The following is a 72,089-nucleotide window of genomic DNA, read 5'->3' on the forward strand; positions in this document are numbered from 1 at the left end:
TTAGTTCAAAGCCTTTTTGATTACATTTGTAAAACACTCAGCAAATACCCAGCCCTTGGTAAATAGATTTAAATTCTGGCCAGGGATTTGTCATCCCTACACATAGTACAGGATCCTGAACTCTACTGTCTGACATCACTTTCTTAGCTAGCTCTTCACTTTCCAAATTAATTATCTTCTATATTTATTGATATTAATTGACATTCAATTTCTTGTCTAGTAAATTCAACCAGCATCTACCAAGTGTCAGGAACTGTGCTAAGTGCTTGGGATACAAAGAAAAGCAGAAGACAAATGCTTTCAAGGAATTCACAGCTCTAATGGAAGAGACAACATACCAACAACTTGGTAGAAGCAAGTTATTTACAGGATAAATTAGAAGCAGTATCAGAGAAAAGGCAAGATGTTATAACCATTGGTCATACTTTTTAGATTCCTTCTGGCAATATGAAATGTGCTCATATAAATCATCAGAAGTGAATAATTGCCATGGTTTAGATAAATCTTGGGAAGTTCTTTGTCTTCTTGGATAAATGCCTTGGGAAGTCTATAATCCTCTCTGTTGTTATCATGTAGACGAATAGGTGCCCCAGTGGGCCCAAGCAGGGCAGTCACTAAGCACCACAATGCTCCCTGTGCTGTATGATCTCTCACCAGATACCTTCTGTGGTTCTACTGTGTCAGTCCTTGGAAAACAAGTAGCTTCTTCTTCCTTAGAACATGCAATTTCCTTTACTTCAGGAAGAACCTCAAACCCAATTTTTGTTTCTCACTTTACAGCTGTCCTTTTCCTTCCCTTCCTCCTTTGTGTAATGGTCTCCCTTCCCACACCTCATATTCCTTTATTCCTCTTTTCAGCCTAGCTGTCATTTCCCTTTGTAATCATTGCTTCCCCTTTATGATGTGGAATGTAGATATGTTCTTTGAGTCCTTTGCCTTCCCCTTCAGGGACAGAGGGAGGTCAGCCTGTATTTGAAACACAGATAATTAGCCACTCAAGGCGTCACTGTGTATTTATTTTCCCCTTATTTTCATAACTATTGATATTTTCAGTCTTGGTTTTTGTTTTTGTAAGTTCTTGGGGGTGTTTGTTCCTTATGCCTTACCGCTAGGATAAAATGTTATTAGCCCATTATCACATTTTAATATCTTGGCATCCTTATTTAACTTCCTTTCAACTCCACAATTACACTCCATTTCCCCTGCAGTCTTGAATCAACCTTCCGTTTTCCAATTTACCCTACCTATTAATTCACACTATTAGCTTGTTTTGCCCTCTAATTATACCACTTACTTTTTTTTTTCTTACCTGGCCTTGTCTTTCCAACTTCTTTCTTTTCCTTTCTAATTCTTCCTTAGCAGGTTCTACTCCACAGTCATTATTCTCCTAATCCTTTTATATTCTCTTTAATTGCCCTTAATTCGGCCCCTAAATAAAAGAGGTTGTTTTTCTTCCTTCATTTTCCGTAGACTTGCTCATGAATTGGATGAAGTGAGGCAGGGTTGCACAAAGTGATCAACCTCACTCTCTTTTCTTGAGTCATCCAGGTCTAGTGGCAAGAAAAAGTCAGGATGTCAAGCAATGACTGACCCAATTCACTAGACTGAATGCCTTTAAATCACACATAATTTCCTATACCCTTTTCAGTTTTGTTTTCTATCCTCTTCTTCCTCTGACTATCTTCCATGGAAGCTAGAATTAGGAAAAAATAGGAGAAAAGAAAAAAAGTATGTTTTAAAAAATACATCTTACCATCTTGAAAACAACATCTTGCCCAAAAGAAAGGGCAAGCCAAAAGGATTGTTGAAGCACTGGATTGGGATACACTGGATGACCTTGGCATTTGAGGGTAAGTTGAGGAGATATCCCAGAGCAGTACTTCATGAAGGTATATAGCTGTATAGCTTCTAATTGCATACATATCTTAACTCAAACTTAAAAGTGGCCTATTAAGGTTCCTTACGGAATTTACTGCAATGAAGGGATGAAGCCTCTTGGACCCTCATGGCAAATTAGATGATGCACAAACCAGTGGAAATCTACCTTATCTGATCTACTCAAATATCTAAGGCTGTATGCCAATACATTGACTGTGGTTGATGGAGGATTAGAGAATTCTGCCCTTTAGAAAAGGCAGTACTGAGCTGCTTGCAGCCAGGTTGCATAGCTTTGGCACAATGGGCATTTAGAGGGCTATATAGAATGATGAATTTGATAAGGAAAGGCAGTCCACCCTATTGGGAGTTAGATTTGTGGCTGATGTTGTAGGGCCTTTCTGGGATTTTCAGTTACCTACAATAGATAACTAAGACCCAGATGAGCCTTCAGGATCTTTGGCAGATATAGCTTTACTGTGTAAATACACAATATAGAGACTTCTCTGCCAAGGGTGCTATGGTGTATCTCTCCCATGCTCAATAAAATTAACAAAGAAAACTCACATATTTGTATTTCCTTTTCCCTTAGGCATCTTACCTTGTTGTGATGGATTAGTATTAAGGCCTAGAGACTGTTCTTCCTTAATTTTTTCTCAGTTTTTCCCAAATTCCTCTTCCCCATATGTAACCTCTGACCTAATTCACTAGTGTGAATGCCTTTAAATTGCACATAATTTCCTGTACAATTTTCAGTTCTGTTTTCCTTCCTCCTCTTCCTCTGACCTTCTACAATGGGAAGCTAGAAGTTGTAAAAAATAGAAAAAAATTAAAAAGTTTGTTTTAAAAAATATATCTTACCATCTTGAAAACAACCTCCTGCCAAAGGAAAGGGCAAGTCAAAAGGATTGTTGATTTCATTTCACTTCTGGGTCATCTTGAAACTGGGTCCTCTCTACTCAGGACATCATCCTCACCTCCTCTCCACCTGAAACTTGGAATCCACCCCCATGAAATCACCTTGGGTTCTGATAGGTCAGCTTTCCCCCTGATCATATATAAATCCAAGTTTTTGCTTTACTTCCCAGCAATCTCCAAACCATGTGGTGAGTGTGTGACCCCCTCTGCTTTAAGCATTGTGTCCCTCCATTTGAATGTCAGCTCCTTGAGGACAAGGAATTGCTTATGTTTATATCCCTAGCTTAGCAGAGGGCCTGGCACAGAATATGTGCTTAATAATTGCATGCTCTTTCTCTATCTCTGTTTCACTTAGACTAATTCCAGAGAGAAGGAGGAGAATGAACAAGTTGAGTAAAGAAATGAATGTTTCTAAAGCATGTAAGTCTTTCAGGTGTACTCCTGAGAATTGGGATGGGATGTCCTTGGAGTCCAGTCTGGTGGTCTGTTCTTATAGATGACAAAAATAAGAATACCTTTGCTATTTCAGTATCTAAATTATCTTAAATGGGGTCCAGAAGAAGACCTCCTTAATACAAATGCCTCTCTAGAGCAAATTACAGAATTATAGTAAAGGTCCAGCACACACACACATGCACACACACACACACACGCACACACACACACACACATTAAAACTTTAAAGATAAATCTCAAATATTATTTAGGCTACAGTAATCCAATTTGATCTGCCATATTTTTATTGGCGCTGCCCATGTTTACAAAGGTCATGCCTCTCTCATTGTTCATATAGCAATAGACCAAGACTAATACAAGTCTCTGCTTACTTACCAACCCCTCTGAGGGTTTCCACACAAACCCAGGCTTTGGGTGAAAAGAGAGGGAAGGAGGTAGAGAACAGGACCTTCTTTGATTTTTAAAAATGTTTAATTGATGCCTTTTGCCTTATGTACATAAACATCACCACCACCACCCAGTATGTAACCCTTCTGGGTAACAAAGAAACATTTCAACAAGACCAACTGGTAAGAGTGACCATATGCAACAATGTAATCAACCTGCTGCACCCATACTTCTCCACCTTTCTGAGGAGAGGAGAGAGTTAAGAGCTTTTGACTTTGTTGAACACCTTCTTCCTGAATACTTTCTCCTCCCTCAATTTTTACAAGACTGATCCTCTCCTGATTCTCCTCTTTGTCTGATCCCTTCATTCCTTCGCAGTCTCCATTACTGGATCATCATTCATGTTCCAGATCCTAAGTGTATGCACTCCAGGCCATGGTCTAGCCCTAGGACATTTTCTCTTTTCTCTCAATATTCACTTTTAGAGATCTCATCAGCTCCCACTAGCTTCTATAACCTCCACATAGATGACTCCTGGACCTACATATCTAAACCTAGACTCTCTCCTGAGCTGTGGTCCTATATCCTAAACTGTCTACTGGAAATCCCCAAACTCTCCTTCTGCCCAGATATATGAAATTCAACATGTCCAGAATATATCTATCTTTCTTGCTTACTAAGCCCACTGTTTCTTATAATTTTCTTATTTTTGTTGAGAGTACCATAATTCTTTGAGACCTGCAAGTTCACAATCTTGGAATTAGTCTTAATTCTTCACTACCACAGTGCCTTCCCCCATATCTAATTTGTGTCCAAGTTTTATTGACCACTGCCACAGCATCTCTTCCATTTTTTCCCTTCTACTCACAACATTCCCCCATATTATAACTCATATTTGGGGTGTATGGGGTGTTCAGAGAGTACTAGCACCTCTGGTGTGAGAGTTTGCCAAGCCCTTTCAGGGCTGCTCATCCATTTTTGGTGTCTACCTAGCACTCAGTTCTCACTTGCAGTTCCAAGAAGCTATAGCATGCACAGTGGCTACACCCTGAGAAAACTGTCTGGGCAGACAGGCTAAATTGGTTGAAAGTGAACACTGGGCTTCAAATCTGTGGATGAGTTAGAGGATGTCTACCTCAAAGCATATGAAGACTTTCCTCAATGGAATGGGCAGATGAGAACAATTTGTTCCAACAGCTGTGAAGGCCACTGAAGCAGGCACTGTGGAATACTTAGAGCTTGGTCAGGCATAGAAGATGTCAAGGTTATCCATCTTGACTTTTGTCTTGCCATTGGACTTAACGACTCAGGAAGAGTGAAGCTGATCACTTTGAGCATCTGCCTGACTTAAATCCAACTCACCCACACGTCAAGACAACACTCCTGATGTCATTGGTCTTCTTCAAAAACAAAGAATGAACAATAGCGTACATGCTCAGTGCAGAAGCTTCCTAATTGTTCTCCCCACCCCTAGGCTTAACAGCAACAGGTACTATTGATAATCACTCTAACTCCCAGCCTGATGTCTTTCTTTTTCTTGGCCTGATTAAAGAGGCCATGCCCTGGCTACTTCTTAAACAGGCCTTTTCAATGAATGGGAGTTACCTCATCCTAAGTGAGTAAGTGCAAAGACCTTGGCCTAACAGGCCCAAGGTTTCCCAGTGTATCCTGGGTCAACTCCAGTCATCCTGAGGAATATCTGGTCACTGGATTCAGATGGCTCTGGAGGAGCAGTGAGGCTGCTGACCTGCACAGCCCTCCCTCACTCAAAACAAAGTCAAGTGCAAGTCATGTCATTATTTCTCTGATGGCATGGTCTTCTTTGGCAACGAAGGACAAACACAATCTTGTAGAAGATGGGATTTGACCTGAGTCCTGGAGAATGCCAGGAGGTGGAGGCATGGAGGGGGTGTATTCCAAGCATGGGGGAGGGGATAGCCAGTGTAAAGGAAAATAGCTGGGATACAGAGAGGCATGTGTGAGGAATAACAAATAGATGTTATTATAGCTGAATCAAAGAGTCAAAGGAAGGGAGTTAAGCAGAAGAAGACTGAAAAGGACCCAGGTGGTAGAGAGATTTAAATACCAAAGGATTTTCTATATGATCCTGGAGGTAATAGGAAGCACCTGGAGTTCATTGATTTGGTGTGTGTTGGGGTAGGGGGTGACATGGTCAGAAATGAACTTTAGGAAAATCACTTTGGTAACTGAATGGCTTAGAATGTGGAGAGACTTGAAACAGGGAGACCAGTTAGGAAGTTATTTCAATAGTCCAGCTGTGAAGTGATCAGGGCCTGAAACAGGGTGGTGGCTCCATGATTGGAAAGAAGAAGGGCATGCCTAGGAGATGCTGTGCAAGTGCAAATAAGACTTAACAATAGATTGCATATGTGGAAGGAGTATTAATGAGGAATCAAAAAATGACCCTGAGGAGAGAGACTGGGTGACTAGGAAGAAAATAATAAGAAACTTGGGGAACAGGCACAGTTTTGGGGAAAATATCATGAGTTCCACTTTGGATATATTGAGTTTGAGATGTTTACAGAATATTACATTTGAGATCTTCAAAAAGTAGTAGATGATATAAGACTGGAGGTCTAGAGAGAGATTAGGGCTGGATATATATATATAGGGGAATAATTTACACGTAGATAATTGAAGTTATAGGAGTTAATGAGATCCCCAGGTTATAGAGGAAAAAAGAGAAGAGGTCCCAGCATGTAGCCTTGAGGGATAGCCATGGTTAAGGGTATAAAGATCTAGCAAAGGAAACTGAGAAGGATCAATCAGATTGGTAGGAGGACAAGTGAGGGCAATGCTGTGAAAATTTAGAGACGAGAGAATATCCAGAAAGAGGGGATGAATCAATAGTATCAAATGCTGCAGAGAGGTCAAAAAGGATGAGGACTGAGAAAAGGAAAGAAATATAACACTGGTAACTTTGGCAGTTAGGTGGTGCAATGGATAGAGTGCTAGACCTGGGGTGCTGAATTCAAATCTAGAAAGACATTTACTATGTTTGTGATCCTAAATAAGTCACTTAATTCTGTTTTTCTCAGTTTTCTTCTATAAAAATGAGTTGGAGAAGGAAATGGCAAACCATTCTAATATCCTTGCCAAGAAAACCCCAAATAGGATCATGAAAAGTTGGACACAAATAAAAAATAATTGAATAGCAACAACAGAGAGTATATCTTCAGTTAAATGATAAGGACAGAAACCAGACTGCAGAGGGTTTAAAATAAAGCGAAAGATAAAGCGAAAGCATATCCTAGAAGTAAAAGAAAGAAAAATGGATATGCCCAGCAAGGATGGTTGGAACAATGGAGATTTTATTGTTATTGTTGGGGGGTTTTTAGTAGTATTTTTCCCAATTGCATGTCAAGACATGTTTTAGCATTCATTTCTAAGAGATTTTGAGTTCCAAGTTCTTCCCCCTCCATATCTCCCTATCCTCCCACTTCCTAAAGTGGTAGGCAATTTGATATAGATTATACATGTGCTATAATATAAAATGCATTTCAATCTAAGTCACAGTGGTGAAAGAAGAAACAGATCAAATGCAAAAAAAAACATGAAAAAGAATAAATAAAAAAAGTATGCTTTGATCTGCATTCATAGTCTATCAGTTCTTTATCTGCATGTGGATAGCATTTTCCTTTGTGAGTCCTTTGTACTTGCGTTAGATCATTGTGTTGCGGAGAAGAACTGAGTAATTTCAAAGATGTTCATCACACAATGTTGGGGATGCTGTGTACAATGTTCTCCTGTTTCTGCTCACTTTACTTTGTATCAGCTCGTACATGTTTTTCCAGGTTTTTTCTGAAATCTGCTTTTTCATCATTTCTTATTGCACAATAGTATTCCATTACATTCATATGCCACAATTTGTTAAGCCAGTCCCCAATTGATGGGCCTCTTCTCAATTTCTAATATTTTGTCACCATAAAAAAACTACCAGAAATATTTTTGCACAAATAGGTGCTTTCCCTTTTTTTTATGATCTCTTTGGGATACAGACCTGGTAGTGCAATTGCCAGATTAAAGGGTAGGGAGAAAAAATTTGGAACTCAAAACGTTACAAAGATGAATGTTGAAAACTGTCTTTAGAGAGGCAGAGCCAAGATTGTGGAGTAAAAGCAGGGACTTGCTTAAGCTGTTCTCCAAAACCCCCCATATACCTGTAAAAAATGACTCTAAACAAATTCTGGAATGGCAGAACTCACAGAATGACATTGTGAAGCAAATTCCAGCCCCAGCAAACCTGGAAGGTCGATGGGAAGCATCTATCATATCAGGCTGGGAGCAGCAGTCCAGCAAGGGCCATGCTGGCACAGACAGAGTCTGAGCAGGCCTGGGGGGACTGAATAACTGGCAGTGGAGGTGGTTTCCATACTTCTTAACCCCAAAAGCTGAGGATACCTTGAAAGGACCGTGGAAAAACCTTGTCGGATCTGTGTGAGAGAGTAGTGTAGTCTGACCCCAGCCCCAGGATGGCAGAGTGGGCAGAGGAATCCTTTACAACTGCAGCAGGAGCAGCAACAGCAGCTGTTTCTGGAGCACTAGGTCCACAGATTGTGCAGAGATCGAGTGGCTGATTAGTATACCCACTTCCTCCCCTCTCCTAGAAGCAGAGAATTATTTAGCAAAGAGCTCAAAAGTCAAATAAATGGCTGGAGAAATGAGCAAAAACCAGAAAAAGAATCAGACTCTAGAATCTTACTTTGGTGACAAGGAAAATCAAAATATACAAACAGAAGAAGACAACAGAATCAAAGCTCCTACCTCTAAAGCCTCTAAGAAAAATATGAAATGGTATCAAGCCATGGAAGAACTCAAAAAGGATTTTGAAAATCAAGTAGGAGAAATAGAGGAAAAATTGGGAAGAAAAATGAGAGTGATGCAAGAAAATCATGAAAACCAAGTTAACTGTTTGAAAAGTGACTGAAAAAATGCTGAAGAAAATAACACCTTAAAAAATAGACTAACCCAAATGGCAAAAGAGATCCAAAAAACCAATGAGGAGAGGAATGCCTTAAAAATCATAATGGATGAAATAGAAAAAGAAGTCCAAAAGCTCACTGAAGAAAATCCTTAAAGATTAGAATGGAGCAGGTAGAAGCGAATGACTTTATGAAAAATCAAGAAACAATAAAACCAAACCAAAAGAATAAAAAAATAGAAGATAATGTGAAATGTCTCAATGGAAAAACCACTGAACTGGAAAACAGATCCAGAAGAGACAATTTAAAAATCATGGGACTGCCTGAAAGCCATGATCAAAAAAAGAGCCTAGACATCATCTTTCAAGAAATTATCAAGGAAAATTGCCCTAATGTTCCAGAACCAGAGGGTGAAATAGAAACAGAAGGAAACCACCAATCACCTTCTGAAAGAGATCCCAAAAGGAAAACTCCTAGGAATATTGTAGCCAAATTTCAGAGTTCCCAGGTCAAAAGAAAATATTGCAAGCAGCCAGAAAGAAACAATTTGAGTATTGTGGAAACACAATCAGGATAACACAAGATCTAGCAACTTCTACATTAAAGGATTGGAGGACTTGGAATATGATATTCCAGAGGTCAAAGGAGCTAGGATTAAAACCAAGAATCACCTACCCAGCAAAACTGAGCATAATACTTCTTGGGGGGGAGGGGGGGAAGTGGTCATTTAACAAAATAGAGGACTTTCAAGGATTCTTGATGAAAAGACCAGACTTGAATAGAAAATTTTATTTTCAAATACAAGAATCAAGAGAAGCATTTAAAGGTAAACAGGAAAGCGAAAACATAAGAGACTTACTAAAATTGAACTGGTTACCTTCCTACATAGAAAGATATTATTTGTAACCCTTGAGAGTTTTCTCAGTATTAAGGTAGTTGGAAGGATTATGTCCATAGATATACAAATATATACACATACATACATACATACATACATACATACATACATATAATATGCATATGTGTGTGTGATAAAATTAAGGGGTGAGAGAGGAATATATTTGGAAGACAAAAGGAGAGATAGAAAAGGGTAAATTATCTCTCACATAAAAGAGGCAAGAAAAAGCTTTTACAGTAGAGAGGAAGAGGAGAGAAATGAGAGGGAAAGAGTGAACCTTACTCATCAGATTTGGCTTATGGAGGGAATAACATGAATACTCAATTGAGTACGAAAATCTAACTTACTCTACAGGGAAGTAGGGGAAAAGAATAAGTGGGGGGAAGAGGGGAAGGTGACAGAAGGGAGGGCAAATAAGAGGAAGGGGTAATTAGAAGTAAACACTTTTGAGGAGGGTCAGGATCAAAAGAGAATAAATGAGGAGCAGGATCGGATGGAGGGAAATATAGTTAATCTTTCACAGCATGACTTTTATGGAAGTGTTTTGCATGACTGCACATATATAACCTATATCAAATTGCTTACCTTCTCAATGGGGGTGGGTGGGGAGGGAGAAAGGGATAGAAGTTGGAACTCAAAGTCTTAAAAAACTGAATGTTAAAAATTGTTTTTACATGCACCTGGGAAATAAGACATGCAGGCAATGGGATATATCTTGTCCTACAAGAAAATAGAAGGGTAGGGGATAAGAGAAGAGATGGGGTTTATAGAAGAGAAGACAGATTGGGGGGAGAGGTGATCAGAATACATGCTGTCTTGGAGTGTGGGGAGAGAAGAGATGGGGAGAAAATTTGTAACTTGAAATCTTGTGGAAGTGAATGTTAAAAACTAAAACTAAAAACAGAAAACTATCTCTACATGTAATCAGAAAAAATAAAATATTATTAAGTAAAAAAATTTAGATGTTATACCACTTGGTGCATGTATGTTTAGTATTAATATTACTTCATTGTCTGTGGTACCTTTAGCAAGATGTAGTTTCCTTCCTTATCTCTTTTAATTAGGTCTATTTTTGCTTTTGCTTTGTCTGAGATTAGGATTGCTATCCCTGCCTTTTTTTTTTTTACTTCAGCTGAAGTGTAATAGATTTTGATCTAGCCCCTTACCTTTACTCCATGGGATGCTCTGTGCTTCAAGTGTGTTTCCTGTAGACAATATATTGTAAAATTCTGGTTTTTGATGCACTCTGCTATCCACTTCTGTTTTATGGAATTCATTCCATTCACATTCACAGTTATGATTACTAAGTGGGCATTTCTCTCCATCCTATTTTTTTCCTTCTGTTTGTCCTCTCTCCTCTCACCCTTTCCCTCTTTGACAGTGTTTTATTTCTGTCTGTCACCTTCCCTGATCTGTCATCCTTTCTGTCAGTCCCCCCTCCACACACCTTTACTTAATCCTCTCCTCTCTTACTTTTTTGTAGGGTAAGATAGATTTCTATATTCAACTTATTGTATACATTATTACCTCTTTGAGCCAATACTGATGAGAGTAAGATTCAAGCACTACCCCTCACCCACTCTCCTGCCTCCATTGTAATAAGTTTTTTGCAACTCTTCATGTGAGATAATTTACCGCTATTCTACCTCTCCCTTCCTTCTGAAACTTGTATAATTTTCTTTCCCATCCTTTAATTATTTTTGTCATTCCCTCAAATTCACCTTGTACTCATACCCTCTGTCTATGTATATTCCTTCTACCTGCACTATTAGTGATACAGTTTTTAAGAATTACAGGTATCATCTTCCCATGTAGGGATTTAAACAGTTCAGCTCCATTGAATCCCTTATATTTTCTTTTCCCTTTTTCCTTTTTTCCTTTTTAGGTTTCTCTTTGGTCTTGATATTGGAGATCAAATTTTTTATTCAACACTGGTCTTCTCTTTATGAAAGCTTGAAGTCCTTCTATTTCATTGAATGACCATTTTTTTCCCTTGAAGTATTATGTTAGTGTCATCAGGTAGGTCATTCTTGGTTATAGTTCTAGCTCTTTGCCCTCTGGAATATTATATTCCATGACCTCTGATCCTTTAATGTTGCAGATGCTAAGTCCTGTGTAATTCTGATTGTATCTTCCCAATATATGAATTGTTTCTTTCTAGCCACTTGCTGTATTGTTTCCTTGATGTGATATTTCTGAAATTTGGCTATGATATTCTTTGGAGTTTTTATTTTGGGATCTTTTTCCTGAGGTGATCAGTGGATTCTTTCATCACCTTTTTTGTGCTCCAGTTCCATGGCATCAGGGTAGTTTTCCTTGATAATTTCTTGAAAGATGCTATCTAGGTCCTCCTTTTGATTATGGCTTCCAGGTAGCCCAGTGATTTTGACATTGTCTCTCTTTGATCTGTTTTCCAGGTCAGTTGTTTTTCCAATGAGGTATTTTACATTTTCTTCTATTTTTCATTCTTTTGAATTTGATTGATTGATTTTTGATGACACTTAGAGTCATTAGCTTCCACTTACCCAATTCCAACTTTTAAGGAGTTGTTTTCCTCAGTTAGCTTTTGTACTTCTTTTTCCATTTGGCCAGTTGTGCTTTTTAAGCAGTTGTTTTCTTCAGTGGATTTTTGTATCTCCCTTTCCATTTCACCAATTCTACTTTTTAAGCAGTTGTTTTCTTTTTCCAAGCTGTTGACTCTTCTTTCATAATTCTCTTGCATCACTCTTATGTCTTTTCTCAATTTTTATTCTACCTCTCTTATATGATTTTTAAACTCCTTTTTGAGCTCTTCCATGAGGTGTTTCTAGGCTTATGACCACTTCCTGTTTTTCTCTGAAGCTTTGCCCACAGGTGTTTTGACATTGTTTTCCTCTTCTGAGTTTGTGTCCTGATTTGTCCTGTCACCATAATAGCTTTCAATGGTCAGATTATTTTTTGGCATTTTTTTTTACTCATTTTTGTTTTCATTTTTTGCCTTTTTCCTTTCTTTTAAATTTGAGCTCTGCTCCTTCGGTGGAAGGGACACTGTTTCAGGCTCCTTGTGCCAGGAGTTGCAGGTCCTGAATGTTTACCTGGTGCTGCACTGTTGTTGTCTTGAGGCCCACTGAGGATTCGTGTCTGGTGCTGTGCTATGGGGGTGGGATGAGGAGTCTCTCAGTTCTCTCTAAGCCTGTTATTCTCCCTACCTACTAAGTTTCAAAGCATATTTACAAATATGCTTTATTTAAAAATTTAAAAATTCTACCATTTTTTTCTTTATATACACAATTTCAATCCTTCTCTACCTAATTTTGTCCAGACCTTGGATATCCTTGATAAAGGGAATTTTTTGTGAGGAAACTCTCATGGCCAAGGAGGATCTGCAGCTGCTTAGTAATTTATGTCTTAAAAATGGCCTCAGGTCCTGAGAGATTGGGGTGTGTCTAGAATCACTGGGCCCAACCCAGTATTTGTGAGAAGCATGATTTGAATCTAGTTCTTACTCAGAAACCTGGCTTTTAATCCATTATCTGCCTCTATCCAGTCTGCCCTTTACATAGTCACATTGGACTCTTAACTGTAAGGTCTTGGAAAATTCCCCTTTTCATTTAGCCCTGATTGGATGTGTGTTTAAGATTAGTGTACTATGGCAGAATATACAAGAATCCTTTCTCAGTTTTTCTCCCTTTTCCCCCTTCACTTCTCTCCCCTCAGCCTTCCCCCTAAGCTGAATGATTACACTTTGCCCATTTCTGTAACTCAGTCTGAAAAATCCTTTATTCAGGGGTGGATTAAGGGAGAATGTTCCTGGCTCAAAAAAACCCCCAACTTTTCAAGGAATATTATGTGACTCAATCAATAATTAGATGCCTTTTTCATGGTGGGATTAGGTGTTGATGATTCCCCCTTCAGTCCTACCCTTTGACCCTAGCATGGGTGCTATGAAGTGAAACTGGAATAGGGAGGGGATAGGATATCTCTCCAACGCTCTTTCTCCCTTTAGCCCACCTTTCTACCATTTGATGTGTCTTGGGGTATTGTGCTGTGTGTCTTGCTCTGTTTCCTTTTGTCCTTCTCAGTTTCAGGTGCCAGTGGCAATCCCCACCTTACCTCAGGTTGTAGCCTTAGGGACCCTGGAGACAAGACTGCAGGCAGGATATTGCAGTCGGCCAGGCTGATAGGGAAAGCTCTGAGAAACCAGAGTGCTCTTGAGCTTGAGACCTGAGCATGTTTTGAACTTAGAACTGGAACTGATATTCCAGTTGATATAAGGAGTAACCTTAAAAGTCCAAATGCTTAAAAGTTTAATTGTTTTGCAAAGCACTTGAGAAGGTTTCCATAAAAATTACATATGAAATCAACTGCTCTCCTCTTTTCAACACTTCTGACTTCCCTCTCAAGCTGCTGATCTATACCCGTCAGCCTTAGTGGACCCACTTTTACTAGGGCCATGGAACTTGCAATAAGAAACAAGCTAAGTTGTTTGTCTATGTGTTTTATACCTTGGAAGTCAAAGTTTCTTTGTAAAAGTGAATCCTACTCCAAGATTTTAAATGGATCTGGGGGTCCAGGGGAGCCCTCCCCCTCTGCTTGAGGGGATAATACTATGTCTGTAGCACTGGTGGAAATTTGAAAATTTGTCATTTATGGATTGTTTGTTCTCATTGATTGAAAACTGATACTATTTGCAGTATTCAATTCTGAATAGAAGCATTGCTGCAACTGATGAGTTCTGTGTTACTGAGTCAGTTACTGAGCATATTTTCTGGGGACTTCAACTTTGATTTAATGTGTTAAATGTGTATTTGAGCCTTTGGAGCCTTTACATTCAAGCAACACAATATGGAAGTATCTTTGTTCCCAGAGTCCCCTATCATGTGCCTTTACTCAGGTGGCTGAGCTAGGTATTGTGCCATGATGACCTTGGAGCCAGAATTTTATGCCAAGTATTTGAGCCAACTAGATTGGCAGGGAAACCCTGAGAAGTCAACGTGCCCAGGACTGAAACTGGAGGGAGAGAGTGTCTTGGAGTTGGACCTGGGACTGTGCTCTATGGGAAGGAGTCAAGCTAAATTGTTTGTGTATTTGTTTTAAACCTCACGTTTTCTATACAAGCCGCATTTGTGTAATCCTGTAAATTTGATCAGTTAATGATTGCTTAACCAACACTTTTTGTTATTGAATTCTATGCTGAAGTGTTGATGCATATTGATAATATTCTATATTATTGAGTGCTGTTCAAGTACGGATAGAACTTTTCATGTGAGAAATCTGGTATCACTAGATTGCTACTGTTTACAAGAAATGTTCATGTTGTTCTTTGGCATTCAAATTAACCTATGCTGCTTGCCTATAGAAACTGGGCTAAGTTGTTTGTTGTGTTTGCTTTATACTTTTGGAGTCAATATCTCTTTTGTCAAAGTTAAGAAAAATAGTCAATTGATCAATGAGTTTTTGTTAAGTAGCTAATATTTACCTAGAGCAAGCATAGATCATACTCATGTGTTTTAGGCCACCCTGTTCTTCCACTCTACCCCTAGGCACTCTCTTCCCAAAACAAACTGGGAGGAGCTCAGAAAACTTTCCAATTAATGTTAGTTGTATGAGGTAATATCTGAAGTGAGGGTTCTCACCATTACTCTCTCCATGATGGTATATGTGTTGGATAGTGAGAATACTAGGACTCAGCGTCACTTTACTCTTAAGCAAAGGCTGGGCAACGCAAGGTTGGCAACTCTATGCTTGTCTTGACATCCAGCTCCCATGTAATTGCTCTCCTCAATATACAGTCATGGACTAATATGAAAATATGTTTAATATGAATGTATATGTAGAGCCTATATGAGATTGCATGCCATTTTGAGGGGGTGGAGGGTCAGGTGAGGGAGAAAATTTAAAACTCAAAAGCTTATAGAATTGAATGTTTTAAAATCAAAATAAATAAATAAATTTAAATCGATCTGTCTATCTATCTATCTAGTCATGGAAGCCTCTTACTTCAAATCCATTCTTTCTGAGCTCCCATGATAACACAGCTCCCCATGCTCCATCATAACCAAATCCTCTCTTAACCCAGAAGCTAATTCTCAAGCTCTTTCCTTCCCACCTCCATGCTAGTTTCCTCATTTCCGTGACCAAACTCTAATTGCTTGGGAGTTTTCTTCTTACACCAAGCTTAAGGTTGCCTCTTTGCCTATTCACATTACTCCTAGTTTTCCCCTCAGGTGCCCAACAGGACAAGTCTAATCACATTTCCACATGATGATCTTTCTATCAGATGAAGCTATCACGCCATCATTCACCACTTGCACCCTCTCTTCTCCAAACTAAGAATCTCCAGCTCTTCAGTCAATCCTGTATGTAATTGAACCCTTCTTCATTATGACTGTATTTCTCTGAACTCTATTCACCTTATCGATTTTTTTTGTAAAATGTGATAACCCATAGCTAAACATGTGTGATCTATCATAGTGCTATTGGACTTCTTTATTACTGGAGTTATGCCTTTATTAATATGGCCCAAGATTCTCTCTGTAGATTTTTCAGTCTACTGAATCATCTCAGTCTCTTGTCAGACAAACTACTATCTAAGCCTGTCTTTCCCATCTAATACTTTGTTGAATTGTCAAACCTGAAAGCTAAATTTGAATTCCACCTCTGACACTAGTTGTATGACCTTGGGTAAGTTGTTTCATTTGATTAAGCCTCAGTTTTCTCATCTGTAGAATTGAAATAATAACACATATATTATTTACCTCATAGCGTCATTGTGAGGATCAAATGAAATATAAAGGTTTTTTCGATGTCAGCTATTATTATTATTGCAAAGATTATTGAATGCCAGGTAAAAAAATCATAAAATCTTAGGACTTTAAAGGATAGAGCATAATAATAATAATGACAGTAGCTAGCATCTATACAATGTTTTAGGGTTTGAAAATCACTTAACCAACTTTTGTCTCATTTTATTCTCACAAGCAATTTCCATTATTATCCCTTTTTTTACATATGAGGTAACTCAGGCAGACAGAGGCTTAATGACTTGCCCAGGGTCACAGCCAGTAAGACCCTTATCTTCCCAATTCCAGGTCCAGTGTTCTATTCACTACAGCCTGGTTCAAGCTCCTTTTTTACAGAAGGGTAAACAGGCCCAGGAGGGTGAAGTGATTTGCCCAAGGTCACATAGCTAGTTAATGACAGAGATGTGAATTGACCTAGGCCTCCTGACTCCTAGTTCATTGTCTTTTCCATTACAATTGATCCCTTGTAGGTTCATATGCAAGCTCTCTTTCAAAGAAGTTTGTCTGGCAGAGATCATGGATCCTTGAAGAAAAGTCTGGCAACAGAACACAGAACAGTTCAGAAGAGAGAGATTGGAATCAGAGGGTCAAGTAGGAAGCTGTTATGGTAATCCATGAAAGAAGTAATTAGCACCTGGTTTCAATTGGTAACTAATGGAATGGAAAAGATGAATCCAGGAGAAATTTCCCAAGAGGATCAATCAAAAATGATTCCAAAGTCTTCATCTTAGGTGGACGTGAGAAATGTTAGGAACACTGCCAGAGACATTAGCTGAGAGGGGGTAGCTTGTTTGGAGGGGAAATATAGTTTTGAATATATTGAATTTTAGGTGATGGCAGACTATATAAGTAGAAAAATTTAGTAAGCAATAGGAAATATAGGATTGGATATTGGGTGATAGGAGAAAAATAGATTTTGGAATCACCAGCATAGAAGTATATAATAAATTAAAACCAAGGGAAAGGATAAGTTCCTCCTGTGTAGAGAGTGCAAAGAGAAAAGAATGGACAACAAGACTTCCTTGGAATGAGAATATTTCCATAGAAGTTAAATATGAAACCACCTCTTCATGCCTTTTCAACACTTCTGACTTTCCTCTCAAGCTGCTGACCTATACCTGTCAACCTTAGTGGACCCACTCTTACTAGTGCCATGGAAGAAGCAAAGTCAAATACATCCTGCCTTCTGTTCAGTGCTCATAAACCTGTTGTGCTACTCTGGTAGACCAACCCACTTGTGATGTTACTTTGGGACACATGGTCTTCATGTTTGAAATCTGCTCCCTACTCACTCCCCTCTCTACCTTGTTGTAATGATGTTGTGCCTTCCTTCCAATTTGTCCTAATCCTGTCAGCTTAATCTGACTCCTCGGCCTGGCTCTTAGCCTCTAAGTTCTATGCCTAAGAACCAGTGCTGACCTAGTAACTCTGTGGATTGAAATTTCCTGATCACGTTATTATTGGTTAAGACAGAGAGCAGGGTCAGACTGGAGAAACATGGGTAATAGTGGAAGTTTATTTGTGACTCAGAAAATGACAAACTCCTTCTTGGCCAGATTCCATGTGCTGACTTTTTAACATGCACATAAAGATATGATTGCAAATGCATTCCTGACTTTGACTAGAGAGAATGCTGAATTCAATAATGTATTTTGGGAAATAGGTAAGATTTTTCAAAGTAGTTCTTAAGTTTAGAGTACTATACTCACAGATAGTCTATGCTCTGTGCTCAATCTGTGGTAGAGCATTCTGAGCTCATATTGGTTTGATCAGCCACAATTGGACATATTGAAACTTGAGTTTATCATGGTGATGTCATTTGGGTCCTCTTTGAGAATGAAGGACAACAATCAACCAATCAACTGTACTCACAAGTTGTACTTTATCCTTCATTCTTAAAGAAGACCATGACAACAGGGAGATGATGACATCATTTGCAAATGATTTTCATTTGAGTGAGGGAGGTGGTGCAAAGTCACCAGCCTCACTTTCTCCTCCAAGCCATCTGGGTCCAAAGGCCAGAAAACAATCAGGATGACTGGAGATGGCCCAGAATGCAGTGGCCTTTTTAAGCTAAGATCTCTTCAAGTTCTCATTTTGAGTGAGGCAACACCCATTCACTGAAGAGGCTTCTTTAAGAAGTGAATCAAGGGATGGCCCCTTTAATAAAAAAAATCAAACTGGGAGGGGAACACCCTCAGAGTTGCTGGACAAAAGAGAAATAGTTACTATTTACACTCACTCTGAGCCAGAAGGACCCAAAAAATAACTATTAAGTGGTTCTTGGGCGGGGACCTATTGTTGCCCAATAAGACCTGAGATCCAGAGTGAAGTGGGTTTAAGGCTTGGTGTTTGAAAAAGAGGTCTAGCCAGTAAACCCCAAGTTAACTAGGTAGCTTTTGGCCATCACAATTTCCTTTCCTTTGGGCAGAACACCCTCAGGTGAGGGGAGAGGAGAGGAAAGGAGAGGAGGGGAGGGAAGGGGAGGGGAGGGAAAGGGAAGGGAGGGGAGGGGAGGGGAGAGGACAAATTGAATTGCCCAACTGGAACTGGCCAGCTGGTTCCCATTCAGGCATCTCAGATTACTCACAGATTGTGGTTTGTCCTTCGTTCTTGAAGAGAACCATGACATATTAGAGTACTGTGCTGCAGTGGTTTCAAACAAATAGAAATAGAAGTTACTAATCTGTGTACTATTCTGTACAACCCTACAGGCTACATATCGACTTAGTTTTAAAATGTAACATCATTTATGTTTTACTGTATTTTTATTTATTTTATTAAGTATTTCCCAATTACATTTTAGTCTGGTTTGCACCACACTCAGGAGTGTTGCGGGCAATGACATTTCTTCTCTACTGGCTTCTATTGGAAAATATAAAAGAAACAAAAGACGTAATAGTGTATTGGAAAGAATACTGGATTTGGAATGAGAAGAAATGAGTTAATTCTGGCTCTGCTACTCACTAACTGTGTGACCTTGACCTTGAGTGCGTTGCTTTCCCTCCATTAAATTAAGTAATCTTTGCTTGCTTACTTTTATAACAAATATGCATAGTCAAGTAAAACAAATCCACGCATTGTCCACATCCAAAAATGTACATCTCACTCTGCATATTGTTCTGTCACTGCCTTCCCAGGAGGTGGGTAATGCTCTTCATTATTGCTCCTTTGGAATCATGGTTGGTCATTCTGTTGGTAAGAGATCTTATGTCTTACAAAGCTGTTAGTTTTTTATAATGTTGTTATTATATAACATAATTTTTTTTGTTTTGACTCTACTCACTTCCCCTTGTCTCTCTGATCATACATGTTTTTCTGAAATCATTCATTTTCTCATTGCTTATGGCATAATAATAGTCTACTTCACTTATTTGCTACAGTTTGTTCAGCTATTGTTCAACATATTGTCGCTCTTGTTTTCTTTGCCACCACAAAATTACAGCTATAAGTATTTTTATGCATGTTGGTCATTTCCTTCTCTCTTTGATCTCTTTGGAATATAGGCCTGGACTAGGCAACCTTTAAAATTCCTTTGAGATCTAAATCTCTTATCGTCTAATCTCTGAGTCTATGAATCAAGATCATTAATTGTTACCTTGTAATACAGCAGTTCTTTCAGGGACAATTAAGGATAAATTGGGTGGTTTTTTCCAGTAGTGTTTGGCTTTCTTTCTTGTCTGCGGTTATTGATAGGATGTAACCTTTCTTGAATTTAAGTTGTGATTCTGAATTTCAGTTGAGACTCCAGGTCACCTAAGAAAATCAGATAACCAAACTTATTAAGTCAGCAACCTTAGTTTTTACCCATAAGTCTAAGTCAGTAGATTCTTGTTCTAGGACCTGATGGGGGCTTCCCTTAGACCCACTCCCTCTAATTAATTGTTGGTTTTAGGACCTAATCTATTCTTTTGGGGGATAGGAAGAGCCTTATATTCTCTCCCTAGTGGACTACTTTTTCCTTTTTGAAGTCTATTTCTCTTTTAACTGAGTCTTGCTGAATTACTGCTGTCCATTTATTATCAGACTCAACCAAAAAAACGGCAAATAAACACATTCATTTCATGGGTAGCCTTTTCTTTTTCACTTCCATATTTCAGTTCTTAAGAGTTTCATAGGCTTAAAAGAATGTAGAAAAACCTATTTTCTTCTCTCCATACATTTTTCATATTGTCTTTATTGAATGTTGACTCTTTACATCTTCTTACTTAGCAAAAAAATACCTATCTTTTCTTTTTCTATGACTATTTCCTCAAACTCATTACTCTGTGTGTGTATCAGGCAAAAAAAAAAATTAATCAATCAACACGTATTTTAAAGTGCCTGCTATGTGGTACCAGGCAATGTGCTAGACACTGGGGATACAAGGATAATCGCTAAACACAAGAAACTTTCGATGTAACACACATACACACACACTACACATACATGGAAGCTATACACAAAATACATAAAAGAATCACATAGGTCTCTTAATGACTAGAGTGATAGACTAATAGGAAGATCTGATTTCAAACCCTGTCTCAGATATTTACCAGATGTGTTACTGGGGACAAATAATTTAACTTCTCTTGGCTTCAGTCTATTTATTTGTAAAATGGTGATCATAAGAACTCCTACCTGACAGAGTTGCTGTGGAAATAAAATGAGATAATATATGTAAAGTTCATTGCAAATCTTAAAGTCAATCAATTTGATAAATATTTTTAAGCACCCATTATGTTCCAGGCATTATTCTAAGTCCTGAGGATACAAAACCTCACAATCTAATGGGAAAGACAACAAATAAACATGTACAAAGCAAACTATATGCATAATAAATAGGAAATAATTAATTAACAGATGGAAGGCACTAGAATTAAGAGGAGTTGGGAAAGGCTTCCTGTAGAAGATGAACTTTTAGTTGGGACTTAAAGGAATCCAAAGAAGCTAACAGGCAGAGATAAGGAGGGAGAGCATTCCAGGCATGGGGAACAGCCAGAGAAAATACCCAGAGTCAGTAGATGCAGTGTTTTTCATTGAACAGCAAAGAGTTCAGTGTCACTGACTTGAAGAGAATATGACAAGGAGTAAATTGTATGTTAAATATTATATAAGATAATTTGGAGGGAACAGGAACTAGCAGCTGTAAAAAACATATTCTTCATCCTCACCATGACCTCCATTCCCTTCCCCCTTTAGTTTCTAATACAGTATTGAATAATAGTGTTGATCAAATACATCCTTGTTACTGTTTAGTTGTTTTGATTGCATCCAGCTCCTTGTCACCTCATTTGGCAAAGGTACTGGAGTGGTTTACTATTTCCTTCTCCAGCTGATTTTACAGATGAGGAACTGAGGCAAACAAGGTTAAGTGACTTTCCCAGGGTCACACAGCTAGCAAGTGTCTGGGGTCAGATTTGACCTCATGAAGATAAGTCTTCTTGATTCTAGGCTCAGTGCTCTATCCACTGTGCCACCTAGTTGCCCCCAAAGTACATTCTTACTTTACTTCTGATCTTATTGGGGAGGCTTCTAATTTATCCCCATTATATTATATTTATCCCCATAATGCTTGGTCTTGGTTTTAGATAGATGCTACTTCTGACTTAAAGAAAAACTCCATTTATTACTGTGCTTTCTAGTGTCTTTAATGGTATCAGTTGTTTTATTGTGTCAAAATCGTTTTCTGCATCTATTAAGAATTTTGTTGTTTTCGTTATTTATATAGTCAATTATACTTATAGTTTTACTAATATTAAACTAACCTTGCATTCCTGATATAAATTCCACCTGGTCATAGCATATGATTTTTGTGATATATTGTTGTAATCTCCTTGCTAATATTTTATTTTTAAAAGTTGCTTCAATATTTGAGGAAATTGGTCTATAGTTTTCTTTCTCAGCTTTTACTCTACCTGGTTTATGTATCAAGACCATATTTCTGTTTTAAAGAAATTTGGTAAGACTCCATAACCTATTTTTTCAAATAGTTTATATAATGTTGGAGTTAATTATTTCTTAAATGTCATTTGTAAATTCATCTGGTCTTGGGAATTTTTTCTCAGGAAGTACATTGATGGCTTGCTCAATTTCTTTTTTCAGAGATAGGGTTGGTTATTTAAGTATTTCCTCTTATGTTGATATGGGCAATTTATATTTTTGTAAATATTTATCCATTTCACTTAGATTGTCATTTTATTGGCATATAATTGGACAAAATTGTATCTAAAAATTTTTTTAGCTTCATCTTTATTGTTGGTGCATTCACCCTTTTCACTTTTGATACTGGTAATTTTGCTTTCTTCTTCTTTTAAAATAAAATTAACCAATGGTTTATCCATTTTTTTTTCTGAAAACCAGCTTCTTGTTTTATTTAGTACTTCCATGGTTTTCTCAATTTTATTGATATCACCTTTTGTTTTTAAAATTTCCATTTTGATGTTTAATTGGGGATTTTTAATTTGTTCTTTATCTAGTTTTTTTTAGTTGCATGCCTAATTCATTGACTTGCTCCTTTCTTTCTTTTATTAATATATACTTTTAGAGAGATATATATTTTTTTGCCTAAGTAATGTTTTGGCTATATCCCATAAATTTTGGTATGTTGTGTTACTGTTATTATCTTTAATGAAATTATCAATTGTTTCTATCATTTGTTCTTTGACTCCCTCATTTTTTAGTATTACATTATTTAGGTTCTGATTATTTTTGATACATGCTTCCACAGCCCTTTATTAAGTCTAATTTTACTTTCAAGATAATCCAAAAGAGTGCATTTGATATTTCTGCTTTTTTGCATTTGTTTGTGAGGTTTTATGTCTTAATACATGATCAGAATTTGGGAGGGTGTCATATACATTTGAGAAAAAAAGTACACCCCTTTCTATTCCCATTCAATTTTCTCCAGAAGTCTGTCATATCTAACTTTTCTAAAATTCTATTCACTCCTTAACTTCTTTTGTATTTATTTTATGGTTAGATTTGTCTAGATCTGAGAGGGGAAAACTGAAGTACCCCCACTAGTATAGTTTGTTGTTTATTTCCTCCTGTAATTTAATTTATCTTTTAAGAATTAAATGCTATTCCATTGGTACATATATATTTTGTATTTATGGTACCTTTTAGCAAAATGTAGGGTCCTTGCTTATCTCTTTTAATTAGATTATTTTGGCTTTTGCTTTGTCTGAGATTTGCTTGTCACTCATTGTTTCATACTGGACTAATTAGAATATTATTACAGTCATTTGTGGCCATAATATTTATTAAAACAAATTTATAAAGGGGCATAATAAGAATAACTGGCTTTACATAATGTCTTGTAGTTTGCAGAACACTCTGTATGCCTCAAAAAATAGTGTGATATAGGTACTTCAGGGTTTCATGACCTCATTTTACAGATGAGAAAAGTGAAGTTCATTGAGATTAAGTGATTTACCTATAATCACAAAACCAGTAAGTGTCAAAAATGAGATTAAAACCCAGGTCCCTATTGCAATCTATATTTGGAGCTATGGAAATTTTCTGTGTAGGATGAAGATTCTTATCCTCAAGGAGCTTATTTGTGATAATAGAAATATTTTAGATTGTCTGAGGTAGAAGGAAAACTAGAGATGATCTAGTCTAACCCTCTTATTTTACAGATGGAGAAACTGAGATGTTAAGTGACGTGCTCAAGATCACACAGGTGGTAAACATCAGAGCCAGGGTTGAACCAAGATCCCCAAACCCAAAGGTCTCCACTGCTGTCTCCATTAGACCACTCTGACTATCCAATGAAGCATCAGTTGCTGGTGAGATGAGACACATAAGCTGAGTTGAGGTGAATTATGTGTCCAAACCATGTTCTGTTATAGGGAAGACTTCAAGGAGGAAGTCGTCTTTGAGTTATGTTATAAAGAATAGGCTTGCCAAAACAAAACAAGGAGCTAATCTTGCTGGGTGGGAAGACCTGTTATAAAATTCAGGGAAAGGAGAAAAAGAGGCATAACCTTAGGGCTCATAAGAGGAGTTAGCTGACTGGGCTAGTGTGTACAAAATGTAAGTCTAGCAACTCTTATTATGTCCTTAGATGGTAAGGTTGGGCATCTTTTTCTGTATGAGGTCTATTTATGTTCTTGAAGATCATTATTAAATTACCTGTAGAGATATCTCCTCCAAACTGAAGAATCTCAGTGAGAATAATAGAATTTTGATTTGAAAGGGAATTTAACTGTGATTTAGTCCGAGCTCCCATCCACTGAGAGAATTTTTTTTTTTAAATATTATACCTATTAGAGAATCAACCAACCAGCCCTTGCTTTTATAGCTCTAGTGATAGGGAGCTCATGACATCACTACCTCACAAGATAGCCCATTCCATTGTTCAAAAGCTACAATTAAGTGAAAACTCTTCCTTGTTTTAGCTGAAGTCAGTTTCATTGATCCTAGTTTTGTCTTATGGAGTGACATGGAACAAGTCATGTTTCTTCTTTTTACATGTTGTTGCCCCAAGTGTGGGTAGGTGAGTGGCACAGTGGATAGAAAGCCAGGACTAGGAATCAGGAAGAATTCTCTTCCAGAATTCAAATCTAGCCTCAGGCCAGATGACCCTAGCAGCATGACCTTACCCTGTTTAGCTCAGTTTCCTCATCTATAAAATGAACTGGAGGAGGAAATGGCAATCCACTCCAGTAACTTTGACAAGAAAAACTCCAAAAGGGGTCATGAAAAGTCAGACAGGACTGAAAAACAAATAAACAACAATAAGACCCAAGTATAAGTTAAGTTCCCAGAGGGCAAAGACTGTTTCTTGTTTTGTTTGTGTATCTCCATCCCCCAGCACACTGCCTTGTACATAGTAGGTGCTTAATAGGTTGAATTGAGTGTAAATCTTTGAAATATTTGAACCCTTTTTTATAGACCTGATTATTTAACCCTTTAATCATTCTCCTGACTCTCTTCTGAAAACTTTTAAAGTTCTTCATGACTCCCTTTACTTCTTAAGCCTATAGCTGGATCAGGGGATCCTAGATTTAAAGTTGAAAAGGATTTTAGAACTTATCTAGTCTGATCCCTTCATGTTATAGATGAAGAAGCAAGGTTACCCAGTTAATAAATGGCTGAGTCTACCAGATATAAGTTGCTGAGGAATGGAGAGTACAATGGAAAATTGGCTTCCAGGTGTTTACTGTCTTCTTTATTCTGAAACTTGGTGCTATTTCATTCCTGTTATTTTAAATTATAGGACTTTTAAAGTTCTCAAAAGCTGCAAGAAAAAAATGACTTAAATCACTACTGATTAGAGAAATGCAAATAAAAACAGCTCTTATATACTACTCTTAAGTTCACTCTGTGTTATTAACATTTTCTTCATCTCTTTCTTAAGTCCACATAGTCAACAAAAGAATAAATCAAGCCTGGATTTGTAGTTTGCTGATTTCCAAAGTGTAACTAGTCACACTGAAGTTTTGTCAATAGGAGGTTCTGCTCTGTTTAGAGTTGGCTCTAGCCCACCTGAGCATGTACTCCGACATTTTCTCCTCTTCAGACTAAATGCCTCAAGTCTCTTCCATCTCTAATTCATCTTCAACTCAGCTGTCAAGTTGATCTTTCTAAAGAACAAGTCTGACCATGTCAACATCCTGTTCAATAAATACCATTGGTTCCCTATATCCCCTCCAGGATAAAACATAAGATCCTGTTTGGCATTTAAAGTCCTGCATAACCTGCCTTCCTCCCCACTTTTCCAGTTTTCTTCTGCCTCATTCAACCACACAAACTCTGCAATTCAATAATCCTGGCCTCCTTGTTGTTCCCACATGTAACACTCATCTCCCAGTTCTGGATATTTTCACTGGCTATTCCCTATGCCTGAAATGATCTTCCTTCTGACCTCCACCTCCTAGCTTCCCTGCTTTTCTTCGTCTAAGCTGAGGTCCCATCATCAGCAAGAAGCTTTTCCCAATCTTCTTTAATTTTTGTGCTTTCCTTCTGAGATTATTCCCAATTTATCCTGAATAAATTGTGTTTGTACATAGTTTGCATATTGTATCCCTATTATACTGACTTCCTTAAGAGCAGGGACTATTTTTTCCCTTTCTTTATATCCCCAGTACCTGGTGCTTAATAAATGCTGTTGACTGACTACTAAATGTTCCCCAATATTTAAATTATTCCCTATTTGACATGGATTCCAAACTCCTTATCCTTTTCACTCTATTCTGGACCCATGAATGTCGCTTCTTAAATGTGACATCCAGAATCCAATAACATATTTCATTGTCTTTGTATCTCCAGACCTTAGCACAGTGACTGGCACATAGTAGGTGCTTAATAAATGTTCATTGAGTGATCGCTAGAATTTGATTGGTCAGGAGTATCATGTGACTCACCTCCTTTCTTCTAGTCTCCAAACTACTGTTAATATGACCAAAGCCAGCATTTATTTGTTTTACCAGCTTGGTTACTGTATTGAGCTCCACTCAAAATTTCTAGGTCTTTTGAGCATTCACTAGTGTTGCTTTTAAATGTTTTCTCTTTTCTTTCTAAAACACAAACACACACGTGTATATATGTGTACACATATGCATACACATATAAATAAAGGACAGCTCTCTGGTGAACAGAGGAAATATACATATAAATGTTTATGTGCACATGTACGCATGGATATATATGTGTACATACACATATGTAGATATGTATGTGCCTATATTTGTACATACAAGTGTATTATTGTATGTATACACATATTACATATATACATATATTTTATACATATATAAAAAACATATGTAAAATACTGTTGTTGTTCAGTAGTTTTGGTCACACTAGATTCTTTGCAAACCCATTTGGCACTTTCTTGGCAAAGATACTGGAGTGGTTTACCATCTCCTTCTCCACTTCGTTTGACAGATGAGGAAACTGAGACAAAAAGGGGTAAGTGTTTTGCCTAGGATCAAACAACTAATAAGGGTCTGAGGTCATTTTCAAACTCAGAAAGATGAGTCTTCCTTACTCCAGGTCCAGCCCTCTATCCATTGCCCCACATATATAAAAATGTATACATAAACACATACATAGATACATCTTCCCTCATCGGAAAGCCATCCCTTATAACAAAGAATAAACAAAGAAAGGAAGAAAAAAGCAGTTAAAAAAGACTAACCAACGTATCAGCATATCCTTCAAAATTATCAAAACCATTCTGAAGACTTAATAAACTCAGGGAACTAACAGATCATGATCTTGACGCGCTTCCTATTTTTGTTGTTCAGTCATTTAATTGTGTCAAACTCTTTGTGATTCCAAGGACTATAGAACACCAGGCCCTTCTATCCTCCACTAGCTCTTGAAGTCTGTCCAAGTTCATATTTGTTGTTTCCATGACACTATCTATTCATCTCACCCTCTGCTGTCTCCTTTTCCCTTTACCTCTGGTCTTTCCCAACATCAGTCTTTTCCAGGGATTCCCATCTCTTCATTATGTGACCAAAGTATTTAAGTTTTAGCTTCAGTATTTGGCCTTCCAGTGAATAGCCTGAATGAATTTCCTTAAATATTGACTGACTTGACCTCCATGCAGTTCAAAGGACTCTCAAAATCTTCTCAAATTTGATGATGTTGATGCTGCAATGCTCAGTGTTCTATATAGTCCAACTCTCACAGTCATATATTGCTATTGGAAAAATCATAGCTTTGACTATATGGGCCTTTGTCAGTAAGGTAATGTCTGCTTTTTAGTATGCTAGCCAGATCTGCCATAGTTTTCCTTCCAAGAAGCAAGCATTTTTTAATTTCATGGCTGTTATCACCATCTGCTGTATCTTTGAGCTAATCTAGGAAGCTTCTATTTCTTCTCCCTCTATTTGCCAGGAAGTGAGGGGACCAGTTGCCAATATTTTAGGGATTTTTATGTTAAGTTTCAGACCAGTTTTTATACTCTCCTCTTTCACCTTCAAGAAGTTTCTTAATTCCTTTTCACTTTCTGCCACCAGAGTAGTGTATCTGCATATCTGAGATGGTTGCTATTTCTCCCAGCAACCTCAGTTTCAGCTTTTAATTCATCCAGCTTGACATTTTGCATGATGCACTCTGCATATAAGTTAAATAAATAAGGTGACAACACACAGCCTTGTTGTACTCCTTTTCCAATTGTAAACCAATTCTAATTTGTTTTTGAGGACTTGTCACATTTTGTTGTGCTGTATACAGTCAAAGGCTTTAGTGTAGTCAATGAAGCAGATGTTTTTCTGGAACTCCCTTCTTTCTCCATAATCCAGTGAATGTTGGCAATTTGGTCTCTAGTTTCTCTGCCTCTTTGAAAAAACAGCCTGCTCTTCTGGTTTCTTGGTTCAGATATTGATGAAACATAACTTACAGGATCTTAAGAGGAAGAACTGACGCAGAAGAATTAGATGGGGGAGGAGAGCTAGTAGTTCTCACTGGGAATGGGTTTAAGAGGAAATAATATGTATGTTTCCAGAAAGGCATAAAAGTCTTCTAAATTCAGAAAGAAATAAAAGACTAAGGGGAAGTGGGAGGAAGGGAAAAGGGAGGGATTTCAAGGTGAAGAGAGAGGATAAGGGAGAGTTCTTTGGTGGGTGAGTAGGTTAAGTAACAGGAGGGCAAGGTAGTGGGTAGAAGTAAAGTAGAGGAGTCAGGAAGGATAAGAAATAGGAAATACACACAAAAATAATATAAAGATCAGGAGTAGAATTTATTAGTGGGGGGGAAGCAGGGGTAGTAATTATGATCTCAGACAAAGGTAAAGCTAAAATAAATGTAATCAAAAGATAAAAAAGGGACACTATACTATATATCAGCCATATTAATCAATATTGTTTTAGACTATTTAAAATAATCAAACACTATAAGGTTGGAATAGTGTTGTGGTATAGGAAATGATGAGTTGATGGGCTTGGAAAAATATGGAAAGACTTGGACGTATGAAGGAAGACATTATCTACCCTCAGAGAAACAAGAGGACAAATAAGTATAGTACGTTCTTACATAGATGTATATGAATGTATGTTTATATATAAGTATGATCATAGATAATCTAACCATATGTATGTGTATGTGTATGTATCATTTATATATGTGCATGTGTATATGCATATATGTATGTATGTGTGCATATTCATGCTTAATTGTAGCCTTGGGGGAGGGGAGAAGGAAGGGAGAAAAAAAGAATAAAGTAAAAAGTGCACATCAGAGAACAAAAAACTTGCAAGGAAACAAAGAAAAGATGGACAACTCTAAACACAATGTGCAGTATTTATTACATAGGCTTTCTTGAAATGGAGATTTATTGTTGTATATTTTTAATCCTCTCATGTTCTGCGGTGCACATGGCAATGCTTTTTTCTTTTATATTTAAGTTTTAGTATTTACATTTGTAATGTGTCTCTTTTTATTTACTTATCGTGTATTCAAGTTTTAGTATTTAGATTTAAAATAAATTAATTTTTAAAAACAAATAAATAAAGGCAGAAAAGAAGGAGCTAAAAGCTTAAAAAATATGTCTATTGAAATATCTAAATATTTGGACTCACTAAAGATCTTGTAAGAGTTGGAGAGCAAAGATGTTGTGCTCAATACACAAGACTTCTCACTTTGATTTCTCACTTCCTTACCTCTCCATCCCACCCCAACTTCAAGGACAGTCTCAAAGGGGCTGAAACTAACAAAATCTGAACCTGAAGAAAGTAGGTGGGAGAGGAAAAGTAGGCACAATCATCCTCCTTTGTCTTTGTCACAGGAGAGGACATTTATTATCAAATTTTGTGGGCATCAATCAGCATCAAAGATTTTTTTCATGCCATTTGGAAGAACCATATCCCTCTCCCCATTCCCACAACCTCCCTAAATCAAGCCCCAGATAAATGGGACCCTGCAACAGAAACCATGGGAGCAGTAGGACAAAGGTTTCAAGAAGTTAAGTATTGGTATTAATTAAACAGTGTTGAATGAGAGGAATTAAATGGGGGCATTAGAGGGAGGGATGCTTTTAAAGTCTTACTTCTTAAGGGCTAGAGTTGCCTCATAAAATCTTATTTGCGGAATCATCTTCATACCATCTTTGTGAGGTAGACTGTATTAAAGCAACAATAATCTACTCATCAGGGCCACCCACATGTTTCTGCCCCCCATCTCAGCCTGCCTTGATTGTTCAATTTAGGATGATGTCAATTTTGATTTTAGCCAAGATAGAAGTATCCTGTTTTTGTCAGTCTGGAAGAATGTTTGTCTAATTACTTTATAATCAGGAAGCATGGCACAATTCTAGTAGATCAGTCTAAAGTCCTTTATTTCATATAAACTGTTCCAGTTGACTGTAGGACCTACCCTAAGACAAATTCATTACTTTGTGCTTCAGTTTCCCCAGTTATAATATGAAAGGATACTTGCCTCCTACCAAACTTGCAGTACTTTTTTGAGAATTCCCAAGAGCACTGGAGACTATCTTCCAATCTTATTCCAACCAACAGGTACCTATCAAGCACTTCAGTGTATGAGACAGTCATATAATGGATAGAGAGGTGGTTTTGGGAAAGGAAGACCTGGGTTCAAATCCTCTCTCTGCCACATAGTGGTTGTATGAGCTCAGGCAAATCACTTAATCTCTCAGTACCCTTAAAAAACTCTCTAAATCAATAAGTCTCCAAGTAGATACCAATCTGAGTTGGTTAGAGGGAGTTTTCTCACCAGCCAGCTCCCTTCACTAGTGAAATCATAGGACCAGTGCACCCCACCATTAGATTGCAATTGTGTCTCCAAGTTGGAAGCCAGAATCACCCAAAGCTACGCAAAACTTGAAGAGAACTTGAAGACTGAAGAGACTGAATCTCTTTTCAGCTTGTTCATTTCCCCTCTGCCTTACCCTTGGGCTGGGGTATTAATCACCATCAATGAGAAGAGAGTCCCATACCAATGGGCTTTGGGACAGGGGTTACATTACATATAGTAATGCAATAGATAATATATATACACATAATATGCAATATAATAATTTATATAATACATATTTGAATTTGTTGCAACACCACCACTTGAGCACAGATCCACTGGATGTGAGAATCAATTCACTAGCATTAGTCAGATTCAGGATAGTAATGAGCAGACACAGTTTAAGTAGTCTTCACCACCACGGTACCAATTTTATTCTTGTTTCAAGAGCTAATCCTTTTACTCATCTTATTCCCCATCCCCAATTAAAATAGGAAGCTTTATTTAATAACATTTCCTCCTATGCAAGATTGACAAGAAAACATTATTTTACCCTGAATTCAAATTAAACTTCTAGAATCAAAATGAAATTTATACAAATACCACATGACAAAGAACCGACAGCTTTTCTCCAGTTGGAGCATGTATTACCTAAAATAAATGTAATTTATTTGAAGATTTTAGAGGCCTTTATGTTAGAAACAAACTCTGCCCCCCCCCCAAAAAAATAGGTTCACAATTGGTCTACTTTTACCTGGGAAATACTGTCTACTATAACTGATATTTTTTCAGAAGCACTTATATATTCAACATGAGTCTTTGAAAAAGAGTAGTCCAGGTTTTACAAAGATTTTACAAAAGTGTCACCACTTTAAGAAAGTCATCAAAAAGAACTGAGTGCTATACAGAGAGGAAACTGGAGTCATTTTCAAAGACATCCACCTATTTGGTTGTATTAGATTACAGCTGGTGTCTCCAGTTACTGTAGCCTTTGGAGTCATACTTCAGTCCCTGTCAGTGATGCTCCTAAAAGAAAGCCTAGGCCAGGCCTGGAAAGCAAGAAAGAGAGAAGTGATTTTTCCCTAAACATCCATGGGATTCATAAGCAATCCATCTACAACATGGGTGCTCAAACTTTCTTTTTCATTGACCCCTTTGTGAGAATGACAAAACCTATAGATCTTTTCAGGACACTATTGTTTTTTTTTTTAAATTTATTTATTTAACTTTTAACATTCATTTTCACAAAATTTTGGGTTCCAAATTTTCTCCCCATATCTCCCCTCCCCCCATCACAAAACACCAAGCATTCTAATTGCCCCTATCACCAATCTGCCCTCTCTTCTATCATCCCTCCCTTTCCTTGTCCCCATCTTCTCTTTTGTCCTGTAGGGCCAGATAACTTTCTATACCCCATTACCTGTATTTCTTATTTCCTAGTAGAAAGAACAATACTCGACACTTGTTCCTAAAACTTTGACTTCCACCTTCTCTTCATCCCTCCCTCCCCTCCCATTCCCTTTGGGAAGGCAAACAATTAAATATAGGCCATATCTGTGTAGTTTTGTAAATGACTTCCATAATAGTCATGTTGTGTAAGACTAACTATATTTCCCTCCATCCTATCCTGCCCCCCATTGCTTCTGTTCTCTCTTTTGATCCTGTCCCTCCCCAAGAGAGTTGACTTCAAATTGCTCCCTCGTCCCACTGCCCTCCCTTCCATCATCCCCCCCACCCTGCTTATCCCCTTCTCTCCCACTTTCCTGTATTGTAAGATAGGTTTTCATATCAAAATGAGTGTGCATTTTATTCCTTCCTTTAGTGGAATGTGATGAGAGTAAACTTCATGTTTTTCTCTCACCTCCTTTCTTTTTCCCTCCACTAAAAAGTCTTTTGCTTGCCTCTTTTATGAGAGATAATTTGCCCCATTCCATTTCTCCCTTTCTCCTCCCAATATATTTCTCTCTCACTGCTTAATTTCATTTTTTTAAGATATGCTCCCATCCTATTCGATTCACTTTGTGCTCTCTGTCTGTGTGTGTGTGTGTGTGTGTGTGTGTGTGTAATCCCACCCACTACCCAGATACTGAAAAATGTTTCAAGAGTTACAAATATTGTCTTTCCATGTAGAAATGTAAATAGTTCAACTTTAGTAAGTCCTTTATGATTTCTCTTTGCTGTTTACCTTTTCATGCTTCTCTTGATTCTTGTGTTTGAAGGTCAAATTTTCTTTTCAGCTCTGGTCTTTTCATCAAGAATGCTTGAAAGACCTCTATTTCATTGAAAGACCATTTTTTCCCTTGAAGTATTATACTCAGTTTTGCTGGGTAGGTGATTCTTGGTTTTAGTCCTAGGTCCTTTGTCTTCTGGAATGTCATATTCCATGCCCTTCTATCCCATAATGTAGAAGCTCCTAGATCTTGTGCTATCCTGATTGTATTTCCACAGTACTTGAATTGTTTCTTTCTAGCTGCTTGCAATATTTTCTCCTTGACCAGGGAACTCTGAAATTTGGCCATAATGTTCCTAGGAGTTTCTCTTTTTGGATCTCTTTCAGGAGGTGATCAGTGGATTCCTTGAATACTTATTTTGCCCTCTGGTTCTAGAATCTCAGGGCAGTTTTCCTTGATAATTTCGTGAAAGATGATGTCTAGGCTCTTTTTTGATCTTGGCTTTCAGGTAGTCCCATAATTTTTAAATTGTCTCTCCTGGATCTATTTTCCAGGTCAGTTTTTTTTCCAATGAGATATTTCACATTATCTTCCATTTTTTCATTCTTTTGGTTTTGTTTTGTGATTTCTTGGTTTCTCATAAAGTCATTAGCCTCCATCTGTTCCATTCTAATTTTGAAAGAACTATTTTCTTCAGTGAGTTTTTGGACCTCCTTTTCCACTTGGCTAATTCTGCTTTTGAAAGCATTCTTCTCCTCATTGGCTTTTTGAACCTCTTTTGCCAGTTGAGTTAGCCTATTTTTCAAGGTGTTATTTTCTTCAGCCTTTTTTGGGGTCTCCTTTAGCAAGGTGTGGACCTGCTTTTCATGCTTTTCTTGCATCTCTCTCATTTCTCTTCCCAGTTTTTCCTCCACCTCTCTAACTTGATTTTCAAAATCCTTTTTGAGCTCTTCCATGGCCTGAGCCCATTGAATATTTATTTTGGATGTTTGGGATACAGAAGCCTTGACTTTTATGTCTTTCCTTAATGGTAAGCATTGCTCTTCCTCATCTGAAAGGATGGGAGGAGATATCTGTTCACCAAGAAAGTAACCTTCTGTGGTCTTATTTTTTTCCCTTTTTTGGGCATTTTCCCAACCAGTTACTTGACTTTTGGGTCCTTTGTCAAGAGTAGGGTATACTCTGGGAATCTGTGAGATCTCAGTTCCTCTGAGGTGGCACGATCAAGCATATACTGGTCTGGATGCAGAGAGGGATTTTTATGCCCAGAATCTTAGCATTTACCTCTCCACAGACACCTGGCCTCCAGTTCCACTAAGTCAGCAATGGGGGCTGATTTTCAGATAAGCTGGATGGGCAGGGCCACCATTCAGTTTGAGACAAAGACCAGCTTGCCCAGAGCCTTCACCCAGGGCTGAGGTAAGACTCAGCTCTTCAATGCCCCCAGGGGTTTTTAAGCTCCAACAATGGAGCTTCCATATGGGCTGCTATGCTGCCTCTGTGGCTGCTGCCTACTGCCAGAGCTATGGGAAGGCCCTTCTCCCTTCCTGGTCAGCTGATAAAACCCCGTCACTGACTTTTGGTGCCTGTCGGTTGAGGGATCTCAGGACCTGCTGCTGGGACTGGAGATTCCACCCCTGAGGTGTCCTCCTCCCAGAGTCTCATTGAGCTGTGCTGCTCAGCCAAGGCTGGACTAAGCTCTGTGCTTGGCTCCACATCCAGCGCAACCAACGTTTCCATGGGCCTTTCAGGTGACTGTGGGCTAGAAATCTCCTCCACTCTGTGGTTCTCCACTTCTGCTGCTCCAAAATTTGTTGAGAGTCCCTCTCTATAGGTATTTTATGGGCTGTGAGGGGAAACCCTGCATAAGTGTGTCTTTCTAGTCTGCCATCTTCCAGGATACTGTTTTTAAATTTATAAAAGAAAACATAGAATTATGAGGTAAATCAATCATATTGAAATATAGGTGTCAAAATATTTTTAAAAACAAGTTAACTGGGAGAGGTGGAGCCAAGAGGGCAGAGTAAAGGCAGGCACTGGGCTGAGCTCTCCCCCAAATCCCTCCAAATACCTTTTAAAAAATGACTCAGTAAATTCCAGAGAAGCAGAACCTACAAAAAAGATGGAGTGAAACAAATTTCCAGCCCAATTCTACTTGAAATGTTTAGCAAGAAAGATCTGTTGCACCAGTATGAGAGAGGAGTGTAGTTCAGCATAGGTGATGCCAGCATAGACTGGGCCATAGCAAACCAGGAGCAGACCATTGGGCAACTGAATCACTGGCAGCAGTGGCAGTTTCCAGACCTCTCAGCCCACAGATGACAAAGATAGTTTAGAAAATCAACAGGAAAGGTCTGAGTAAGAGTGGCACACAGTCCAGCACAGGCTGTGCCAGCATAGCTCCACCTCAGCAAACCAGCAGCAGGCCTTAGGAGTGACTGAATCAGCAGAAGCAGCAGAAGTGGCTCTCAACCCACAGATAGTAAGAGGGTTGAAAAACTGATCAGATGGAGGTTACAGAGGTCTTTTTGCTAGCACTGAAGCAGGACTCCATTGTTTTGCCCTTACTGGGTCACAGTCCTAGGTGGTGTAAGGCCAGTCACTCACAGCAGCACACCTAAGGACTGCTGTGGTGAATAATTTTAAGGATCTAATCAAATAGTATAATTAACTCTGTATATATTCAGCAATAAACTAAACATTGTTCAATAAAGTAAAGCATAACATTCATAGCAAAATCCCTAAGCAAAACATGTCATCTAATACATATGTGTCTCCTAACACTCAATATGTCATATGGCAGATAACATATTATGGCATTAGTTGGATAATTTTGATTACATTAAACTGAAAAGGTTTTCCACAACCAAACCCAATGCAACCAAAATTTGGAGGGATGTAGTATATTGGGAAAAAATTTTTATAGCTAATCTTGGGGATAAAGGCCTCATTTCTAGAATGTATAGAGAACTGAGTCAAATGTACAACAATACAAGTCATTCCTCAATTGATAAATGGTCAAAGGATATGAACAGGCAATTTTCAGAGGAAGAAATTAAAGATATCTATAACCATATGAAAAAATGCTCTAAATCACTTTTGATTAGAGAGATGCAAACCAAAACAACTCTGAGGTACCACATCACACTGACTGGCAAACATGACAGAAGAGGAAAATGATGAATGTTGGAGAGGATGTGGGAGAGTTGGAACACTAATTCATTGCTGGTGGAGCTGTGAGCTCATCCAACCATTCTGGAGGCTACAAAAATGTGCATACCCTCTGACCCAGCAATATCGCTTCTAGAACTGTATCCCCAAGAGATCATAAAAATGGGAAAGGGTCCCACATGTACAAAAATATTTATAGCAGCTCTCTTTGTAGTGGCCAAAAACTGGAAATCAAGGGGATGCCCATTAATTGGGGAATGGCTGAGTAAATTATGGTATATGAATGTGATGGGATACTATTGTGCTATAAGAAATGATGAGACAACCCACAGATCGGCTACAGGGGAGCAACTCACGGTGAATTCTGCACCCAGAGGCCATGGAATATTGGAGCGAGGGAGATTTCTGTTCCGGAGAGACCTGCAAACCTCTCGCGGGGGGTCCTTCGAGCTGAGGACTGGGCGCCGGGACTGGGAGCAGAGGGCAGCCCTGCAGCGGCCACGGCACTGAGAGGAAAAGATCCGAGCAGGCTTCGGGGACGGGATCTCCAGCGACCACGTGGGTCCCTCCACCCACAGAGGGACCTGCAAACCTCTTGCAAAAGGTCATCGCACTGTAGACGCGGAGCCCAGCCCAGCCCAGCCCTGCTGCAGCCTCGTCACCAAGAGAAACAGACCTGAGCAGGCTTCAGGGACAGGATCTCCAGCGGCCGCACAAGTCCCTCCGCCTACAGGTGACAGGGGTAGGTGAGAGAGTCTCTTGGGCGGGTCGAGAGGGGAGTGGGGTGCCCCCATGATTCGGGCCCCCCCCGGGAGGTAGAAGTTGAGAGGCGGCTGCAGACAGGGGCTCCCCAAGTGGGCGGGAGCCTGGATCCATTGTGTAAGGTCTGTGCATAAACCCCCTGAAGGAACTGAGCCTGAGAGGCGGCCCTGCCCCAACCTGACCACCTGAACTTAATTCTCACACTGAACAGCAGCACTGTCCCTGCCAAAAGCCCTAAGGCGGGAAGCAGCATTTGAATCTCAGTCCCCAAACGTTGGCTGGGAGGACCAGTAGGCGAGGTGGGTGTGAGCAGAATATTCAGAGGTCAAGTCACTGGCTGGGGAAAATGTCCAGAAAAGGGAAAAGAAATAAGACTATTGAAGGCTACTTTCTTGGTGAACAGGCATTTCCTCCCTTCCTTTCTGATGAGGAAGAACAATGCTTACCATCAGGCAAAGACACAGAAATCAAGGCTTCTGTGTCCCAGCCCACCCAATGGGCTCAGGCCATGGAAGAGCTCAAAAAGAATTTTGAAAATCAAGTTAGAGAGGTGGAGGAAAAACTGGGAAGAGAAATGAGAGAGATGAAAGAAAAGCATGAAAAGCAGATCAGCTCCCTGCTAAAGGAGAACCAAAAAAATGTTGAAGAAATTAACACCTTGAAAACTAGCCTAACTCAATTGGCAAAAGAGGTTCAAAAAGCCAATGAGGAGAAGAATGCTTTCAAAAGCAGAATTAGCCAAATGGAAAAGGAGATTCAAAAGCTCACTGAAGAAAATAGTTCTTTCAAAACTAGAATGGCACAGATGGACGCTAAGGACTTTGTGAGAAAGCAAGATATCACAGAACATAGTGAGAAGACTGGAAAAATGGAAGATAATGTGAAATATCTCAATGGAAAAACAACTGACCTGGAAAATAGATTCAGGAGAGACAATGTAAAAATTTTGGGACTACCTGAAAACCATGATCAAAAGAAGAGCCTAGACATCATCTTCCATGAAATTATCAAGGAAAACTGCCCTGAGATTCTAGAACCAGAGGGCAAAATAAATGTTCAAGGAATCCGCAGAACACCGCATGAAAGAGATCCAAAAAGAGAAACTCTTAGGAACATTGTGGCCAAATTCCAGAATTCCCATGTGAAGGAGAAAATATTGCAAGCAGCTAGAAAGAAACAATTCAAGTATTGTGGAAATACAATCAGGATAACACAAGATCTAGCAGCCTCTACATTAAGGGATCGAAGGGCATGGAATAGGATATTCCAGAAGTCAAAGGAACTAGGACTAAAACCAAGAATCACCTACCCAGCAAAACTGAGTGTAATACTTCAGGAGAAAAAGTGGTCTTTCAATGAAATAGAGGATTTTCAAATTTTCTTGATGAAAAGACCAGAGCTGAAAAGAAAATTTGACTTTCAAACACAAGAATGAAGAGAACCATGAAAAGGTGAACAGCAAAGAGAAGTCATAAGGGACTTACTAGAGTTGAACTGTTTACATTCCTACATGGAAAGACAATATTTGTAACTCTTGAAACATTTCAGTATCTGGGTTCTGGGTGGGAGTACACACACACACATGCACACACGCACACATACATAGAGACAGAGTACACAGAGAGAATTGAAGAGGATGGGATCATATCTTTAAAAAAAATGAAATCAAGCAGTGAGAGAGAAATATTGGGAGGAGAAAGGGAGAAATTGAATGGGGCAAATTATCTCTAATAAAAGAGGCAAGCAAAAGACTCATTAGTGGAGGGATAAAGAGGGGAGGCAAGAGAAAAACATGAGGTCTACTCTCATCACATTCCACTAAAGGAAAGAATAAAATGCACACTCATTTTGATAGGAAAACCTATCTCACAATACAGGAGAGTGGGGGACAAGGGCACAAGCAGGGTGGGGGGGATGATAGAGGGAAGGGCATGGGGAGGAGAATGCAATCCGAGCTCGACACTCATGGGGAGGGAAAGGATCATAAGAGAATAGAAGTAATGGGGGACAGGATAGGATGGAGGGAAATATAGTTAGTCCTGTACAACACAACTAGTATGGAAATCATTTGCAAAACTACACAGATTTGGCCTATATTGAATTGCTTGCCTTCCAAAGGGAAGGGGTGGAGAGGGAGGGAGCTAAAGAAGTTGGAACTCAAAGTGTTAGGATCAACTGCAATGTTCTTACCACTAGGAAATAAGAAATACAGGTTAAGGGGTAAAGAAAGCTATCTGGCCCTACAGGACAAAAGAGAAGACGGAGACAAGGGCAGAGAGGGATGATAGAAGAGAGAGTAGATTGGTCACAGGGGCAGTTAGAATGCTTGGGTCTGGGGGGGGAGGGGAGAAAAGGGGAGAAAATTTGTAACCCAAAATGTTGTGAAAATAAATGTTAAAAGTTAAATAAAAAAAATATATATATATGGCCAATTGGCTATGAGCAATAACAAAAAAAAAAAAAAAGAAATGATGAACAAGACTTCAGAGAGGCCTGGAAAGACTTGTATGATCTGATGCTGAGTGAAAGGAACAGAACCAGGAGAACTTTGTTCATAGCAACGACCACAGTGTGCAACAGTTTTTTCTGGTAGACTTGGATCTTCATAGCAATGCAAGGACATTAAAAAAAAATTCCCAATGATCTTGTAAGGCAAAGTGCCTTCCACATTCAGAGAAATTCAATCGCAGAGAATTCAATCTCATAATGTAGCAGATCATTTTGCGTGTGTGTATATTATGTTTTGATTTATTATATGATTTCTCCCATTTGTTTTAGTTCTTCTACACAGCATGACTATAATGAAAATGTATTCAATAGGAACACATGTGTAGATCCTTTATAGAATTGTATGCCGTCTTGGGGAGGGAGGGGGGTGAAAGGGGGTAGGAAGGGGGAAAAAAATCAAAGTTTTATGGTAGTGATTGCAGAGCATTAAAAAGAAATAAAATGAATATATATTTTTAAAAAACCATATCATTGCATTCCCAAAGTCAAGTAGTCCCAGGCTAGGGTCTTCCCTAGCATGATGCATTCTTAAGGAGTAGCAGAAGATATCAGAGCATCCACCCCTAGGTCACTGTAAGAACAGTCTTCTTAATCAATGCAAGTAAAGTCCTTTCTCATCTTGACTTGAGGCTGACTTCCAGACTCCTCCATACACTGACCACTCCCAGCTCTTGCCTGGATTCATACAAAGGCAGTTCTCTGTTCCTGCTCCTTATTCCAGCTCCTGGGGACTGTTCCACTCCAAACTCTTTCTGCTTCTGCCTGATAGCAGGTTGCATGGGATCCTACCCATAGCTTCTGTTTCCTAGGAAAACAAAGTTAAACAGGGCTCTAACAATATTTATACACATTACCAGCACCATCATCTCAATTCACTTATAAAGACCAACAGACAGGGCTTCTGTCTGAGAAATTAACACAGACCGACAGACAAGGCTTCTTTCTGAGGAATTAGCACAGGTCAACAAACAGAGTGCCAGCATCACAAACATTCTTTCCATTAGGCCTCCCCACAAGCAAGTTCCCCTAGCCAGCTCATAGTCGCTTCTCTCTCAGCTCTGCTTCTAACTGCTCTCTCTACTGTATACACACACACACACACACACACACACACACACACACACACACATATATATACACATACATATATGTACGTGTGTATATATACACACATATATGTATATATGCATATATATGTATATGTACATATATGCTATATCTAGATAGATAGATAGATAGATAGATAGATAGATAGATAGATAGATAGATAGATAGATAGATAGATATACTGTTTGTAATCAAAGACTCTTGATTGATTCAATCAAAGGCAAGACTCATTCAAAGGCACTTGACTGGCTAAAACTGAAACAGCAAAAGATTCGACTTTGCTTGCTGTTACAGGTGGCAGTCCCAGAGTGAGGAGGAGCACTAGCATAGCAAAGTTTGCAGCCCCAGTGGGGTAGTGGACACTCCTCACAATTTCAGTGCAGAAAAAAGTGCCTGTGGTCACTCACAGAGAAGAACACAGAACAAGAAAGTAGTAAGCATCTCTCCTTAAATTATACCACCTTGGAAGAACTGAAAACTTACAGATTCCTAGAAGTGTCTCTGGACAAATAGCTGAACAAAACACATGAAGCTTTGGACAATTCATCCTCCATCCTGGAAGCAGAGCTCTATCTTAACAAAGAGCTAAAAAGTCAAATAATAGGCTGGGAAAATGACAGAAAAAAATCTGACTATAGAAAGTTACTATGGGGACAAGGAAGATCAAAACACATAACTCACAAGAGAACAAAGTCAAGACTCCTACGTCCAAAACCTCCAAGAAAAATATGAATCGGTCTGAGGCCATGGAAGAGCTCAAAAAAGGATTTTGAAAATCAAGTAAGAGAAGTAGAGGAAAAATTGTGAAGAGAACTGAGAGTGATGTAAGAGAATAATGGAAAATAAGTTAATATCTTGGTAAAGGAGACACACACAAAAAATACCAAAGAAAATAATACCGTAAAAAACAGACTAGGCTAAATTGTAAAAGAAGTCCAAAAAGCTAATGAGGAGAATAATGCTTTAAAAAGCAGAATTGGTTAAATGGAGAAGGAGGTCCAAAAGCTCACTGAAGAATGTAGCAAATCATCCCACATCAAAGAGGCAAGAAAGGAGCAAAAGGAAATCAAGAAGCAATAAAACAAAACCAAAGGAATGAAAAAATAAAAGATAATGTGAAATATCTCATTGGAAAAATAACTGACATGGAAAATAGATTCAGGAGAGATAATTTAAAAAATATTGGTCTACCTGAAAACCATGATCAAAAAAGGAGCCTAGACATCATCTTCCAAGAAATTATCAAGGAAAACTGCCCTGATATTCTAGAACCAGAGGATAAAAGAAAAATGGAAAGAATTCACGGATCACCCCCTGAAAGAGACCCCAGAAGGAAAGCTAGGAATACTGTAACCAAATTCCAGAGTTCCCAGATCAAGGAGAAAATATTACAAGCAACCAGAAAAAAACAATTCAAGTATTGTGGAAATACAATCAGGATAATACAGAATTTAGACGCTTCTACACTAAAGGAATCAGAGGGCTTGGGATAGTTTTCCAAAGGTCAAAGGAGATAGGATTAAAACCAAGAATCACCTACCCAGAAAAACTTAGTATAGTACTTCAGGGGAAAAAATAGAATTTCAGTGAAATAGAGGATTTCCAAGCATTCTTGTTGAAAGGACCAGAGCTGAATAGAAAATTTCACTTTCAAATACAAGAATCAAGAGAAACATGAAAAAGTAAAAAGGAAAGACAAGCCATAAGGAATTTATTATAGTTGAAGTGTTTACATTCCTACATGGAAAGATGATATTTGTAGCTCATGAAACCATTTTCATTATTAGGGTGGTTAGAGGGAATATATATACATATATATATATATATATATATATATATATATATATATATATATATATATATATACACACACACACACACACACACACACACACATACACACATATATACATATATACATATACATATATACACAATATATATATACACACACATATATATGCATGTGTGTATGTATGCATGTAGGTATGTATGGGTATGTATGCATGCGTACATTATAGACGGTAGGTATGTATTTGTACATGAGTGTATGTGTATATGTATTTATATACATAGAGAGCATAGGGTGAGCTGAATATGAAGAGAGAATATCTAAAAAATAAAATTTATTGTTGAGTGGAATGTGCTAGGAGTAAGAAAAAAAGAGAGGTAGAATATAGCAAATCATCCCACATAAAAGAGGCAAGAAAGAACTTCTACAATGGAGGGAAATACAATTAGCAATGGTAACCATGAAAAAAAATTTTAAGCTCGATTTCTCTGATAAAGCCTCATTTCTCAAGCATGTAGAGAACTGAATCAAATTGATCAAATTTATAATATATATATGTATATAATATATAATTTATAAAAATGAGAACCATTCCCCAATTGATAAGTGATCAAAAGATATGACCACTTTTCAGATGAAGTAATCAAATCTATCTATAGCCATATGAAAAAATATTCTCACTAATTGATTAGAGAGATTCAAATTAAAACAATTCTGGGGTACTACCTCATACCTATTAAACTGGTTAATAGGACAGCAAAGGTAAATGGCAAATGTTGGAAGGAATGTGGGGAAAAATGAGATATTAATGCACTTTGGGGTGAGTTGTGAACTGATTCAACCAATTGGTGGAACAATTTGAAACTATTCCCAAAGGGCTATAAAACCATGCATATCATTTGAGCTAACAATACCACTACTAGGTCTGTATCCCAAAAGAGATAAAAAAGAAGGAAAGAGACTTATATGTACAAAAATATTTATAACAGCTCTTTTCTGGAGTCAAAGGATTAAAAGTTGAAAGGATGCCCATTAGTTGTGATTATGATGGAATACTGTTGTACAATAAGAAATGATGAACAAGATGCTCTCAGAGAAACCTGGAAAGACTTGAAAGGGCTGATGCAAAGAGAAATATGTGTACAAAGTAACAGCAAAATTGTATGATGAACAGCTGTGAGTGACTTAGCTATTCTCAGCAATACAATGATCCAAGATAGCTCTGAAGGACTTATGATGAAAAATGCTGTCTGTCCCCAGACAAAGAACTGATAGTATCTGAATGCAGATTGAAACATTCTTTTTTTACTTTTTTTCTAGAGGTTTTTTTTTTTTTGTCTATGTTTTCCTTTACAACATGACTATACTGGAAGTGGTTTGCATGATGACACATATAACCTATATTGAATTGCTTCCCTTCTCAATGGGGTGGAGGTGTGGGAGGGAGGAAGAGAGAGAATTTGGAACTCAGAGTTTTAAAAATTAATGCTAAAAATTGCTTTTACATGTTACTGGGAAAAAATAAAATACTAAGTAAATTAACAACAACAATAAGTTCACAAGTCCCAGTTTAAAAACTCTTAAAAATACCTAACATCCTAATTGGTTCCACAACAGCAGAATTCAGGGAAGCAGTGGCATGGGAGGGGGGCAATTGGTATCATAGGCACAATCCTAGATTATTCCTATATTGGGAGAATGGGGAATGGACACAGAGGACTTCAGTGGAAGAGTACTGGCTAGTCAAAGGCGCTGAAAATGACCAAAAGTAGGTTGAAGCTGGGACAGTGTTTAGCAAAGTGGCAAGGACAGGCAGTACTGGGTGGACCCAAGGTGGTCTTGGCTAATTGCATCAAAGATGAATGCATCTAGGGCAGGGACCTGTGACATTAAGATGAGGTTTGGTAACATTATATTAACGAAGTTATTGTGAAACAATATGGGTTGGGACAATGTCTTATGGGCTGTGTCTTTATTGTCAGTCATTCTTGCTCCATGAAAGTTGTTACATGTGGTCAGTAGAAAATGATATTACTAAATTAGTCTGGTAATGAGAATGTGATTAGGATTTTTCCCTAATCTGACTTTCCTGATGGGGTCCTTGAGCTAGCTCTTAAAGCAATAACAAAACTTTCAAATTTAGTGGTAACTTAAGTGGTTAAAAAAAAACCCATGAAATAGGACAATATTATAGGAAATTTTCAAAACACAAAGACTGAACTGGAAAAGGCAAAGGCAAGGCACAAAGAGATGAGGGTTGGTGGGAAAAGAAAGGAAGGAAACAATTCCAAGAGAAAGTTAAGATTGGATGAAAGCATTGCAAACCTTGAAACTTTGTCCCTCTTTCTTCATTCACTATGGATTCTGCATAAATCTCCCTTATATATCCTGTAAAGTGAAGGGTGAAAAAATAGAACTGGAACAAAAGGGTGATATGCTGGAGCTGGGATGTCATGATCAAAGCAATCTTTTGGTTTGTTCATTGGAGACCAAAACTGATGTTTTCATAGATGTTGTAATAAAAAGGAAATTCAAATCCTTATGCGTAGGGATGGGGAGCTGTGTGTGTATGTGTGTGTGTGCATGCATGTAGCTCATTGTGGAGCTTTTATTCTCTTCCTCTTCATCACAATAAATAGTATTCCTTGAGGGAATATATGACAGAGGACAGGGATTACAGACATCTAGAATGACTTGCATAATTCCACCCTGTTTCTTAATAGAGATTCCTTATTACTTAAAAGACATAATAAGGAAGTGACTTCTTGCCTCTGGAACAAATAGGACACTTGTCAGACACTTCTCCAATGTAGTAAAGTAATCATAAAATCACATTTAGAGCCAGAACAGATTACAGAGTCGATCTAGTCAAACCTCTCCTTCTACAGATGAGGAAACTGAGACTTAGAGAAATGAACTGATATATCCAAAGGCACACACAAGTAGCAGGTATGTTTACCCAAAGTGTACGAAGATCCCTTGTGTAATTAAATTTCCATTCATTCGTCATTTTGAATAGTCAGGGCCCTCTCCTTCTGTAGTTCTTGGCTTTTCCTGACAGATATTGCTCTCCTTTGCTCTCCAATGAAACGTTTGAATTTCCTCATTGCTCCCGGGTGAGGTCAGGCACTTAATTTCAAATTCTTGAAAAAGATTGCCTTGAAGTTGGAGAACCACAGAACAATTCCATGGGAAAGTTGAGGGTGAGTTTCCTAGTTTAACTCTGCCTTGCTCAACTTTGCTATTTATGACATAAGGTAAATTCTGTCTTTGACCACACTGGCTTCCTCACTGACTGGGCTCATGCATCACACCCAAGAAACCTGGGAAAATATAACTAATATGGGATAGTGGATAGAGTGCTGGATTTGGAGTTAGGAAGACCTGGTTTTGCGTCTTCTTTCAGACACTTATTAGATATGTGAATCTAGGGAAGTTGCTTATCTTTGAAGATCAATTTCTTTATTTGGATAAGTATTGGTCTTGACCTTTAAGGTCCTTTTCAGCTCTAAATTGATGAATATATGATCCTATGAAGCATGGTATGCCTTCTCCCTTCACTAATTCCCCCCACCCCTTGCAAGTATGTAGATCATAATAATAAAAAAGAAAGAAAGTTTTATAGAGTCTCCTAATTGAATTTAAAGATTAAAGAAAGCAAAACAAACCCCAAATAGAACTCTTAGAAAATAAACAGAAATCTTCCAATGAGTAAACATTTCTTCAAGATTTATATATATTTCTAGCCCCTTTCAAACCTTTGTTGTCAGATTCTTCTCCCATCATAGTTTCCTGCTGCTCCCAGCAGGCATTGGCAGGCTTTCTCGTCCAGGCTGGCACCTGCTCCTCCTGAACTCCCTTAGTATTTCTGGAATGTGAACTCTCTCTCTCTCTCTCTCTCTCTCTCTCTCTCTCTCTCTCTCTCTCTCTCTCTCTCTCTCTCTTTTTCTCTCCCTCTCTCTCTCTCACCTAGCACTGGAAGAATGGGTGTTCACAGGCATGAGGGAACAATCTGTACAGAGGTAAAGAGGTAGAAGATGGAATAGCAAGTTCAGAGTATAGCTATTAAGCTAATTTGTTTGGAACATACAGTACATGAATGGAAATAATGTTAATTATATCTGACAAGGTAGGTGGGAACCAGATTGTGAAAGACTTTAAATGAAAAGTTGAGTATTTTGCACATTATTCTAGAGATGAGAAAGAGTCATTGAGGATTTTTGATTATGGACCTGACATGATCATACCTATCCTTGGGGAAATTAATCCAGAAACTATGTATAGAATGGATCAGAGAGGTGAGAGACTAGAAGTAGTCTTAGAAGAACAGAAGAAAGCTATTATATTTATATATGATGATATTTTATATTATAATCACTATAATATTCTAATTAGAGAGGATGGTCTGAATTAGGGATATGGTTAGGTAAATGGAGAGAAGTGAACTTGAGAGATATTTTGGGGGTATAATTAACAATACTTGGCAATTAATTATGTATTAGGAGTTAAGGAAATGGCAGTGTCAAGGATAATGCCAAGGTTGCAAACCTCGGATGAATGGAAGTTTAGCATCTCCTCTAACAGAAATAGAAAAGTTTGAAGAAGGGGTGACCTTGGAGGGAAATATAGTTCCAATTTAAACTTGTTGAGTTTGACATACTGATGGAACATCCAGGTGAAAATGCTCAGATATTTGGTGAAGTAGGAGATTAAAAGCAACATAAGGATTGGGTATATAATTTGGGATTGATCTACAAAGAGATGATGATCAAACCTAAGGAGATAAAAAGATCACCAAGGGAGAAAGTATAAGGAAAGAAGAGAAAATGGTCCAGGACATAGCTTTGATTGATAACCACTCTTAGCTGGCGGAAGATGAGTAAAGGAGACTGAGAAGTCATATGAATGGAAAGATATGAGGATAGGAGAGAGCAGTGGCACAAAAGCCAAGGGCAGACGTAAGAGAAGAAAGTAGTGAAGAGTGTCAAAATCTCCAGAAAGATCAAGATGAGGCCTAAGAAAAGGCCACTGTATTTACTATAATGGTTTAAGAATGATTGGTAATCTTGTCAACTCCTGGTATTGGAAGCCAGATTGTACAAGATTTCAAAGTGAGCGAAATGTAAGGAAATGGAGTTAGGGAGTGTGGATGTCTCTTTCTGGGAGTTTGTCTACAAAAGGAAGAAGTGACAAAGGATGAAAGATTGAGGGGAAAAGTTAGATGAAGTTTTGTCTTTTCAAAATGAGTTTTTATGGATATCTTTTGGTTTTTTAACATCATCATAGTTTTCCCCAGTATCCCTCCTTATCTTACTCCCAGAAAGTCATCCTATACAACAAATAGTAATTTTTAAGACAAAAGAAAAAAAAATTAGCAAAAGTAATCAATACATTGAAAAAGTCTCAAAACATATGCAATGTGCAACACTTATGGACTTCTCACCTCCACAAAAGGTGAGTTGGATGTGTCTTTGCATTACCTCTTTATTTGAGTCACACCTGATTTTCATGATTTTGCTACCTTTACATCTCAGTTTGTGTGTGCGTGTGGTGTGTGTGTGATTGTTTCATCACTGTAGCTATTGAGTATATTGTTTTCTTGGCTCTGCTTACTTCATTCTGCATCAGTTCATGTAGATCTTCCCTTGTTTCTCTGTATTTTTCTCATTCTTCACTTCTTACAGCACAGTAATATTTTATTTCATTCATGTACCAAAACTTATTTAACCATTCCTCAATTGATAAACAGATATTTTGTTGTCAATTCTTTGCTATTTCAAAAACTTCTGTTATAAATGTTGTGGTGTATGTGGAGACTTTCGTAACAATGGCTTCTTTGAGGTATAAACCCAGTAGTGTAACAGAAGAAATTTTTTAAGGATTAGAGAGACCTGGGCATGTGTATTGCTGGCAGGGAAGGAGTCAGTGGTTAAGGAGAGACTGAAAATGACAGAAAGAGAATGTGAGACATTCTGTCTAAGAGCATCTTAATTTGGGAGCAGGGATCCTCCTTACCTGGATCAAGGCCACTTAGCAGCAGTTGTTTGTACTCAGTGGATGTGACATGTAAAACAACCACTGAATAACCTGTTACAAAGGTCCTAAAGAGGCTTGACTATTAGCCTCCCAATTGCCAGCATTTATGCTATGATTATGGCTTAGCAATTCCCTTTCTGGATGGGAATAAAACTGCCGGTTTCATACCTGATTCATGTTTATATTCTGAGTACCTTTTGAATTTCTTCCCCTTGCTACCTCTTCCCCCTTCCCCCTTGCTGAGGAGGATCCCTGAACCTAGAACCAAAAATAGAATTGTTCCTTAGGAATCTAAGATGTGGACAGAACCGAAGCATTGGAAAAGTAGGTCCTTCATTGACGATCCAGACAAGGCCAGAATAATGAACCCAGAGCAAACTGCTACAGGGTTTGGTGAAAATCACCAGCTGTGGTAGTCTCAGCCTACTCATATCTGACAAACTGCTGGACTCAGTATTTACTTTAAATTCTCTTCTTCTCCTTGGAGATGAGGGAGCCTTAATCCTTTCCTTCAATGCCCACTTTCACTTCTAAATCATTAAGTGTGATAAAACTGTCAACCAACAACATGCCCCATCCCCTTCCTCAAAGTCTGTTGCATTTCTCTATGGATAAGGTCTGTCGTGTGTGAGGAAAGTGTTTTTGAAATATCCACATTCTATATAAATGTAAGTTATTGATATTACAAACCTGTTTTGTAATGCAAAATTTCTTGTTTATAGACATTTATTCTGTATTCAAAAAATAACATGAGCTTAAAAGTTTGAAAATAGAGATACTGTATTTTAGCTGTTGCACTTTCCAATTGCTATTCAGAGGACTTCATATAGTAAAGTATCATCCGCATTATTATCACCATTTTGTTCTCATCTGTTTGATGGATCTTAGATAGCAACAGTTTGGGGATGTCACAATGTTGCTGTAATTCTTTTACGTTTAGTATTCTGTGAGTTTTCATGCAGAAAAAATAAACTGATTGGTTTTTGTATAAGAATTATAGTACTAAAAAAAGAATTAAAGTGCTAGGATGCAGAGTCATGTTCTATACACTTGATGAAAGCATCTTCAGAAACACTCTCACTGTAGATTGGATGATGGAGACCATAAGTACTTGCTCCTGTCCCTGCATGATTCTTATTTCTTCTAGATTCTCTATGCTTTGAGATCTTTTCATTACACGTAATTTGGAACTTGTGAGTGCTTGGTATGGCAACATCTATTAAAAATGTGTCCTCAAGGTTTTGTTAGTCAATGTTACATCTAAGTGATTGTATGTGATAAATTGATTGATGATGATGATGATAGCTAATATTTATATAGCACTTACTATGTGCCAGGCACTGTGCTAAGACACAAGTATTATATCATTTGATTCTTACAACAACCTTGGGAAGTAGTTTTACAGATGAGGAAACTGAGGTAAAGAGAGGTTAAGTGACTTGCCCAGTAAGTGTCTGATATGTATTTGAACTCCAGTCTCTCTGACTCAATCCACTGCGCTACCTACTCTACTTCTAAATCAGTTTTTTCAATTCTTAAGGTTACTTTGAGGTTTTTAATGTATCATACAAGAATTTCTTGTCTCTTAGTTTATAAAGACTTATTACTTCTCATAGGAGCTGCACAGACCCTTCAAGTGTGACGTGTACTCTGGCTCCTTGGAAAGTACTCTAATGAACCCTCTGCTAAAGTTATGATTATGATTATTAATCACCCTCAGATTCCACACAAGCTAGATTTGAGGGAAAGATATAGTCTATATTTGGACTAATATGATGCACTTCTTTTCCTATCCTAGTATCAGGATTGCAATAGTTATAGGATTCTCATTTACATATTTAACAGAATGAATGATACAAAACAGATTGAGGTCTTTGCTGAACTATAAAACACATGCCCTATTTTTAAAAAGGAGGGCCATGTTTGTGATTTGAACTCTTGATAAATTATAGATTTACCTGAAAAGCCCGGTGACATCCCTGGACACTTGAGTGAGTATTAATCTATTTACTTTTGCATGATACTGCTAAGTTAGCAGAGTTTTCTTTATACACTTGTATTTTTCTTGAGATCCATTTTACTGCAAAAATGAACATTCAAGACAAAGAAAACAGAAAGGTCACATTACTATTCTACATTTCACTTCCAAAACAATAAAAAAGAGTTTCTAAAAGGAATGCCAGTCTAGTATTACTGGCTTTTTTCATAAAAGTATTTTCCATAGGGCTGAGCCGAAAAGCAGTCTTCTCCAAGGGTAAGAGACTTTGAAATTTTATAATAGTTATGAGATACTTACAAAGAAAGAAATGAATCCTTAATGATTGCGGAAGAGACTCAGCCTGGCATTGATCTTCAAATATTTCAAGGTCTCTTGTTGTTTACATCTAGAATTGTTTGTGTGCATTTCTCTCACATACATTCTTTCATCATCCCCTCCCCACCAATACTGTTATCACATCACAACCCTACGGCCATCACACAGAAACTTCTCTCTTGAGGTTCAATGCCTCCTCCATGTCACCTTTCCCAAATCCTTACTGTGGTCAACTACTATCCCCTGAGTCATTCTCTTTTTCTCAAGGAATTCAGTCATTCTCTTCACCATAACTTTAATTTTTGTGTATAAAGGTAGGAGATAGAAGGGTTGGCCAATGCGGGCTCACATCTAAGAGTACTCCACAGAGATCTCTGCCTATTGCCCTCCTATGGGAAATTCTTGGGGAACCTGCTTCCAGAAATCTCTGATGACCTGTAAATGCAGAATCCCCATTTTCCACTTCAGAACATGCAAAGGGATTTTGTGACCGTTTCCTGACTGATTACTCAGTGGCAAAGAAAAGTCTCTTGATTGGCTGCTGAGCAAGAATTGATCAGGTGCTGCCTACACCCCTATCATACATCTTTATGTCCCTTTAACCTTGTTTCCCACTTCATCAACCTCTTCAATTCCTATGATATGAAACTTTGCTTCACTTGGCCCAAATACAAGAGGATAAACATACCCCTTAGTTCATCATCACCCCTAAGAATTGAAGCTCCACAATTCATAATGCTGAAATTTCTTTATCTGGTCATAACCTTCCATCATAGCTGGTGAAGAGAGAAAACCAGGTCAAAGGCAGCAAAGCATTAGATAGATCAGAAAGGAACAGAAAGGTGCTTCGGTTTGTTGATTTCATTTGGTTCTATTTTGTCAAAGGTTTTGTGAAATATTGTTTTGATCATGTTGCATTTTAAAATTATTTGTCTTCCTTGATGGTTGTTGAGTTTATAATAATAATTTTTAAACAATTGAAAAGCCTAATTTGCAGAGTCAAAATGTGATGGCTACAACTCTCTGTGCCTCAGTAACTTTCTGCCAGTTAAAATGCACTTTAAGCAGGCATTTTCATTTGGCATTGTTTGCTGTTTAGGCATATGGAGGTAGACGCTCATTTCGTTGAATATAATGGTAATATCCTGTTTGATTGATATGATTAGACTATTTCCATGTTCCCTGAGGCAAAGCAGATGCCCAGCCATGATGGGTAAACTAAAATGTCTTTGAAATACTTTGTGTTATTTTGAAAACTATCACATCAGCAACTTAGTTTGAACATGATAATTCACAAGGTAATATACTACATTTCCCAGCTTGTCCAATGCTACATACAGGTCATTTTTAGAGTTTGACTCATAAAATTCTTGGTATTGGAGCCAACTGGTCTACAAATCATAGCTTGTTTACCAGTGTCCAAGCAATATTCGTTATGAAAAATCCAATTTGATGCAGCTTGACATTTTGAAAAATATCACCTTTCTTTAACAGGAAAAATGTTTCCTTTTCCATCACTTAAGTGACTCTCCTACTAGAATTTGCTCAGTAGTATCAATATATGCTGCCTAAAGTCTAGCTCAAGCCTATTGACTGCCAGAAATAGGGCAATGGCCATTTTATGTGCTATCTATCTTTTTTTTAAAATTGCAAAATGACTTTGATCTCAACTTTTTCCATAAAAGCAAGATTTTGACACCATTTATATCCTCCATATGTTTCCTGTCCCCTGCTTCTTGTGCTCTCCCTTGACCAACACCCATGTAGTCATTCATTTAACAAACATCAGGTACCCACTATATGCAGTATGCAAGACACTGGAGTTTACATATGCAGTTCTCAAATATTTTGACCTTAGGACCCCTTTGCACTCTTAAAAATTCTTGAAGACACCCCCCCTCCAAAATATTTTTGTTTGTGTGGGTTATATCTAACAATATTCACCATATGTTGTACATAAACACATATAAGCTGATATACTTTAAAATACTTATTAATTCACTTAAGATAATAGTGATAAATCCATTGTATGTTAGCATAAATAACACATTTTTATGAAAATAGCTATTTTTCAAAACAAAAAAATAGTGAAAAGAATGGCATCATTCTGCCTATTTTTGCAAATCTCTTTAATATTTGGTTTAAAAGAAGACATCTGGATGTTCATATCTGCTTCTGCTTTCAATCTGTTGTGATACGTTGTTTTGGTGGAAGTTTATGCAGCAAATCCAGCCTCACATAGATATGGTGTTGGAAAGGGAGGACTCTTAGTATTATTATAAAAATGGATCCTCCCCTCCCAAAGGGTCTTGGGGATCACTCTAACACTTTCAGAGTCACTAGTTAAGATAATATCCCTTCCCTCCTCTCATAAAGTTTATAGGTGAAAGACATTACACATGCACAGATAACTATAATATGTAGCATCATGTAATAAGTATATTAGAGGGATACCTGTCTGAGATGCTGGGGAAAGGGCATTATCAATTCAGGAACTCAGAAAAGGCAGGGGGCAGGGGCAGGTGGAGGAGGCACTATTATTATTATTCTTATTTTATAGACGAGGAACAGAGGCAGAGAGAAGTGACTTGCTCAGGATCATACAGTTAATAAATGTCTGAGCCTGGATTTGAGTTCAGGTCTTTCTGACTCTGAATCTAGTACTCTTATCAATTGCTTCACATAGCTATCTCTAGCAGTTTCATTGGTGTTCTTATCTTTCTTTCTTTTGATATCACTATCACTACTCCCCTGTACTAAATAAAAGCCATTCCCCTGGAAAAAATAAGTATGGTCCAAGAAATTTATATGTTGATGTGTATGAAAATGTATGCCTCCTTCTGCACCCCTAGGCCTTGACCTCTCTTCCAAGAGATGAGAAGCTTCTTCCTCATCAGTATTCTGGAGTCTTGAGTGGTAATTCAATTAATTAGAATTCACAAGTCTTTCAAATTTGTTTTTTTTTTAACTCATCGTAGTCATTTTACAAATTGTTCTCCTGGTTCTGCTCACTTCACTCTGCAACAAGTCATATGATTCTTACCAATTTCTTTGAAGCTAACCCTTTCTTCATGCCATAATTTGTCCAGTCATTCCCTAATTGATGGACACCCACTTTATTTTCAGTTTCTTGTTACCAAAAATACCCTAATGCCATATATTTTTTTACTTATGTTTTATTTCCCTCTATCTTTGATCCCTTGGGGATATATGCCTAATAGTGGTAACCTGGGGTCAAAGGGCAGGTACAGTTTAGGGGCCTTTTGGGTACAATTCCAAATTGCTTTCTAGAATGGTTGCCCTCTTACAACTCCTCCAACAATTGCCAATTTTTGGTCATCTAATGAAGTGAAACTTTGGCATTCTTTTAATTACCATTGCTACCATTATTCGTGATTTGTAGTGTATCTTCTTTTTAGAATTGCTTATTCCTATTCTGTGTTGATTTTATTTGTGCAAAAACTTTTCAGTGTTATATGATCAATATTGCCCATTTCATCTGTTCATCTCTTTTTTATATTTAGTCAAATACTTTTCTCCAGTCTGGAGTTGTAAAAAAGGATCTCCTTCCCTTTTCTTCTAATTTGTTTATGATATAAACTTTTATAACCAGGTTGTGCATTCATTTGGAGCATCTCTTGGTATGTTATATGAGATACTGATCTAAACCTAATTTTTCTTAGACTATTTTTCGCATTTTTCCAGCAGTTTTTGTCTAATTGTGAACTTTTACCCTAGTAGTTGGTGTCCTTTGGTTTATCAACATCTTTACTACTATATATGATTGTTTTGAGGTCTTGTGTACTATTAGGTTTCATTGATGCTGGATGAGTGAAGTGTATTAAAGGTTCTTTTCCCCCATGAGCACATTATTTGGGAAGTAAACTGTGAGCATACTCTATATAACCTATTACTATAAAAGACCTATAACTGAAAACTTACAGAGCTCAAATTCTTTGGACACCACCACAGTAATGCTGCTACCTTTGCCTTTGAGACCTAAACCACACAAATTTCAAAAATGAAACTCCAGAACACTGATGGTGATGTTGATCTCCCATGGAACAATCTAAAAACATTCTATTGCGTTATGGATCTTTGATCATTCTCAGCACTCCCCCTGGCCTTTTGTACTTTGGAATGTAAAGGCTGATTGAGAATGAGCATCCTACTGCTCAGTGATGTCATTGGTTGATTCTGGTCATCGTTCTCTTTTTTAGCACTTGATTTGGGCTCACCAAAGGATTGTAGTTATTACATTCAGACAATGAAATTTAAAAATGAGAAGAAGTAAAGCAAGCCTGACTAAGCTCTTGTTTTTATATAAATGCCCACAAAGGAAGGAAATAGTGAAAATATTAGATTTATATAGAAAGTAACACCTTTTGAAGATAAAATAAAACCCAGCTATTACATGAATTGTCAAGTTTCATGTTAACTTATGTCATCCCGAACAAATTAATAAAGATATTATAACACAGATAGTAAAGGATATTTGACACCCATCCCACATCAACATTATAAAGGAGTTTCATTATAAAATTTTTAATGCTTTGGATAAAATGCAAAAAAAAAATCCAACCTCCTTAAAATCTAGTTCTTGGATAAATGAAATGAATAACAATCATGGTCTTTTTCAAATAGTACTTTTTGTTTGGAAAAGAAATTGGACCTGTGATTTTACTGGCAAAGGCAAGTTTCAAATGTAGTAAGCCTTTTTACTAATTCAGGTTGGCACCTTTTCTGCAACTAATAGTCCTAGAAATCTTTCTAAAACACTGAGAGGTTAATTTGTTTCCCAGAGTCACAAAGACAAGGTGAGGTGACACTTGAGTCCAGGTCACTTCATCTCTGAGGGTAACTTTCTGTCTTCTGCCCCAAGTACCCTCTGTTCTAGATAGCTGCCACAAACATAGCTAGGTTTCCATTACTGAAAATAATGAATCCCTCAAATTGGTCACATGCATTCAAATTCACATTATTTAAAGTAAAAATTATGTAAACTATGGCCATTGGTTCCAGCCCAATGAGACTCTTCAGTGCACATTCAAATAATGAGACCACTTCAGAGGATTAATAATTCCATTAATCAAGGTCTAACTGTAGACCTCTAACGTATTTCTATATCAAACTAATGGTCATGGTTGCCTAGAGCAGCACCAGTTTAGGAGATAAGCTCATTTACAAATTATTAGGACGATGGTGGTTGTCAAACTAGAATATGACAACAAAGAGAAATGGAGAGGAAATCAAGTCTTCAGAAAGTTTGATAGAAGGCAAAGTTAAATCTATGAAGAATGTTTGTGATGAAACTGGAAAGACAATAAATAGAACAAATCTATCCATTTGTTCATAGATACCTCTTTTCATTAATGACAGTGGAACCACCATGCTATACCTCAGTCCCTAATGTGCAGTGGCATTACCGATCTGGAGTGGGACGAGACCTTGGAGGTCATCTAATATGACCACTTCATTTTACAGATGGGGAAACTGAGACCCAGAGAAATGAACTTATTTGTCCAAAGTCACTCAGCTAATAAGTGGCAAAGCTGGACTTTTTAAACTCAGGCCCTGTGACTCCAAAGTCAGTGCTCTTTCCATTGTTTGATTAACCCTCTTAGGAGGAAGTGGACATGGCATTGAAGATTAACAACTGAACTAGACTAAATATACACTAAAAAAAATCCATGCTACAGATCACCTAATTTTCAAAGTGATGAGGGTGGGAGTGGGGATCAGTTTTCAAGATAGATGAAAGGGGAGGAGATGACAAATGACTAGGAAAAAATCATGGGTGAGATTATTATCAAAATAGGTGATCAAGTAACTACATAGCAATAGGCTTATTTTCTCATCTCTTATAAAATGTTTATGAGAATGATCTGCATGCCTGTTAATATTTTATTTCCTAGAAACCTGGAAAGACTTACGTGAACTGATACTGAGTGAAGTGAGCAGAACCAGGAGAACATTGTACATAGTAACAGCAATATTGGGCAATGATCGACTATGATAAACTTAATTCTTCTCAACAAATACAATAATCTAAGACAATTCCTATAGATGTGTGATGGAAAATACTTTTCACATTCAGAGAAAGAACTATGGAGCCTGCATGTAGATTGAAGCATACTATTGTCACTTTTTTTTGTTTTTTCTTTCTCATGGTTTTTCCCTTTTGTTCTGATTCTTCTTTCACAACATGGTCAATGTGGAAGTATGTTTAATATGATTATGTATAAGCTGTATCAGACTATTTGCTGTTTTGGGGAGTGGGGAAGGAAGGGAGGGAAGGATGAACACATGGAACTCAAAATCTTACAAAAATGAATGTTGAAAACTATCTTTACTTGTAATTGGAAAAAATAAAACACTTTTAAGGGTGAAAATTTTTATTTCCTATTTATTTTGTCACTTTATCTGATTCGTCCTTATGTTTTAGTTTATTGAACTATTTAATTTCTAATTAGTCTTCCTTTACTGCCCCTCACACTGATATTTCTTCTGTACGTGTGTGCCTCTGTATATTTCCTTTCTTCATATGTGTTCATGACATCTTTCTCTCCTTGCTTTCTCTCATGGGTATTTATAGTTGACTACACAAGAGAGGAATAGTTTGGTCAAAGGATCATAATATCATAGATTTGGAACTGGAAGAGATGTTGAGGTCATCTAGTCTGACTCACTAGGACCCAGGGAGAACATGATTCCCTCAAGGTCACCTAGATGGTAAGTAGCAGAACCAACATTTGAACCCTGGTTCTCTGACTCCAAAGCCAATGTTCTTTCCACTGTAATATCTGCTAGGGTTCAAGAATTTAAAAAAAACAACTAATAATAGCTAGTATTTATATAGCACTTTTTTTGAGTCAATAGGGGTTAAGTGACTTGCTCAGGGTCACACAGCTAGTAGGTGTCTGAGTTCAAATTTGAACTCAGGTTCTTCTGACTCCAGGATCAGAACTCTATCCACTGCGCCACCTAGCTGCCTCTTATCTAGGACTTTAAGAAATATAAAATGCTAGGTGGTGCAATGACTAGAGCACAGACCCTAGAGTCAGGAAGATCTGAGTTCAAATCTGCACTTAGACACTTACTAACTGTGTGATCCTGGGGCAAGTCACTTTACTCTGCTTGCCTCAGCTTCCTTGACTGTAAAAGGAGCTGGAGAAGGAAATGGCAAACCACCCTAGCATTTTTGTGAAGAAGACCCCAAATGGAGTCATGAAAAGTTAGACACAACTGAACAACAACGTAAACATGTCAACTCAGTTGATTCTCACAAGAACCTTGGGAGGAAGGTGCTATTATCGTGTCCACTTTACAGATGAGGAAACTGAGGCAGACAGAGGTTAAGTGATTTGCCCAGGGATATATAGCTGGTAAGCGTCTGAGGTTAAGTAGGTCTTCCTGACTCCAGATCTGACATTCTATCTAATGCACTACATAATGCTACAAAATTTAACTCAGGTTATGTTCTCTGAGTGTGAATTCAGTTTAGGTAGCTCATGAGTAATCTTTCTGACTCATAGGTGAAATCATCCACTCGAGTCACTCACTGAGTGCTTGGGTTTCCATATTTGTATTGTGCAAAGTTTGGATATGGTTTGCAATGTACTTTGAGATCATTATTTGAATGATGTAAAGTATAGTACTGCTCATAAAATAGTGAAATCTGTCATTTCTTCAGTCACTGAACATCAGTGTGGGTGATCATTGGGCAAGAGTCCAGCCTTGCTGGACAGAGATAGGCAATCTTTTAAGAGCAGCATGCCAAAGTGGTCACCCTTCTCCTGACATGTTGGTGATGACAGTGTCTTGACTCCTATAAGACAGTATGATGTGGGATGGCATGTGATGAGGAAGCAGATTCTTGGAGCAAGGGAGAGGTATGATGATAGCTACCATCCCACGTATCACTGAAAATGAGCCTGTACCTACCTTGAACAAGCACACCATAAGCTGTCAACCCCTGCTCTCTGCACAAGAGGAAAGAATAGACCACTCACTGACATGATTTCTATTTTCTGTTTCTTATTATGATATTTACCTGGGAACTCTGCCACAAGACCTAATTTATGGAGTATTATATATGTAACTTGGGAAAAGTAATTTTAGAAGTCCGTTTATTATTCTAGGGATTTCTGTAAGTAGATGATAACATTCCAGTGAAGCTCACTGTGGATTTATAATTAGGTGTCTCATCAGGATGGTGTTTTTCAGCGTTGTACTTTTAAAATACCGGAAATTATAAGAATACAAACATAGAAATAGTCACAATAACCAAGTAACACTTGGCAGAAAAGTGTAGCAGGGGCTGGTCGGAAGAGATAGCTTCCTTTTTGAGCACACTAGAAAAGCTCCTTAAAAAATATCCTGTTCTCATTTCCCCACCTAGGAAAATTGCCAACACCCAGAGATGTTTTCCAGGCTCTGGGGAGTTGCCTAGGTGTCCAGCAACGTTGTCAGTGAGCTGTATTTAGTACTGCCTTGCAATTTGTTCAGTACTTAATGGTTATAGATTGTTGTCATCTACATTATCTTGTTTGATCTCACAACCACAACCCCGAGAGTAAGCAGATCTGGGAGTATTACATGAAGAGATTGATTAATGAAACTAGGAGAGGTTCAGTGCTTTGTTCAAGGTCGCACAGCTACAAATGAGGTAGATAGTCACAGAATGCAGATCTGGCCACTGATGAGTACTTAGTCTAGTGATTTTTTCCCCTTTACCACAAAGCCAAGGTAAATGGCATCATTTATTTCTCTCTGTTCTTGGAGTATAAGTAACCAAGGGAAAGGATGATTGAATCCAATTTTTATCTTTATTGACATGATCTAGGACTTAAATGGAAGGACTTAATGTGTTCCTACTAAAATTTCACCATTAGCTAACCCAGTGTAGCTTTTTTCTTTTATAAAAATAAAATGTTATCTTTTGCTTTTTTTATCTTCAAGGCGTTTATTTTCTACTTTCTATTTCTAGAGATAACATGGACATGTATCAGTACATAGAAAACAAATACAAAATAAATTCAAGGTATTTAAGCTCAAGTTAGTTACATCCCAGTGTGTCTCTCTATTACTTATTAGTCTACTTGCTACTTTGATTTTTTTGAATTTATGGTGCTCCATGATCCTTAATTATATAACTATGACATAACTATAACATAGGCATGCTGATATAATAAATCAGTTGAGAGGGTCTTGAACTCAGAGTCAGAGGACTAGAACTGTAATCCTAAAATCTAAATTGACATATGCCAGCTCTATCTACATACTTAGTCATGTACTAGAACTCAATGGTTCTGAAGAAGAACTATTGAGTTTCATTCAACTCAGAAAAAAAAAATGCTGACTACTTGTGTAGTGGTTCAGAGGGGTGGAAAAGTAAAAACCTTGACGTACACAGGAGGCAAAAGGAAAGGAACATTTTAGGCATCAACAATCACTTTAATCAAACACAAATATCATTCACTTAGTTCAGGGGAAAAAGTAAGCATCCTGAACTTTAGAGAAAATACAGAAAAACAAAGATTAACCAACAGACAGGACTTCCAACTATCTGACACATCAACAGACAGATAAGTGTCTGACCATATATACAGTTACCAGAGAGGCATCAACATTTGGATTTTCAAAGCCTGGGTAGCTCCTTAGCAACTGTCTTGTCTGTCTTGACTGTCTTGTCTGGCCAAACAAACACTTCCAATGAGTAAGCCCTCTAAGCCCCCTATCTTTTGTTTTTGTTTTGTTTTTTGTACATCTCCAGTATTTCTCTAGGTATCTTTTCCTTTCTTCCCTTCCACGGAGTCATTACATATAACTAATATTTTTAAAGAAGAAAAAGGAAGATGAAAAAACCAGCAATGCTGATCTATGCATGAAAAAGTTCTGAAAAAAAAAAAAGATACCTACAGTGAATAGGAAGTTAGGTGGCACAGTGGATAGAAGAATACTCATCTTCCTGAGTTCAAATTCAGACTCAGACACTTACTAGCTGTGTGACCCTGAGCAAGTTATTTAGGAAAGTTCAGTTTCCTCATCTGTAAAATGATCTAGAAAAGAAAATGGTAAACTAGCCCAATATCTTTGCCAAGAAATACCCAAATGGGATCACAAAGATTATAAAGATATGATTGAAAAGACTGAAAAGTTCTTCAACAAAAATTGCTGGCAAAACTGGATAACAGTGTGGCGGAAACTAGGCATAGACCCACAACAAGAATAAAGTCCAAATGGGTACATGATCTAGGTATAAAGATTGATACCATGGACAATCTGGAGGAGCAAGGAATAGTGTATTTATCAGATTTATGGAGAAGGGAAGAATTTTTTAGTGAAGAAGAGATAGAATGCATTATGAAATACAAGATGGATAACTTTGATTACATTAAACCGATAAGTTTTTGCCCAACCAAACCCAATGCAACCAAAATTCAGAGGGATGTAGTAAATTGGGAAAGAATTTTTACAGCTATTCTTGGGGATAAAGGCCTCATTTCTAGAGAGAAACCAGTCAAATGTATAACAATACAAGTCATTCCCCAATTGATGAATGGTCAAAGGATAAGAATAGGCAATTTTCAGAGGAAGAAATTAAAGATATCTATAATCATATGAAAAAATGCTCCAAAATCACTTTTGATTAGAGAGATGCAAATCAAAACAACTCTGAGGTACCACATCACACTGATTAGATTGGTAAACATGACAGAACAGGAAAATGATAAATGTTGGAGAGGATGTGGGAGAGTTGGAACACTAATTCACTGTTGGTGGAGCTGTGAGCTCATCCAACCATTCTGGAGAAAAATTTGGAACTATGTCCAAAGGGCTACAAAAATGTGCATACCCTTTGACCCAGCAATATTGCTACTAGGACTGTATCCCCAAGAGACCATAAAAATGGGAAGGGTCCCACATGTACAAAAATATTTATAACAGCACTCTTTGTGGTGGCCAAAAACTGGAAATCAAGGAGATGCCCATCAGTTGGGAAATGACTGAAGAAGTTGTGGTATATGAATGTAATGGAGTACTATTACGCCATAAGAAATGATGAACAAGAAGATTTCAGAGAGGCCTGGAAAGACTTATATGATATGATGCTGAGTGAAAGGAGCAGAACCAGGAGAAATCTGTGCACAGCAATGACCACAGTGTGTGAGAGTTTTTTCTGGTAGACTTGAAACTTCGTAATAACACAAGAACTTAAAAAAAAAATAATAATAATTCCCAATGGTTTTCTAAGGCAAAATGCCTTCCACACTCAGAGAAAGAACTATGGAATTTATTTGCAGAATGTAGCAGATCTTGTTTGTATATGTGTGTGTGTATTATATTTTGATTTGTTATATGATTTCTTCCATTTATTTTAATTCGTCTATACAGCATTACTATAGTGAAAACGTATTCAGTAGGATAGTATATGTAGATCATATATAGAATTGTATGGCATCTTGGGGAGGAAGGGGGGTGATGGGAGGTAGGTGGAGGGTTAAAATATATAAGCTTTTTGGTAGTGATTGTAGAACATTAAAATAAATAAATAAATAAAAGAAATACCCAAATGGGGTCACAAAGAGTCAGACATGATTGGAAAGACTGAAAAGTGGTCCAACAAACAACCATACTTGGGGATCTCTTGCCTCTATGAAGGAGGGAGTATTTGGAGTCATGCTTGTTTTTTGTAACTTTGTAACAATTATTTTTTCAAAAAAATTATTTTATACTTCTTTCGACTTACTGTATTGTAATCATTGTGTATGTTGTTTTTTTATCCTTTCTTATTTCACTCCATATCAGGTTGCATGCATCTTTCCAAGCTGCTCTGTATTGATCATATTTGTCATTTTTTATAGAGCAAGAATTTTTCATTACATTTGTACTACAGTTTGTCTTGGCATACCCCAATGGATGGACATCTATTTTGTTTCAAATTATTTGCTATAACAAAAGTGCTTTTATATATTTTTATATACTTTAAATATTTTATATACTTGAGAACTTTCTTCTTATGGGTGACCTCTTTGGTGTACTAGTCTAGTAGTGGAATCTCTGGGTCAAAGACCGGTGATATTTTAGTAATTTTATTTTCCTAACTGTAAATTACTTTCCCAAATGTTTGTACTGTTTTGATTCACAGCTTTACCAACAAGGCACTACTGTGTCTATCTTTCTACAACCTATCCAAATCAGACTATTTCCATCTTTTTTCATGTTTGTCAATTTGCAATGTTTTTGGTGAAACCTCAAGATTGTTTTGATATCTCTTATTATTAGTGACTTGGAGCTTTCTTTCATGTGGTTGTGAATAGTTTTAATTTCTTCTTTTGAGAAATATTTGTTCTTATCCTTTGACCACTTACCTACTGGGGAATGGCTTTTGGTCTTATTTGTTTGCTGTCTATTAACTGAGAAATTTGCCAGTGCTGCATTGATTTTGTTTGTGCAGAAGAAAGAATAGTTATTAATGAGAATGTATTTATATTAATTAATGAGAATGTATTTGTACTTCACTTTTTAAAATATTGACTCTAAGAATATTATTGATGCTTATTTACTAATCCAATTCAATTTGCTAATTATTTATGGTATATTAGGCTCAAAGTACTGCTCCTAAGTCCTGGGGATGCAAAAAATGGATTTGAAGGAACTTGTATTGAGCTCCCTGAATCAACTATGATTCTTTAACTTAATAAGGGAAAGAACAAGTAGAAAAATAACCATGATACAAAGGAAAGTGAGATAAGTTAGAGGCCAAGGCACAATGCTGTGAGGAATTTTAGTCAATCAATAATTAATTTTAGCTGATATCAAGTGCCTACTTTGTGCTAGACACTAGGAATACCAAAACAAAAGAGCCTCTGCCCTCAAGGAGTTTACATTCTACTGGGGGAAAAACATGCAGAAATATATGTGTATCCTTTGATTTGGGAGGCTCAAATTCCCAACAACACACAAGGCCCCCAGGGTTTCCAAAATTCCAGTTCTGTGTATGCTGGGAATCTGAGTCTGCCAAGCACAACCAAATGCAAAATATTTGCAAATGTAATTGAGAGGGGCATTAATAGCTAAAGAGGGATAACATAAGCAATAGAAAGTGGTGCTAGAGCTGAATTTTTAAAGAAGTGGATGGTGTGGGAATATGTTATGCTTGACTGTAATTATGTGATACAGAACTTCTTTCTTTCTGTCTCTGAAAGCATCAAACACTTCTAAGATACAATCTAATCTATTCTCTACCTTCTACTGAATTCAGCACTCAGCTCAGTATTTCTCTGCAGTATCTATCCAAGATATTTCCAGTATCGCCTTGAAGTAAAGTAGATTAATTAACTAGCACAGTACTATCCCCCACCCCATTTTATAAAATATAAAATAAAAAAGCACAGATCTAAGTAATGGGAAGATAGAGTTGTCTGCATAAGGTCACTTGAGGAACTGGGAATAGAATTCTGGTCACAATTCCCACATTGTTGGCATACAGGGAAAAGAACTAAAGTTGGATTTATCTAGTCTCTCCATACCTTGGTTTCTTCATTTGAAAAATGTGGGTAATAAGACCTGACTCATTTACCTTAAAGGGGCTGTTACTTAAGCTAAAATGAGATCAATGCTGACTATGAGTACTCTAAGGCACTCTAAATATATAAAGAGTGATAATTCAAAGTGATCAGTTTATGGCTCATTCAAGGCCCTTTCCCAACTGGCATTTTACCAATTTGATTTCTCATTATTCTTCAATGTGGACTATCCACTCAGAACAAATTAATCTCCTTGCTTTCCTCTACAAATGTTTTACTTATTTCTGCCTTTGTGCTGTTGTACTTTCCTGAAGTACAACATTAATCCTTGATGCCAGTTCACAGCTCTTGCCAATTACAAATGTATTCACTCACTGTTTTATCTACCTTCACTCCAAATGTCCCTTTATTTTTTGTTCCCATAGCATGTATACTATCTCACTTCAAGACATAATAAATGGGTTTTCCAAAAGTTGTCTAAAAATCATTATCTCCATATTAAATCTTATTTCTCCATTACATAATTTTATTCATAACATTTTCTTTGCAAAATGGGTGCTGAAGTCTTCTGTAAGGTTTTTTTTTGTCATATATAATGAAATTATGTATAACAATGCAGAGAACATTTTACAATTTAAATAATAAAAAATAATCTACTAACAAAAGATTAAAGAAAGCACTTGAAATGGATCAAAATTCCCAAGCAGAAAACAACAGAAATATCAGTGGTTTTGCTATTACTTGAGTATATGAGTACTCATTGAACTATATGGAGAGAACCTGAGCCCAGTCCCTCAATGACCTAGGCGAAAGAGGAAAAGGGGAGGAAATCAAAGAGGAAATCTTGTCTTAAAGTGGCAGAAACATAAATCAACACAATGATAATAATAATAATAATAAAGTAAATAATTTAATAGAAGTGGCACTAGAAAGTAACACAAACACCTCAGTGTAAAATGGGAAGAGTTGGAGCAAAATGTGGAAACTATTAAAGGGTAAATTAGTGTTGTAATAAAAAATCAGTAGAAAGGAGAGAACCATGTGGTTTGTATGGCCATTGAGACCCAGTAGTAAAAGGGAAAAGTTTTGAAGAAGCAAATTGCATTATGAGTCAGGAACTGGGATATGTGTATGCTAACATGAGAAAGGATGAGGAGGTGCTAACATAACATGGTTATAACACAGTCATTTAGTGTATATACCATAAGGCTGCATTGTGGCTGTAAATGTGTCTCAAAGATGGTTGATACTGCAGGAGTCCAGCACTCCTCAACTTGACCAGGGGTCAAGTTCATGGTGGGATTAGCCAGGAGCTCCTCTGGACACCTGATTTGTCTCTGCTTATATTCCCTGCAGGTCTAGCCTGGCTTGGATAGTCACAGGGGTGGGGTGGGGAGGGCAATCGCTCCTTACAGTTCCCCTCAGTTTGCAGAGTACAATCCCATTCTAAAGTGAGAAACCTTATTACATTCTAAAAGATAAAGTAATTGAGATTTCAACAGGACCAAAGACAATTTTTTTTTAACAAATTGCTGTCTATGACCCATGAGACTGGTCTTAATATAGTATATAGTAAATAGATCATGGTCAGGGGGGTAGAAGGGGAACTAAGGGAATCTAAATGTTTTTCTAACTTTACAGTCTCAGTTAATAGGTTACAAATTTATTTCCCCTTACAAATTATTACAATGGAATGTCACATGTTATGCTAGATATATTATAACAACATTTCTTTTTTAAAATGTTATTTTAGACTCAAAAGCTAGAACATAAATATAGAATAGAGAAAATAAACAAAAGCATAACATAAACTTAAATACAAAATTTAAAAAAACATGTCATGTGCATAGCAGAACATGAGAGAGGATTCAAAATATGTAACAATTTTCATTTCAAGAAAGTCTGTATGATAAATAACACTTGTTGTGTTGAGAATATAACAATGTTTCTTAAAACATTAGGACAGAAGTCCTATTCAGATTTCTTGTCATAGTATGGAGATGACTGGATTCTCAAAGATTATATTCCAGGAAATCTATACTCAGGCAGATTCTATAAAGATGGAAAGTCTTGACATTGGACTATAACTGTATGAAGTAGAGGAGTGACATTTGATTTGGAGCCTGGATTCCAAACCTACTTTTGCTACCACTACCTATATGACTTTGAACAATTCACTTCCTTTCTGCAACTCCATTTCCTCTCTGTAAAATAAGGAGTTTGGACTAAGTGATCTTAAAGGCTCTGGTAGTGTTCCACACTTTGTTCATTATATAATATATTCTTACTAACTAACTTACCTTTAGGATAGAAACAAGGTATTTTCAAAAATTTACTACAGTGCTTTGTACTTAATGGATACCCAATAAATGTTGACGGCACGAAAGGGAGGGGAAAAAACTCAGTTATTTCTGCACTTCAACTGATGCTACTGCCCTCCCCATCCCTCTGCTGTGATTATCCAATATCCATATTAGTATGAGCATCCTCTTCTTTTAAAAGATATAAATTTACTCTTCTTATACTCCTACAATTCTTGACCTCATTTTTCTTTTTTTAAATTTTAATTTAGTTTAATTTTTACTTTTAGTTCCACAGTCTCTCTCTTCATAATTCCTACCCACTGAGGAAGCAAGAAATACGATACTCATCATACATATACAGTCAAGCAACATATATTTCCACATTAGTCATGTTCTGAAGAAACAAAAAAGAAAAACAATAAAAATGAAAGAAATAAAATATACTTTAACCTGCATTCTGAGTCCATCAGTTCTCATTCTAGAGATGGATAGTATTTTGTGATGAGTCCTTTGGGATTGTGGTGGCCCATCAGTTACTAAGTCTTTCACAGCTGATTTTAGGAAACGGAAATAGGTTGTCTTGTGACATCACAAGGGTTCTCTTTCTTACTTGTTGCCAGCAAGATGCAGAGTCCTCCTTAATACGCTGATCCTTCATTTGGAAGAAAGATCACACTATCTGAAAGCCAGTGTGGCTTCAGAAAGGAGTGAGGAACAGTAAATAAAGTGCGTACTGCCCAAAAACTCCAGAAGAAATGCCAGGAGCAGAACAGAGGTCTGTGTAAATGTGATGTGTCTGTGTACAATCTGATGAAGGCCTTCAGTACTGTCAATCATAAAGACTTGTGGAAGATCGTGGTTAAATTCGGTTGCCTGAAGAAGTTCATCAGTATTGTACACCAGTTCCATGACAGCTTGTTCTCATGGTTTCCCAACCACCTATGCAGTGAAGCAGGGCTATGTGCTTGCTCCCGTGGTTTTTAGTATAATGTTTTCAGTGATGTTGTAAGATACCCTCAACAAGGATAAAAATGACATCAAGGTCAGCTACCACACTGCTGCTAAATTATTTAACTTGAAAAGGTTACAAGTCATGACTGAAGTGGAAGGAGAGTTGGTGCACAACTTTTTGTTCACAGATGATTATGTACTCAATGCAGCCTCTGAGACCGAGATGCAAGAAGGCATATATCAATTTTCTGTTATCCGTGCTAATTTTGACCTAACAATTAACACCAAGAAAACACAGGTTCTCCACCAACCAGCACCACACTATCCATACATGGAATCATCAGTTACAGTAAATGAGAAATTTTAAATGTTGCCAATAAATTCACTTACCTTGGCAGTGTACTTTCCAGGGATGTACTCATAGATGATTGGTTTGATGTACACATTGCCAGAATTAACTCAGTCTTTGAGAGGCCCCAAAGACAAGAATTTTCAGACTGCATACCAAACTGAAGTTCTACAGAGCTGAATTCATTATTACCTGTGAAAACTAGACAATCTAACAGTGCCATGCCAGAGAACTGAAGTGCTTCCATTTGAATCATCTTGGAAAGGTTCTGAAGATCACCTGGCAAGATAGGGTACCAGACACTGAGATCTTTCCTTGAGTTGAACTGCCAGGAATAGCAGAACCCAACTCTGATGGGCTGGCCACATCGTTCAAATAACAAATGTATATTCACCTAAAAGACTATTTTATAGAGAACTTACACAAAGCAATAGCTCACACAGAGGTCAGAAGTGATACAAGAACACTCTCTTTTTTTCTATATCTCCCCCCCACCCAGTTACATGTTAACACAATTTTAAACATTTTTTGTAGTTTTGAGTTTCAAGTTCTATCCCTCCTTCCCTCTTTTTCCTTCTCCCTTCCTGAAATAGTAAGCAATCTGACATAGCAAAATCATGTAACACATTTGATACTAGGACACTCTCAAAATCTCCCTGAAGAACTTTGGAATCAATTGTGTGACACAGAAGACAGTGGTACAAGACTGCCCAGGATGGCATGCCTGCATCAAAGAAGTCGCTGTGTTCTATGAGAAAAGCAGAATTGTAGTAACTCAAAAGAAACATGAGATGAATAAATTTTGAGACTTCTCCACCCCAAATGTTCATATGGACTATTTGTGACTGACTTGTAGTAGAGACTTCCAAGTTCATATTGGTCTGATCAGCCACAGTCAGATACTCTGCACCTTGATCCCAACATAGTGATGTCACTTTGGTCCTCTTCAGTTATGAAAGACTTTCTTATTATTCCTTATAATATTATTATATATTATTATTATTATATTATATAGTAATATTCCTTACAATATTACTGTTACTGTGTACATTTTTCTCCTGGGAGAATATTGATGCTTTTTTTAAAAAAATTAACTTTTTCAGTAGAGAGTAATTTGAAATCACTGAGAGTGCTATATGATTTTCTAAATGAGATTTATACTGATCTCTTATTGATCTTGAGATTATTCATCATTGTTTATCTGCAGTACTTGTATGAGATAAATGCACCTATGGACTAATTCACTGGACTATCCAGTCAATTGCATATCCTAATCTGAGCAATATGTATGTTTGATTTCTCCAGTGTAGATGCCAAGGCCAAATATCTTTTGAATTATTGTGATTCTCATTGAAGAATCTTTATAGTATTTCAGGACTAATGAAAGTAACACAATGTTATCTGGAAACAAGCGCATCTGTAGAATCCACTGGAAGAGTATTGAGATCAAAGAGATGGAGTTTTGTAGCAGCTTAAGGTCATTAAAAGCATTGTACAATTTCCTGATAGGTGATGAAAATTTGACTCATATCTAGTCTTCACTTTAGTTAAGGAGAAACACAGATAGAAAGATAAATCAACTGCAACTGAACATTTGGTTTCTATCATAATTATTCTTTGAGAGCTCTACACAAGTTAGGAGATCAAATGAATCAGATGCTTCCTCTTCCTAGTCATACTTGTAAATGAGTATAGAAGCTAATAAGTGTTGAAAATATGTAAGGAGTACACATGTATAATTTCCATAATACATATGTTTACATAATTTTTTCCTTAGTAATGAAGCCCCATAAACACATTATCAGTGTTTGATTGATTGCTTAGTAAGTATGGTTTTAGAAACAATTGCTTAATAATTTCATCACACCATGTATTGTATTGTGGGGCTAGGTCAGTGAACATGCATTGCCCCTCCCTTCCATTTTCCATATCTGATCCCAGCAAAATATAAATTTAATATCAAAATTTGATGTCAGAACCTGCAAAACTCAGAAAATGAGAATGTTTAATACTTTAATTATTATTCAAATAAAACTGTAAAGATAGAAAATGGTAAAATTGTGAGGGATTTTAGAAGCAAGAGAATGACATGTTTGATCCTGAAGGTAATAGTGAGTCATTGGAGCTAGTTGGGAGGAACGGTAAACTGGTTAAAATTTCACTTAAGGAAAATCACTTATGCCAATTAGTATAGCATAAGCTAGAGTAAGGAAAGTGGAGCTACAAGGACTAACCATAAAACTATGGTAGTAGTCCAGTTATGAGGTAATGAGAGCTTGAACTAAGGTGGTTGCTGTGTGAGTGGAGAGAGGAGATATTTACAAAAGGTATATATCATTGTGAAGGTAGAAATGACAAAACTGGGTAGATGATTGACTATCTAGGGTGGATGCAAGTCCAGGATGACATAGTGGTTGAAAGTGTAGGATGACTAGGAAGGTAAATGTTACCTTAGACAGTAACAGAGAAGCTGGGAAGGGAAAGTTTGTAAGGAAAGATAATGTGCTCCTACCACATAGTAAGTGCTCAATAAATGCTGATTGACTTGACACGTCAAGTTTCAGATGTCTACATAGCAACTATTTTGAGATGTCCAACAGATAGGTGATGATTAGAGACTGGAGGTCAGACCAAAGGTTAGAGTGGAATAAATAGATGTGAAAATAGTTTGTAAAGTCACTGAACCTATGGGAACTGATGATATCACTAAGTGAGATAGTATAAGGGGAGAAGAGAAGAGCAACAAGGACCTATCCCTTAGGGACAATCATGCTTAGTGAATGTGACCTGGAGAAAGATCCAGCAAAGGATATATAAAGAAGGGTCAAATGAATAGGAGGAAAAACAGGAGAGAGTGTCATGAAAACCTAGAAGACAGAGAGTATCAAGAAACAGAGGCTGATCAACAGTGTGAGATGCTGTAAAGAAGTCAAGAAGAATTAGGATTGAAAAAAGACAATTTGTTTTGTCAATTAAAAGATCTTCTGGTAACTTTGAAGAGAGTGATTTCATTTGAATGATGAGATTGTAAACCAGACTGCAAAATGTTTAGAAGGGAGTGAGAGCAGAAGAAGTGAAGGTATAGATTATATTTAATGGCTAGATTTATCTAGGTCTGAAATGGGTAAGTTAAGGCTCCCCCATAGGTAATTCATCTTCTATTAGCTCCTTCTCCTCTTACTTTGCTGTTGGGTAAGATGAATTTCTATACCCAACTCTGTGTGTGTGTGTGTGTGTGTGTGTATGTGTGTGTGTGTGTGTGTGTGTGTGTGTGTGTGCTCATCTCTCTTTGAACCAATTTAGATGACAGTAAGGTTCAAGCATTGTCTGCTAACACCTTACACCCATTTTCCTTCCATTGTAAAAACCTCTTCCTTGAGTGTCTTTTTCAAATGAGTTAATTCTCCCCATTTTTCCTCTTCCTTCCCTTTTCTCCCAGTGCATCCTTCTTCCTTACCCTTCTATTCTTTTGAGATCCTCCCAACATAATAGACTAATACTCTTGTAGACTCCTTCTAACTACCCTAATGATGATAAAATTCTTAGGGATTATTTGGATGGTTGAATCAAAGAAGACAGGGAAAGCTGAATTAGTGAGAAAGTGAGGATGATAAAGGAAAAGCAATCTGCTGGAAAAGACAGGATAGAATACGATGAAGTATTGATAATAGAATATAAGGCCCCTAAAGGGAAAGACTGGTTTTTTTAATGAATCCTTAGCACCCAGCACATAGTAGGTACTTAATAAATGCTTATTGATTCTACTTTAACTGCCTTATTGTAACTTAAAGGAGTTGGAATATATTTTCTCTGACATATAAATTGTGATAACAATACTTAAATTTTATACATTACAGTAAATTGTAAGGATCTAAGGAAGCAGTACCTATAAAGCACCTTGGAAATTATAAAGTGCTATAGAAAAATCAAGCTATCATAACAGTTTTTGGTCTTTTCTCAGTTGTGTCCAACTCTTTGTGACCTCATCTGGGATTTTCTTGGTAGAGATACTAGAGTGGTGTGCCATTTCCTTCTCCAGTTCATTTTACAGATGAGGAAAATGAGGAAAATAGGGTTAAGTGACTTGCCCAGGGTCAGATAGCTGGTAAGTATCTTAGGTCAGATTTAAACTCAGGAAGAGGA

The 72,089-nt window shown here is 37.5% G+C and overlaps 1 long non-coding RNA gene across 1 annotated transcript; it reads left to right on the forward strand.

The window, feature by feature from the left end:
• The first annotated feature begins 19,359 nt into the window (after positions 1–19,359).
• On the forward strand, positions 19,360–57,193 carry LOC140505565 (uncharacterized). The gene is made up of 3 exons (XR_011967565.1): positions 19,360–19,457; positions 23,882–24,060; positions 56,727–57,193. It is a non-coding gene; the product is annotated as an uncharacterized lncRNA (long non-coding RNA).
• The last annotated feature ends 14,896 nt before the right edge of the window (positions 57,194–72,089 follow it).

Source organism: Notamacropus eugenii, chromosome 5, assembly GCF_028372415.1.
Source record: "Notamacropus eugenii isolate mMacEug1 chromosome 5, mMacEug1.pri_v2, whole genome shotgun sequence".
In the NCBI taxonomy this organism is placed as follows: Eukaryota; Metazoa; Chordata; class Mammalia; order Diprotodontia; family Macropodidae; genus Notamacropus; species Notamacropus eugenii.